This window comes from Gossypium arboreum, chromosome 11 (assembly GCF_025698485.1).
Source record: "Gossypium arboreum isolate Shixiya-1 chromosome 11, ASM2569848v2, whole genome shotgun sequence".
In the NCBI taxonomy this organism is placed as follows: domain Eukaryota; kingdom Viridiplantae; phylum Streptophyta; class Magnoliopsida; order Malvales; family Malvaceae; genus Gossypium; species Gossypium arboreum.
The window spans coordinates 124,405,248-124,477,336 of record NC_069080.1 but is presented as its reverse complement, the minus strand read 5'-3'; the positions used below and the strand labels follow the sequence as shown (position 1 = coordinate 124,477,336).

Genomic DNA, 72,089 nt, shown 5'->3' with positions numbered 1-72,089 from the left:
AAAGAAAATCAAAAGCCTCCAGAACTTTGAATTAGAAAATCACCTTTTAATCTCGGTAGCCTTTTTTTTTGTATTTCAGTATGCGTGAAAAAAATAACCTTACAATCAAAAAAATAAAAAGGGCTTTATAGCCAAATGATGAAAACCAAAAAAAATACAATCTTTTGTCCCTTTTTTCTTTTTACAGGTACGTGGTGTGCATGGCGCGTATATGGAAGTTGTGCACTGGTGCACAAAGGCGCAATGAAGGCCGTACATGGGGAGGCCAGCTGCGGCGCGAGGGAAACCCTAGGTTTCTGGCTGCAAATGTTTTAGTTTTGGGCCATTGTATTGGGCTAGGGTAAATATTGTTTTTGGGTTGGAATTGGGCCTGTAAATTGGACTGTTTTGATTTATTTTGGTTCTTTTTTTGTTTTACTATTCTATTTACTTTGCTTTGTCTCGGGCCGGGCTAAATTGGCCTATTACAACTGCCCCTCTTTGCTCATTGTCGTATAATGAGAATAGAGCAAAGACTTCAAAGATGACCAATTTTGCCCGGTTTCACCGAATCATGACTTCTTTGGTGCTCTTCTTCTTCGAGGTAGTCTTGTTCCAATCCTCTGCAACTTTAGGTGTATAGGAATTGTCACTCCAATCTACTCCACTGTAACTCTAGAGAGACTAGCCTTATAGCTTTTAATCTTCTCTACTGCAACTGCTCCACTGCAACTTCAGGGAGATAAGGTTTGCATATTTTTATCCTGCTCTACTACAACTTCAGAGAGATAAGGATTGTGGCTTCGATCTGCTCCACTGTAACTTCAGGGAGATAAGATCTGCTAACTTTAGTCTGCTCCACTGCGACTTCAGGGAAATAAGACTTGTTACTTCAATCTACTCTACTGCATCTTCAGAGAGATAAGGTTTTACTGTGATGACCTAATCCGACCTACTGCAATTTCAGAGGTATAAGGCTTGACTTATAGCTTTAACCTATCTCATTGCAAATTCAACGAAACAAGATTTGTTATCTTCAGTCTGCCTCACTGCAACTTCAGGGAAATAAGACTTGTTACTTCAACCTGCTCTACTGCATCTTCAGAGAGATAAGGTTTTGATGTGATGACCTAATCTGACCTACTGCAATTTCAGAGGTATAAGGCTTGACTTATTGCTTTAACATGTTTCCTTGCAAATTCAAGGAAACAAGATTTGCTATCTTCAGTTTGGCTCATTGTAACTTTAGGAAGATAAGGATTATGACTTTAATCTACTCCACTACAACTTTAGGGAGATAAGATATACCATTTTCAGTCTGCTCCACTGTAATTTTAGGGAGATAAGACTTGCTATCTTCAATCTGCTCCATTGTAACTTCAGGGAGATAAGATCTATTTATTTATAGCTTCAATTTGTTCCACTGCCACTTCAGGGAAAATATTAGCTATATTCGGTCTGCTCTACTGCAACTTCAGGGAGATAAGACTCTAACTTCAATCTGTTCCACTACAACTTCAGGGCGATGTGGTTCATGGCTTTAATCTGCTCCACTGTAACATTAGGGAGACAAGACTTACTACTTCAACCTACTCCACTGCAACTTCAGGGAGATAAGGTCTTCAATCTTCAGTCTGCTTCCTTGCTACCTTAGGAAGATAAGACTACAATTTTCAACCTGCTCTCTTGTTACCTCAAAGAGATAAGGCTGGTGGCTAAAGTCTGCTCCCCTACTACCTCGGAAAGATAAGATTCGCTGTCTTCGATCTACTCTATTACTACCTCATAGAGATGATTTCTGCGAATTCACCGAAGTTGTTACACCGTCCTCTAGGGACATGATCTGTAGAATCGATTTCATGTGCCTATGCTTATGCTAAATGATTAGGATACTATGATCGAAATGAATCAAATGCTCCTAACTAGATGTGTTATGAATAATGAATGCATAAATGAGAATTATCCTTTTTTTTCTTTTAAATGTTTAAAGTGACATTGCTCATTGTTCATCAGGGCATTATCACTGATGTATCATGCTGCCATCTTGTTCAGCTAGTATTCTTGATAGAAAACACAAAAAAGACAATCATATTCTGCTCAGCAAGCTTGCCCCACTGTAATTTTAGAGTCCCTTCCACTGTAGCATCTGGGACATAAAGTTTGTACTTCTCGCTGCAACTTCAGTGGAATAACATTTAATTTTTTTCCATCCATCCTGCTGCAACTCAGAGGTATAGGATTTGTATCCTCTTTAATCAATTTGATCTGTTACACCATTCCCTGGGTGTAATGACCATATGTATATGTCTGATATTTGCATGAATGCAGAGTATCATTTTTCTTTTCCCGAGAATAATCCCTTTTTACACTTGGGTTGACATTGCTCGTTATTTGCCGAGATTGTATCATCGACGGAATTTCTTTTCAACCAATATCTTTGACTGAAAATCCAAAGAGATAGTCTCTATTTGGGCTTAAATATTTCCAACCCTTGTGCTTGGTGTGTTTTAAACAATAGTCCCATTTCAGGATCTTGTATTATTTAGAAACTTCCAAAGTAATATGCGAAACTCCTTTTATGAAAGTATTATTAGTCCACTAATCGTTTTTTCAATATGAAATGCTTGAAAAAGATCATAATCATGGACAAAAAAGGAATTAATTAAGCATAGCTCGAAGCAAGTAAATTAATCAAGGATAGCCAATGCAATTAAGAAAGAAATTTTATTGGGATGTATCTTGAAATGAATAAGATAATCAGAGATAGCAAATTTAAAAGTGGGTAAAATGGAAAACTAAGTGCCTTAGATATCGCAACTTGAGCTTCTCTGTCCAAACTTCTTGAGGACCATTTTGAGCTCAACATGTGTTTAGGGGGTCCAGAGTACTTTATCGATGCCCCAAGACGTAGCATACTTCTTCATTGTTAATTCAGGCATAGCAAGACTACTGTGTGCCCCACTTTGATCCAAATTTGAGCCGCCCTTTGCGGGTTTTCAACTCAAATCCCCTTTGGTCTCAAGGCGCCATTTGTGGGTTTTCACCTTGGCCTCTCCTTTTTCTTTCTTCTCTTTTTGATTTTTTTGAATATTTTTATTATTTTTTCTCTTTTTTATTATTTTATTTTTTAAGGTCTAAAGACGCCTTTTGCGAGTTTTCATATTGGCCTCTCCCCTTTTAGATAAAATACTTTCTTGACTGAATTTTGAATTCCCTAGATTGGGCGAACCCTTTCGGTCAATAAGAACAGGCCTTCTTTACCACATAAGGTCCTTCCCAGTTTTGAAATCCTTTTGTATAGGAATGATCTTCTTCAATATCAAGTTCCCCTCGGGATAAACCTCTCTAGCATAAGCCCGCATCATCTGACTGTGACGGACATCCTTCAAATTCGACTAATCATATCGAGATTGGATTCATTCTGCCTAATCCAACTTCGATTTTGGAATCTCGCTTTCAAAAACCGTTTCTATCCCATAAACTAATTTTTTGCCCCGATGGAGGTCCCGGCCAACATCCGATAAGCATAGAGTGTAAATAGTAACTTCTTTATGCCATTCTCAGTCGTCTTACACTATGATCTTTGTTTTATTTTTTATTCTTCTTTGTACATTTTTTTTATATATATTTTTTTGGCTGCCTTTGTCGTATTGTGATATGATGTCTGATCTTTGAACAGACTGCAAGCTTTTGACATTATGCAGTTGTACGTTCCTTTTTGCCATTCTCTGTTAGAACTTGATTTTTTTTGTTTGATCACTGTCGACTTTGTAACATTGGCATATGAAGCGACTTCACCCTTTTCGTGAAGTAATTGACGACTGCCAAGATGAATCGATGTATGAGAATGGCCTTATAACACCCATGCCCCACATAGAGAAAGTTTGTGAAGAAATAAATGAGGCACATGAATCTTGTCTCCCTAAATACGGCCTAACTAATACAATCCCTTCCATGGTAGATCAACAATACCCGAACCTCATGATTAGCGTGGCTACCGTGAAACCATCAACATGTGTCCTTTTGACACTGTATAGACATTTTTCAGTGTCCACAAGTCTTAACGTCCCAGGTACATCTTGACAGGATTATGCAAAAACATCTTTGAATTTTGGAATAACTCAATGACGATTCGCTTTGTCTTTATGGTGACCTAGGTTCTGATCTTTACTTCTTGCTCACAATGTCCACTAACTCTTCGTAGAGTAGGCTCTTATTCTACCATCCTTAACAAATCAGGAGATAAGTTATGATCTTTGTCTTCTTCAAAGTTCTAAGATCCGCTTAAACATATATCTCACCCCAAAAGAGAGTTAGTTACAGTGTTGCTCATGTCATTGATATCGAGGGGCCTATTGTAAGTACGAAGGCAAGCTCCAAATAATTTTAAGGATGATTATTTGTATGGTATGATCATGAATAAAAAATGAAAGAATATTCCAAAGAAAATTCAAAGAATAATAGAATCTATAAATAGAAAGAATAAAAGAATATTTGCTCAAAAAGATGCATTTTATTGAAATAAAGATTCTGGACACAAGCACATTTCACAAAAGGATTCCTATTGCTTCTAGGCTTAAAGCAACAAGCATGTTTTGAATATTACTCTAGATTAGTTCTAAAAATACAGGAATTTCTTCCACAGTCCTAGTATTCAAAATATTCCAAGTATGCAAGGGTTTGGAAACTTTTACTCCCCAGTTCCTTTTTCGGATATGTCATTTAGATTCCCCGATATTCCTTCCAGGTTTTGACTTATTCAAGGCATCGCAACTCTCTTGCCCCTACTTTCAAATATTGCATTTACTTCATTGTCAGAGCAATTAGGTTTTGAAGAATTTTCAAACTTCACAATTCCCATTTCAATGAACCTTTCGACCAACTTTTTAAATGTAGTGCAGTTTTTAATTGAGTGCCCTGTTATTCCCACGGGTACTCGCATTGAGCATTCTCATTATACCATTTTGAGAATAGAGGTTGCACAGGTTCTGAATAGAACGGAGACACTACATGCACATTAAAAAGATTCTGATACAATTCCTTATATGACATTGGAATGGGTGTAAACCAGAGCTTTTCTATATGTGACCTCGCGTTGGATTCTTGCCTTGAAGAGTCTGGATAACAAATAGTTACAGCCCTCGGCTGGTCTACATTGACAAATTTGGAAGGCATGCTCACGATGTTCACTTCATTTTCCTTGATCCTCGGGGTTGACCTTTTACCAGTTTCTCTCGCACCTATCTGCCTACTTCTTATCGTATTTTTGACCATCTCACCAGATATTACTATATCTGAAAAGCTCAGAGTAGCGCTTCCTAACATATAATTGATGAACGGTGCTTTCAGAGTATTGATGAAAAGCATCGTGGTCTCCTTTTCCAGAAGAGGCGGTTGGACTTATATTGCTACCTTTCTCCATCTTTGGGCATATTGCCTGAAGCTCTCATTTTGCTTCTTTTTCATATTCTGCAAGGTAATTCTATCGGGTGCCATGTCTGTTACATGGCTATACTGCTTTATAAAAGCTTGTGCTAAGTACTTCCATGAATTGTTTTTAGCACGACTCAATTGATTGTACCATTTAGCTGCTAACCCGATCAGGCTATCTTGGAAGCAATGGATTAATAGTTGATTGTCATTAACATATCCTATCATCCTTCGATAGAACATTGTGATGTGAGCTTCAGGACAACTAGTTCCATTGTACTTTTCAAACTCTGGAATCTTAAATTTTGGTGGGAGTACCAGATCGGGGACCAAACTCAAATCCTTGGCGTCAATCCCACATTAGAAGTTAACATTCTCCATCTCGAGTTGTTTTGGCAGTTCTATCTTTGCTTTTTCCATTTTATCCAGGTCAGGAACTATAAGAGTGGTTGGATTGCCCCCTGGATTGAAGCTTGAGCCTATCGGGTAATTCACTGGTGCAGAGGTACCGACTTGATATTGCTGAGATCTGATATCAATGGGTACACCCTGTGGACATGTCTGAACATTTGTCGGGGTGAAACCCGGAGGATAGAGAGGATCCGCATTGTCTTCTCCAGCATTGACCCAGGGTTTTTTCCTTTATCCATTCTTCCATCCAACAGTTGAGTCAACTGAGTCATCATGCCTCTTTGAGACTCCAACATTTCGTTCATCATGTCTTGTTGAACCTTAGCTAGTTGCTCTTGCATTTGCATTTGTAGCTTGTCTTGCGTCTCTCTCTGAAGTTGTTCGAATCTTTCCAATCTTTGGTCTATATCTTTTGTCTTTTTCCGTGTACCGTAAAGATGCTTAGTCATTTGAACTTTGTCGGTTCTAAGATTAACTGAAATAATTTTACCTAATTAAGGTCCCTTTTGTGGAAGTTTGATGAAAATAATGTAATGCAATGCAGATTGATGGAATGAATGCAAAAGAAAGAAAGACATTGATTCTGAATTCAATTCTGTTAGAAAAACTTTTCTAGAAATCAAATTCCTTTACATAAAACGAATTATATATATGGTATTGCGTTCATGTTCCAGGTGAAGACACCGGTCCTTTTTCTTCGCAAAAGTCAAATCTTACAAGCTTCCAATAAATGCCTCTACTAGCTCCTTTTTGCTTGATCCAGGCCATGACTTATTATCCTTGCGATGTTGATTAGCTCCTTTAAGAAAGTCGGGACGCGGTGACTCTCGAATAATCTTTATCGGCTTGAATCCTCAAGTAAAGTCTTGTTTTCCTCCGCGAACTATTAGCCTTCTTTCGTTGTGTTTACTTGAACCATATTCAGAGAACCGTATTATAATCCACTTTATCAAGAAATTCATTTTCTTATGACAAATTTTTCTATTTAGCAATCAAATATGACTCAACACCTCATTTCTATGATGATGTAATGCAATGCAGTCATAAACAAACAAAAACAAAACACGTTAGTACAGAAATAAATAACAAATAAAGTACCTATTCGAGTGACCACTAAATTTGGGCAAGGTTTTACCTAAGGTGGACTCTCAAGGTTCACTATATGTGGCTCAGTTCTAGAGAAAGGGTACCTAAACTAGCAGATTCCTCAATCCTCACCCATTATAAGCTTATATGGATCGAGTTTAGTTCAGTTCAGGGGAATACATTTCCCTATGACCATGCGGAGATGAAAATCTCACGAAATCATAGGTACGGATGTATCCCAGAAGCAATCCACTAGCCCATGCAGAGATGAAAACCTCATGAAGGCGTAGTTTCTCACTCCCACTTAGAAGGTGTGACCATAACGGTCATGCAATGCAATGCAAAAGTACACTACAAGACTCGAACAATAATCATACAAACGAATGCAACAAAGAATCATGATTTTCAAATCAAATTTTCAATTTTAGACAAAAGGATAGAAAATAATCGATTTTATGGCTTGACTCTCTTGTTCACTCCCCAGTAGAGTCGCCAAGCTGTCAAAACCATTTTTTTTTTTGAAAACAACGGTAATAGACTTTTTGAAACCAAATGTGGAGTCGCCACTAATCTTTTTTTTTTGGTGTGATTGAATCACCTTAATAAAATATTTTATTCCATTTAAATCAATTTTGGCCTACGAAATTCGAGAAAATAGGTTCGGGAGTCGGTTACGTACGAGGAAGGATTAGCACCCTCGCTACGCCCAAAATTGGTACCGAATTGATTAAATAATGTCCTTATGTCTAAAAAATATTTTGAAATATGATTTCTTTTAAAACACTTGAATGACTCAAATCGGACGTCAAGATTCGCTTGTTCTAAAGGAATACAGTATCACATCCATCACGTTAGGACACGATCCTTTAAACCCTCAAAACTACGATCAATTACGATTTCTAAAAGCCCATACACTTGAAAATTACATAAGGATGTTTACTCATTTGGTCCAACAAAAAAAACCGAAACCCAGCACGGTAGGGCACGGTTTCCTGAATTTCCAAACATTGAACATTGCCTTGTTTTAGAATTTAGAAAAGTACGGATGAAATTTCAAAGGAATATTTGATTATTTTGGACGAACAGAAAATTGAAACCCAACACGGTAGGGCACGATTCCTCGAGTTCCCAAACATCAATCATTACCTTTGTTTTAGTAAATTTTCAAATAAACAATTGTAGAACTCGCTCAAAGCGCATTAATTTGACTTGAAATAAAATGGAATAATTAGTTTGGGATTAATAAGTTGAAAATTTCAGTCGTAATATGATCGTGAATGAGAGGTGAAATTATAAGCATGTGACAACATACATGAATAATGTACTATACTTCACGAAGGATAATAGCATAAACATAAAAACGAATTAATAAATATACCAAAAACATATCAAAGAAACATATCAAAACAAACTAGAGTAAGCTTTCGAACATAAAATAATAAAATTGAGAAAGTAACACCAGAAACTAATTAACAACATGAAATAATAACAAATAAAACAATATGAAATCTATAGAACACACATGATATACAAAACAAGATAGACACTAGGAACTAATACGATGCGAAATGATATAAAAACTATATATAAAAAATTATAAGTGAATAACACATGCAAAATTTGAAATAATTTATATATATATAAAAAACTAAGTATATACATAACTTATTATTAAAATAGATATTATAAAAGAGAAAATTTGAGTCAAATAATGTACAAAATATATTTTTTAAATGAAATATCTATTTAAAGATGACCATATACATATAATAAAAAGAAAAATAATTTAAATAACATGTACAATATGAAAGGTTTTTAATGACAAAATGTATAATAAAATATATTATATATACATAAGGTTTAAAATATATATAAGTATATTTAAAAGAGATTATGTATATAAAGTAACATAGAATTAATGATATATATGTAGAATAAAAACTAAGTTTATCATGAACTACATATGCATAATAATATATAAGAATATTTAAATAAAGTGTTATAAAATTTTTTAAAATAATACGATAAAAAACTTTAAAATAAAGATTTTATATAAAAAAGGGTAAAATCATCATGAAAACTCAAAAAGTATGCATTCACATATAAAAAATAAGTATTAAGTGAATTAAAATAGAAATGAATTATACAAATCAAAAGGACTCAATTAAAGTAAAATTAAAATGAAAAGGATGATTTATAAATAAAATAAACTATTGAAATTAAACGGGGACCAACGCACAATGCGCGCGAATGCACAGGGACCTAAACTGGAAATATACCAGCTCCCAAAGCCCTGCGTTGAAGTGTGGACCAAAATGAAAATATGCGCAAATTACAGAACTAAATTTAAAAAATGAAAAAAAAACAAATTGCATGTAATCGAATGACCGTGCGAAAGGGGAGGACCTAGCGTGCAATTAACCCTCTAAAGCTAAACGCGCGGATCTCATCTGAACACGGGCCGGGTCATCGGGTTGTGGATACCACGGCGTCGTTTTTAAACCATTGAAGTTGGTCAAAACGGCGTCGTTTCTGATCCTCTTTAATGGCTAAATCAGCCGAATCAAACTAATTCCTTCCTTTTCCCTTATCAAACCCTAAATCTCCCCTTTTAACCGTCGGTTCATCTCTGCATAATGGTGCTCTCAAGCTTGGAGGAACCTTTCAGCCTTGGAATCTCTTCGGATTCTATTTCAACGAAGCAAAGAGAAGAAATCCATGGCATATTCACATGGTAAGGTTTTTCTTTTCTTTTGTTTTCCTTTTTTTTTATTTTTTAAATGCGAAAAATGAAAAGACCAAAAAGAAGAAATCAAAAAGAAAATCAAAAGCCTCCAGAACTTTGAATTAGAAAATCACCTTTTAATCTCGGTAGCCCTTTTTTTGTATTTCAGTATGCGTGAAGAAAAAAAAACCTTACAATCAAAAAAATAAAAAGGGCATTTATAGCTGAATGATGAAAACAAAAAAAAAATACAATCTTTTGTCCCTTTTTTCTTCGTTTTGTTGTGGTGTTTGTCCCTTTTTGCAGATACGTAGTGTGCGTGGCGTGTGGACGGAGGCTGTGTGCTGGCGTACGGAGGCACAATGAAAGCCGTACATGGGGAGGCCGGCTGCGGCGTGAGGGAAACCCTAGGTTTCTGGCTGCAAATGTTTTAGTTTTGGGCCATTGTATTGGGCTAGGGTTAATATTGTTTTTGGGTTGGAATTAGGCCTGTAAACTGGACTGTTTTGATTTATTTTGGCTATTTTTTGGTTTTGCTATTCTGTTTACTTTTCTTTGTCTCGGGCCGGGCTAAATTGGCCTATTACGATTTTTATTTGAAATGGTGATTTAAAGTGCCATGTTAGTTTACCGTTATACCATTAATTACAATTAACGACCCAGTAACTAAAATCATACAACATGTTAACGTAAGTGACTAAAACAAATCTAAAATGTAACCTGAGAGAAACAAAAGTGTCGATTTTGATAATTTAACCTAAATTATATTAATTAATAAATATATGTTAATTTAAATTTATTTTTAAAAATCAAATATATTATTTTACTTCATTTTAGTTAAAAATAATTAATTGTGTAATCATTCCTAAAATAAATTTTTATACTTTTATTTTATTTTTAATAATTTAAAAATATTAATATATATTAATATAGATAATATTTTTAAAATGTAAATTATTTATTTTTGGTGGTATATAAATTGTTTATTTTAAGAGATACAATTGACATTTATTCCTTAAATTTTGTAATTTTTTTCATTCCTAGTCCCTAGATTTTTGGGTCCACATTTGTTTTAGAACGTGACAATTTTTTTTTAAATTGATCCTTGTACTTGGTTTTGTTAAAGTGTGACGATTTGTATTATGTCATCACTTGAAATTTTTTAATTTCTCTATAATTTTATATTTTCTTGATTTTACATAATATTTTAAAATTTTCAATTGATGCCATGGTACAATTTAGAGTGTCACATCATCCCAACTTAATGGAATCCAAGTTTATGGATCAATTTTGAAAAAAGTTACCAACTTCAAAACTAATGTAGATAAAAATATTTAGGAATTAATTTGAAAAAGTTAACAAGTTTATAGGTTAAATATTACTTTATTTCCTTATCACACACACATACATATAAGCACAAATTTAGAAAAACTTTTTGAACTGACAAGAATACTCTTTATTTTTCATCATATTATTAAATTCACATTTAAAATAAAATAAAATAAACTTAAAGTGAGATAGAAGTTATGATAATTATACATTTAAAAATAATTATAGTTTAATTTACAATTATTAGTTAAAATTATTTTACTATTTTAAAATAAAATTATTTATGAAATATAGGAAAATTGTTAATTTTAATTTAGTTATAATTATTAGTTAAGAATTTTGGAAGTAAAAGAAGAGCTAATTTTATTTTTAAAAAGTTTTGATAAATTTATTGATGTATTACTTCAATAGAATTATAACCATATTAATTATTACTAAATTAATATTATAATCAATTATGTTAGTTAATTATTATTTTGAATAACGTTGCTTTGCATTAACTTTTGTAACTTTTGTAAAGTAAAAATGTTTTAATTATGATTTGAAAATTTTTATCATAGTATTTGATTTGATAAGTTAAATATATATTAATTTATATTTAATAATTTTAATAAAAATATTATTTTACGTTAATTATTGTAACTAAAATATAATATTTAAAATATTCATTAAATATTAAACACTTAAAATCATGTATAATGCATGCGATATTATAAGTTAGTAATATAAAAGAATAAATGGAAATTTATTTGGACACATTGAGTTCTAAGTTAGTTTTTTAATTTCAAAATACTTCATTTTTTTAGTTATATTTAAAGTGGGTCTCATTTTTAGAATTAAGTGTAAATAATAAATTATAGGGTAAACTATTAAAATAGTCACTTTTGTTTCTCCGATGTTACATTTTAGTCACTTATGTTTAAAATGTTACATTTTAGTCATTTACATTATCGTGTTGTAACATTTTTGTTATTGAATGTTAATTGCAATTAACGGTGTAACAGTAAGCTGATGTGGTACGTTAAATCATCATTTTAAAATAAAAATTTAGGTTAAATTATACAATTGGTCTCTATATTTTTTTGCTTTAAGCAATTTAATTTTTTTTCTTTGACATTAAAAGAGAAGGAGAAGGAAGAAAAATACAGGGAGAAACAGAAGAGAATGGAAAAAAAAAAAGAAAATAAAAGGAAATTTAAAAGAGCATAAAAGAAAAAATAAATTGCTTAGTGTTGTAGGCCAATTTTAGCCCATTTACATCAAAACCCAATTTAGTCTTACCTAACCCACCAAAATTAAACCCAAAACCCAAAATATTAACTACCCAAAGCCCAATTTACATCAAAACCCCAATGGCCCAAACCCTAAGCCCAAATCAAAATAAAAAAAAACCTTAGCCCACAACTTAAGCTTTTCTCAACTAAATCTTAGCCTTTTCCACCACCAACTCCACTAGCCACACCTTTTCCACCACCAACTCCACTAGCCACACCTTTTCCACCACCAACTCCACTAGCCACACTTGCTCCATTACCTACTCCACTAACCACACTTGCTCCACCACCACTTGTACCTACAAATGAAGACATAAACAATAAAAAAAAAATATTTTGTAAATGGCTATATAAGCCTTCTCATATTTTGTATATGGAGGATTATTTTGGAGAGTTTTGGGAGAGAAAGTTATTGTAAAGGATTTTTGGAGAGGTTTCTTTTTAAAGTAATCAAGGAGAAGAGTTATTGTAAAGGCTAGTTTTTGGAGAAGCTAGTTTTTTTTTTTTTGAGATTAATCAAAGATCAAAGCAAAAGAGGTTTCTTTGTCTATTCTCATTTTAAGTTCTTTGTTTACTTATTGTTTTCCTTTCAATCTTATTTTGTTTCTTTTATACGAAAGTAAAAAAATAAAAGGAGGAAGCTTACCCATTTTTACCGAAAAAGTTTTTTGAGGTCCCATTGCAGTGTGTGGTGGCGGAGGCGGTCTCATGACAGGACGATGGTCGGCCTTGTGGTAAAAATCACCCACCCTCTCCTCTCTCTCTTTTTTGTTATTATTATATTTCTTAATATTATATTACATATATTCTTTTAATATATTAGGTATATTTTAAACTCTATATTACGATATATATATATATATATACTATTTTATGTATATATCTTTAATATTATATTATTTATATATATATATATATTTTTTTCTGCATGTTATCTTATGTATATATCTTAAATATATTATGTATGTATTTTAACACTATATTATGTACATATTTTTAATATTATCACGTATTTATTTTTATATATGTACATATTGATGTAGTATTATTAATAGTATTGTTTTTTTTAAACATCATTATTATTTCTAATATATATATATATTATGTACATTTTTATTTCTATTTTATTTTTATTTGTCAATATTAATTATTATTATTCTAATATTTTGATATTTTAATATTTTATATTTTGTATATTTTATTATTCACATTATTATTCGCATTTTTTGACAATAATATTCTTGGATTTTTTACTATCATTTTAAAAACTTTTTACATTTTAATTTTAAGAATAAGGCAATGTACCGATTTTAACATTAAGTCATCGATTTCATCGCTATGTTGGGTGAAATTAATCGGCTTGTGTTAAAAACGGACGTCCTTCTAAAAACAAAAAACTTGCAACTTCTCATTTCCTTCAATCGGATCACACTTAAATGTCAAATTGAATTCGTATTTTGAAAATCAAGACAACATGTGTTTAATAAGATACCAATTTTGGGCGTCATGAGGGTGCTAATACCTTCCTCAGCAGTAATCGACTCTCGAACCCTAAATTTTCTCTGGATTTTAACGTAGACCTAAACTCACCTTTTATTTATTTTAATAAGAGATCTAATAGGTGTCCGATCACACCTAGAAAAAGGATCGGTGGCGACTCTGCTTATTTCAAAAATCAAACGTCAAATTTCAAACTTTTTTTCAATAAATCGCCACAATTAGCGTCCAAGCTAATCTAAAATTTTTACGTCACTACAGCTGGCGACTCCGCTGGGGACCCTTTTTGAGAGTCGTGTCTGGAATTAAACTCGCGTTGTTAAAATTTTCAAAGTTCCTTGTTCAAATTAACATTTAGTCATGATCCTCAAATTTTTTGTTTTCAAAAAATCATGCATTTGCATCATGTTGTATATATTCTAACTTGTTTTATTCGGTTGTTTTTCAGCTTTAAATTTTTGTGATTTTAGTTTTGGTTTAGTTTTTAAATAAAACGTAAAGGTTTGTGAGTTTCTCTCCATACACTGTGCACATACATCTTTGCATAACATGAGCTCTATACCCAGGCTCCGTCCGTTTAAGTGAAAGTAAACGCTACGCCTTCGTGAGTTAACTCGTCCCTCCGTACAGGCTAGTGAATACTTTCGGGTTACACATGACTTATGCTTTCGTGAGTTAACTTGTCCCTCCACATAGGCATAAGTAAATGTAATCCCTCAAATTGATCTCGTAAGCCTATGATGGGCCATGACCGAGGCTCTGTACTAATCTTAGTAGATGACAGTACAAACGATTCGAGTACCCATCTAGAACCAAAATCGCATATAGTGAACCATACGAGCCATCCAACTAGAGCCATGCTAAACCTCCGTCCGTTTAGTAGTCACCAAAATAAGTGCACGGGAGGAACGCCTCTTACCTTTTGCACTTTCGCTTTCTATGCAAGGGAATCGAGTCCATTGGACCAAGTAGCTTAATTTGTTAGATTTTCCATAATTTTTCTCTGATCATATGTGTTGTGCGAACCAAGGTTGTTTGTCTGTATTTCTATTTTTCATCATGCATCATAGATATCTTGTTAGGAAGGTGTTGATTAGAGATCGGTTGCCAAAAAGGGGTTTCTGATGGAGGAGTCAATTACACGAGTGACCGAAACGTTGTGTAATAGACTCTTTTGATTAAGGAAATGCCTAAATAGGGGCTATCTTGAAATTAACACCAATTTCTTGCATTTCTTTCATGACTAACAGTCATTTGACATTCATGCATTCATTTATGCATTCATTCATTCATTGCATATTCCATACTCGTTCGCTGAGGTTAAAACATACAATTCGCTAGTTGTGCATACCATACGGGAAACCAGGGACATTCCACGGAAAATTGCCTAGCCTTTAAGAGAAGAGTTCAAGGACTCATTGATGCAGGTATCCTAAGATTCGATAGTGCCAGTAATACAACTAGGAACCCATTCCCTAACCATACCGAAAGGGATGTGAGCATAGTAGGGAAAGTGGACGAATGGAAAGTCAGAAGATGTGTTTCTGAAAAAAGAACACCTCTGCAGAAAATCTGGGAGGTGTTAGTTGAAAAGGGTTTGCTTTGTCATCTTAACAGAGTATTCGAGGGAAGGAATACAAAAGATCAAAGTTTTTGCGAATTCCATGGTATTGAGGGGCACGGCATTCAATCCTGCGAAGAGTTCAGGAGATTACTGCAAAATATGATGGACAATAAGGAGATTGGGATTTTTTATAAAGGCGAAGAGGCCAATAGAGGAGAAATATGTGCCTCTGACCATCAATCGTTAGGTTTCCTGTATAGCGCCGACCGACCGTTAATAATTTATTATTACGCGAAGAAGGAACTAGTGAAACCAAAAGTGATAATCGAGGTACCATCTCCTTTCCCCTACAAGGACAATAAAGCAGTACCATGGAAATATGACGTTAATATCATCACACCTAAAGATGAAAAAACCAAAGCCATGACTGGAAGCGTTGGGGAAGTAGGTCATTTCACTCGTAGTGGAAGATGTTATTCGAAAGAGGTCAAATCAACAAAGAAGAACAGTGACTTGAAACAGAAAGGAAAAGCACCGATGCATGTGATCAAAGATGAGTATGAAACTATGCCTGAACAAGAAGCTAAAAAGCCTGTGGACGAGGAAGAAGCACAGGAATTCTTAAAATTTATTAAGCACAGTGAGTACAAAGTGGTAGAACAATTGAGTAAGCAGCCAGCACGAATCTCGGTATTATCTCTGCTGTTGAATTCAGAACCACACCGGAACGCTTTGCTGAAAGTGTTAAATCAAGCTTATGTGGTAAACAATGTATCCGTTGAAAAACTGGATAGGTGGGTGAACAACTTGAATGCGGATAATTTCATTTCTTTTAATGATGATGAAATACCGCCCAATGGTAGAGGCTCAGTGAAAGCATTGCATATCACAACCTGTTGTAAGGGCTATATAATACCGAACGTGCTCATCGACAATGGATCGGAACTCAATGTCATGCCTTTGGCCACACTTTCTAGGATTCCGATGGATTTGTCCTATCTAAGGCCCTGCCATTCTACAGTAAGGGCATTCGATGGAACAAGACGAGAAGTTATGGGAAAAATTGAGATCCCTTTAGATGTGGGTCCCTACATATACGATGTTGAGTTTTAAGTCATGGACATTACACCATCATACAATTGTCTCTTGGGAAGACCTTGGATTCATTCTGCTGGAGCGGTCCCATCATCCCTTCATCAAAAGGTGAAATTCATCATGGATGGCTGTTTGGTCACTGTCGAGGGAGAAGAAGACATTGTAGCATCTATTTCTACCGATGCACCATATATTGAAGTGAGTAAAGATGCTATGGAATGTTCCTTCCGATCTCTTGAATTTGTCAATGCCACATTCGTCGCTGAGGGAAACAGAATTCTTGAGCCAAAACTGTCGAGAAATACCAAGATGGGTGTCAAGTTGACTGTAGGAAAGGGAGCCCGAGCAAGGAAAGGTTTGGGAAGGTACCTGCAAGGAATAATTAGGGCCCTAAAGCCAGTGCACCACAAGGCCTGATACGGTTTGGGGTTCCAGTCGGACATGCGTCAAAGAAGAAAACAGTGGAAGAAGGATCAAGAGAGAAGGATTGAGAGAACTTTGGGCCGAGAAATAGAATGGGAGTCCATAACGTACCCTCCTTTGTCAAAAACATTTACATCTACAGGAATGATATACCCCAAACAGGATAATATACAAAGCACGCTGTTATTAATTGAAATGGGTCTTCAGAATGTCAGTATAAATGTCATTGACAAAGAAGCTAACGCAAGTAAAGACGTCTCAAGGATACGCCCTTGTCCCCTGGGTTTCAGGTTGAACAATTGGACTGCCGAGGATCTTCTTGTAGTTTATAAGTCTTTAGAGTAATGCTCAAACTTTAACATTCTGTTATGTCCTTAGATATAATAGAATTCTTTTGTAAGAGCCTGCATTCGCTCTTTATCATTCAAATGAATATCAATGAAGATGCATTTCGTCATAATCTTTCACATTATCACTAATTTCATAATCATTTTCTCATTTCATAGCCAATCCTTACATTTGCCCCATTCCATGTCATAACATTTCGTTTGTTGGTTTCAATACTTGGATGCCCCTCTATAGTTCCTTTTCCATTCAACTTTCGGTGCTCGGATGTCAACAAAGATGAACAAACCCAAGACGAGTCCCGAAATCGATTTTAAGAAGGTCGTTTGTTTAGGAGAATTGAAGCCAAGAAAATGTCAAGACTATGTCTCGCCTCCGATTTGCTAAGAATGGTGGAACAAGAGGATAAACATTTTTCCTCTTCAAGAATCATTGAAACAATAAATCTGGGAACCAAGAAAGGAAGCAAGAAGTGAAGATTGGGACTTCTATTTTAGGGGCACCAGCATAATTTGATTGCTTTGCTTCACGAATACAAAGATGTATTCGTATGGTCATATCAGGACATGCCAGGATTAGATGAAGATGTAGCTGTCCATAAGCTCCCATTAAAGCCAGAATGCAAGCCTATTCAACAAAAGCTAAGACGGATGAGGCCTGAGATATTGTTCAAGATAAAAGAGGAAGTCAAGAAGCAATTTGATGCTGGCTTCCTACAAGCCTCCAAATATCCAGAATGGGTGGCTAACATAGTCCCGGTACCAAACAAAGACGGCAAAGTATGAATGTGCATGGATTATCGTAACCTGAATCGAGCAAGTCCTAAAGATAATTTTCCCTTACCACACATTGGTACGTTGGTGGATAACACGGCAAAACATTCATTGTTTTCCTTTATGGATGGATTCTCGGGGTACAATCAGATCAAAATGGCCCCGGAAGATATGGAGAAAACTACCTTCATAACGATGTGGGGAACATTCTACTACAAGGTGATGCCTTTTGGGTTAAAGAATGCAGGGGCAACATATCAGAGGGCTATGGTGATGTTATTCCATGATATGATGCATAAAGAAATAGAGGTCTATGTCGACGATATGATTGCTAAATCCTGAGGGGAAGAAGAGCATGTAGTGAACCTGAAGAAGTTGTTCGACAGACTGAGAAAGTTCCAGCTAAAGCTCAATCCGACCAAATGTACGTTTGGGGCTACCTCAGGAAAATTGCTTGGTTTCATTGTCCGCGAGAGAGGTATTGAAGTTGATCCAGATAAAATAAAAGCCATTCAAGAGTTACCACCTCCACGCATGTAAAAGGAAGTCAGAGGAGTTTTAGGGAGATTAAACTACATCGCCCAATTTATCGCTCAACTTACCGACCAATGCGACCCAATCTTTCGACTCCTTCGAAAACATAATCCCGGAGAATGGAACGAGGAGTGTCAAGTGGCTTTTAACAAGATAAAACAGTATTTGTCTAGTCCTCTAGTACTAGTATCGCCAACTCCGGGAAGACCATTAATTTTGTATCTGACAGTGTTCAAAAATTCAATGGGTTGCGTACTGGGGCAACATGACGAGTCAGAAAAGAAAGAAAAGGCGATCTACTACCTCAGTAAAAAGTTCACTGAATATGAGGCAAAGTATTCATCCATTGAAAAATATTGTTGCGCTCTGGTTTGGGTAGCTCGGAGACTCAGGCAATATATGTTGTATTATATGACATGGTTAATTTCAAAGCTAGATCCAATAAAGTACGTGATGGAGTCACCTGCACTCTCAGGAAGAATGGCACGGTGGCAGATCTTACTAGCAGAGTACGACATCGTCTATGTGAGTCAAAAGTCAATAAAAGGAAGCGCAATAGCTGACTTTTTGGCGACCCGAACAATGGATGAATATGAGCCATTGAGATTTGAATTCCCGGATGAAGATTTGATGTGCATTACAGAAAAAGAATGCGAGTCACCAAAAGAGAAGTCATGGAAGATGAGCTTTGATGGTGCATCAAACGCATTGGGGCACGGGGTTGGAGCAGTCTTAGTATCGCCAGAAGGGAACCATTACCCACTCACTGCCAGGTTGAACTTCTTCTGTACTAATAACATAGCGAAATATGAGGCATGTATCATGGGACTTCGTGCAGCTATTGAACGAAACGTCAAAACTTTAGAGGTATACGGAGACTCAGCCTTGGTGATTTACCAAATCCGTGGAGATTGGGAAGTGAGAGACTCGAAACTGGTTATATACAGTGACCTAGTGGCAGAATTGATTAAAGAATTCGAGGAAATAACTTTTAATTACTTCTCACGAGAAGAAAACCAGTTAGCTGATGCCCTGGCCACGTTGGCTTCAATGTTCAAAGCGAGCAGAGAAACTGAAATAATGCCTCTTCAAATGAGCATATATGAAGTCCTTGCCCATTGTTTCAGCATTGAAAAGGAGCCAGACGGACGGCCATAGTTCCATGATATCTTAGAATATATCAAGAATCAAAAGTATCCTGAACAAGCGAATGAGAACGACAAAAGAACAATTAGAAGAATGGCAGCGGGATTTGTTCTTGATGGGGATATCCTGTACAAAAGAGGAAAAGATCAGATGCTCTTGAGATGTGTGAATGATGTTGAAGCTAGAAAAATACTTAAAGAGGTCCATGAAGGAATCTGCGGAACACATGCCAATGGTTTCAATATGGCCAGAAAGATCATGAGACTCGGTTTTTATTGGCTGACAATGGAAAGTGACTGCATCAATTTTGCCAGAAAATGCCACAAATGTCAAATCTACGACGATAAAATTCATGTAGCCCCTTCGCCCCTTCATGTCATGACTTCTCCGTGGCATTTTTCTATGTGGGGCATGGATGTTATAGGGCCAATTTCTCCAAAAGCATCAAATGGACATCGATTCATTTTTGTGGTCATCGATTACTTCACAAAATGGATAGAAGCCGCCTCGTTTGCCAATGTGACGAGGACTACAGTTGGCAGGTTTTTGAAAAAAGAAATCATTTGCCGGTATGGTTTGCCTGAAAGAATCGTTTCAGATAATGCCACGAATTTGAACAATAAGATGATGAAAGAAGTGTGCGAGTAGTTCCAAATAAAGCATCATAACTCCTCGCCCTATCGCCCAAAGATGAACGGGGCTGTTGAAGCAGCCAATAAAAATATTAAGAGGATCATTGGGAAAATGACTGAGACATATAAAGATTGGCACGAGAAGCTTCCATTTGCTCTGTTTGCATATCGCACATCTATGCGAACATCTACGGGAGCAACTCCTTTCTCTCTAGTCTATGGAATGGAAGCTGTGCTACCTATTGAGGTTGAGATCCCTTCTCTGCGAGTCTTAACGGAATCAAAGTTAGAAGAAGCAGAATGGGTACAAGCTCGATATGATCAGCTGAACCTCATCGAAGAAAAGCGTCTCAGGGCAATTTGTCATGGACAAATGTACCAGAAAAGAATGATCACAGCCCATGACAAGAAGGTACGGCCAAGAGAATTCCATGAAGGAGAACTCGTGCTGAGGAAAATTCTCCCAATACAAAAAGACCTGCGAGGAAAATGGGCACCAAATTAGGAAGGACCATATGTCGTAAAGAAGGCATTCTCAGGAGGAGCTTTGATCCTTACCGAGATGGATGGGAAAGAGTTGTAGAATCCAGTGAACTCAGATGCTGTGAAGAAATATTATGCTTAAGATGAAAACCCGAAAAGGGTGTCTTAAAAAAAAAAAGAGGGATCAAGTCGAAAACCCGAAAAGGGCGTCTTGATTAGTACAAAAAGATTAGGATGAAAACCCGAGAGGGCGTCCTAATGAAACAAACCTGGCGGTCGAACGATAGGTTAAGCAGTGAGGCTACAGTATTTGAAGCATTTTTGAAAGCTCGAAATCATCTACGCAAGAAGCCGCGCTCAAAAAGATTTTTGATTAAGGGATGAGGAAGAGTTCATGTGTTGAATATCTAGAGCATTTGTATCCGTTGAATACGATCCTTTCTTTCTTTTTGACATTTTTTACTCTCATTGGTTAACTTGCTTTGTTTGCCACATTTGAAATAGATGAATATGAAATATCATTTTTGTCCCTATCTGACCTTTTTCATGCATCTCGTTATGTGTTTATTTACATGATAAATGGTGAAATGACATACTCTAAACAAAAGAAATGTTAAGCATTACCTGGATGAAAATTTGATAAGCACAAGAGTCTCAAAGTAAGAACAAAGTTCAATCGAGGGCAGAAGAGTGATATCTGAGAAACGTCGATTACTCGTGAAGCTTGAAGACAGGTATAAGGCCTGAAAAGAAAGTCGAGAATCAAAGTAATGAACACAGATCCTCAACAATCGTGGCTAAATGGGCATACGACAAACATGCTTAAGGAGCACTGCATAATCATGTAGGCATAAAAGCATTTAAGACAAACATGTGCACATCATGATAACATCATACATGGCATATACAGGTACTCCAGCCGAGCAAGAAATCTTGAATGAGAATCGCACTGAATCAAAGGAAAAGACACCCGAGTTCTACCAAAGGACAGGTTTTGGTATTTTGATGTTTTTACTTCATGCTTTTCAAGGAAAAACAACTCATATTGCGAGAGATGAGTTAAGCCTCAAGACACGTTGAGGTATTTTTAATTTTTATTTTCAAAATCAACTCATATTGCGAGAAGTGAGTTGAGCCTCGGGGCACGCTGAGGTATTTTTAGTTTATGTTTTAAATTGACTCATTTGCGAGAGGTGAGTTAAGCCTTTTAATTTTTGTTTTTCAAAATCAACTCATATTGCTAGAGGTGAGTTGAGCCTCGGGGCACGCTGAGGTATTTTCAATTTTTGTGTTTTAATTTCAACTCATATTGCGAGAGGTGAGTTGAGCCTCGGGGCACGCTGAGGTATTTTCAATTTTTGTGTTTTAATTTCAACTCATATTGCGAGAGATGAGTTGAGCCTCGGGGCACGCTGAGGTATTTTTAGTTTATGTTTTAAATTGACTCATTTGTGAGAGGTGAGTTAAGCCTTTTAATTTTTGTTTTTCAAAATCAACTCATATTGCTAGAAATGAGTTGAGCCTGGGGCACGCTGAGGTATTTTCAATTTTTGTGTTTTAATTTCAACTCATATTGCGAGAGGTGAGTTGAGCCTCGGGGCACGCTGAGGTATTTTCAATTTTTGTGTTTTAATTTCAACTCATATTGCGAGAGATGAGTTGAGCCTCGGGGCACGCTGAGGTATTTTTAGTTTATGTTTTAAATTGACTCATTTGCGAGAGGTGAGTTAAGCCTTTTAATTTTTGTTGTTCAAAATCAACTCATATTACTAGAAATGAGTTGAGCCTCGGGGCACGCTGAGGTATTTTCAATTTTTGTGTTTTAATTTCAACTCATATTGCGAGAGGTGAGTTGAGCCTTGGGGAACGATGAGGTATCTTTAATTTCTGCTTTTCAATTCATGCTTCTCAAGAGAATCAACTCATATTGCGAGAAATGAGTTGAGCCTCAAGACACGTTGAGGTAATTTCAATTTATGTTTCAGAATCAACTCATATTGCGAGAGGTGAGTGGAGCCTCGACTCGCATGCTGAGGTATTCTCAATTTTCGTTTTAATTTATGTTTTTCAAAAAATCAACTCATATTGCGAGAGGTGAGTTGAGCCTCAGGACACGATGAGGTAATTTCAATTTCTGTTTGTCAAAAATCAACTCATATTGCGAGAGATGAGTTGAGCCTCGTGACATGCCGAGGTATTTTCAATTTCGCTTTCGCTTATGTTTTTCGAATATCAACTCATATTGCGAGAGTTTATGAGTCAATCCATATTGCGAGAAATGAGTTGAGCTCAAGACCACATGCTGAGTAAGGAATAAAGATTGAAGACACCAGATTTGGCCTCCCTGAAGTTGCAATAGAGCAAGTCAAAGTTGCAAGTCTTGACTCCCTGAAGGTGCAGTAGAGCTGATCGAGGATAGCAGATTTTGCCTTTCTAAAGTGGCAGAAGAGAAGACCAAAACCTTATCTCACTGAAGCGATAGAGGAGCGGATTGAAGTTGTAGATTTTATCTTTCTAAAGTTATAGTGAAGCGGGTCGAAGCCACAAATCTCATATCCTTGAAGTTATATTGAAGCTACAAGGCATATCTCTGAATTTACAGTGGATTGAACCAAAGCTACAAGATGCGATGGACTGGAAAGAGACTACCGGGATGAGAAGAGCACCAAAGAAGTCCATACTTAGCAAGACCGGGCAAAATTGGCCTTTCTTTGTATCTTTGCTCTATTCTCGTTACACGATAATAAGCAAAGAGGGGCAGCTGTTGTAGGCCAATTTTAGCCCATTTACATCAAAACCCAATTTAGTCTTACCTAACCCACCAAAATTAAACCCAAAACCCAAAATATTAACTACCCAAAGCCCAATTTACATCAAAACCCCAATGGCTCAAACCCTAAGCCCAAATCAAAATAAAAAAAACCCTAGCCCACAACTTAAGCTTTTTTCAACTAAATCTTAGCCTTTTCCACCACCAACTCCACTAGCCACACCTTTTCCACCACCAACTCCACTAGCCACACCTTTTCCACCACCAAATCCACTAGCCACACTTGCTCCATTACCTACTCCACTAACCACACTTGCTCCACCACCACTTGTACCTACAAATGAAGACATAAACAATAAAAAAAAATATTTTGTAAATGGCTATATAAGCCTTCTCATATTTTGTATATGGAGGGATTATTTTTGGAGAGTTTTTGGGAGAGAAAGTTATTGTAAAGGATTTTTGGAGAGGTTTCTTTTTAAAGTAATCAAGGAGAAGAGTTATTGTAAAGGCTAGTTTTTGGAGAAGCTAGTTTTTTATTTTTTTGGAGATTAATCAAAGATCAAAGCAAAAGAGGTTTCTTTGTCTATTCTCATTTTAAGTTCTTTGTTTACTTATTGTTTTCCTTTCAATCTTATTTTGTTTCTTTCATACGAAAGTAAAAAAAATAAAAGGAGGAAGCTTACCCATTTTTACCGAAAAAGTTTTTTGAGGTCCCATTGTAAGTAAGGTGGCACCATGGCGATCCTCATGACCGGACGATGATGTGCCTTGTGGTAAAAATCACCCACCCTCTCCTCTCTCTCTTTTTTGTTATTATTATATTTCTTAATATTATATTATATATATTCTTTTAATATATTAGGTATATTTTAAACTCTATATTATGTATATATATATATATATTTTATACTATTTTATGTATATATCTTTAATATTATATTATTTATATATATATATATTTTTTTTCTGCATGTTATCTTATGTATATATCTTAACTATATTATGTATGTATTTTTAACACTATATTATGTACATATTTTTAATATTATCACGTATTTATTTTTTATATATGTACATATTGATGTAGTATTATTAATAGTATTGTTTTTTAAAACATCATTATTATTTCTAATATATATATATTATGTACATTTTTTATTTCTATTTTATTTTTATTTGTCAATATTAATTATTATTATTCTAATATTTTGATATTTTAATATTTTATATTTTATATATTTTATTATTCACATCATTATTCGCATTTTTTGACAATAATATTCTTGGATTTTTTACTATCATTTTAAAAACTTTTTACATTTTAATTTTAAGAATAAGGCAATGTACCGATTTTAAAATTAAGTCATCGATTTCATCGCTATGTTGGGTGAAATTAATCGGCTTGTGTTAAAAACGGACGTCCTTCTAAAAACAAAAAACTTGCAACTTCTCATTTCCTTCAATCGGATCACACTTAAATGTCAAATTGAATTCGTATTTTGAAAGTCAAGACAACATGTGTTTAATAAGATACCAATTTTGGGCGTCATGAGGGTGCTAATACCTTCCTCGCGCAGAATCGAATTCGAACCCTAAATTTTCTCTGGATTTTAACGTTGACCTAAACTCAGCCTTTTATTTGTTTTAATAAGAGATCTAATAGGTGTCCGATCACACCTAGAAAAAAGGATCGGTGGCGACTCCCTGTTTATTTCAAAAATCAAACGTCAAATTTCAAACTTTTTTTCAATAAATCGCCACAATTAGCGACCAAGCTAAGCTAAAATTTTTACGTCGCTACACTTAGAATGAAAAAAATATGGGGATCAATTATATAATTTAACCTAAAATTTTTATTTGAAATGGTGATTTAAAGTGCCACGTTAGTTTACCGTTATACCATTAATTACAATTAATGACCCAGTAACTAAAATCTTACAACATGTTAACGTAAGTGACTAAAACAAAATTAAAATGTAATCTGAGGGAAACAAAAGTGTCGATTTTGATAATTTAACCTAAATTATATTAATTAATAAATATATGTTAATTTAAATTTATTTTTAAAAATCAAATATATTATTTTACTTCATTTTAGCTAAAATAATTAATTGTGTAATCATTGCTAAAATAAATTTTTGTACTTTTATTTTATTTTTAATAATTTAAAATATTAATATATATTAATATATTTTAAATAAATTTAAAAAATATTTTCAAATTATTTAATTGAAATCGAAGTCAGATAAAGAATAAAAATAATAATTAATACGTTTTTAGTACACATTCATATTTAATTAAATTGAAGCAATCAATCAAAAGAATAAACGAATGAATGCATCACACTGTTTATTTAACTTAAAACTTTTCATCTATCTCGTGTCACAATATTATTTTTATCTTTTTATAAATATATGAATTTATATCTAATTTTTAAATTATTTTAATATTATATACCCAAACTAATGAATAAAAAGTTGATGTTAGTAAATACTTTTAAGCGAAAAAAATATATTAATTAATGCATGCTATGAATCCTTAAAAGGGTAAAATATATATTAATGAAGGCTTAAGGCCTACATGACATTTGTCATGTTTTTAAGTCGTTATAAGCAAAATGAAGAGATTTCAGTTTCTATCTTTTTATTTCCTCACATTTAAGATTTAATTTTATATTTTAATTTAATATAATATAATTTTTAAATTTTATATTAATATTAATTAATTCAAATAATTAACATCAAATTATTCCAAAAATAAAGTATAGCTACTAAATTTAAATATAGTAAAGAAATCATAACTAAAATTTAATATAAAGCAATCTATTGTGATTTGATTTAATAAAAAAGTTGATAATTTTTTAAAAAATATATAAATTGTTTTTATTTGTTATGAATATCTTATTAAGTGGATGTCCATCATGATCAAGATAAAGTTTTATGCATTTTAAATTCTAATAGTTATTAGAATTAGATCTCCACTTCTTTTGTACTTCTTATGCCTATAAATAGAGACTCTTATAAAGCATTGTAATCACCCGTTTTGATCAATAGAGTACATTCCCTATTGCTTTCATATTTTCTTTATTCTTTATTCTCTCCCGTCTCTCTTTATTTTATAACACGTTATCAGTACGATGATTCTCTATTTTTTTCCAAATCTTTCAAAGTCATGCCACAAATCAATCCTCAGGATGTTGAAAGATTCAATCTCAGAATAGATGCTAGTGATAATAGTCAAGGTGATGACAATGATGCTAAAGTTCTTCATGTATATTTTACTATGTTTTATTTATTGTATCATATTCATTATAATTGGAGAATAATCATGTCAACGTAAATGAATAGATTCTGATTTAAAATCCATGTATGTTTATGATGTTGATTCTGAAATAAAAAATCAATAGATATGTTTAGAAGTCTACCCTACCAAATTTGTTACATTCCCCGAAGTGAATGTAAACATAAAAAAATAAAAGATATACTCATGGACCACAAAAAGTGGGAACATAATAATAAATAAGAGAACAATAAGAGTTCTTAAGATAACTCTTCAAAGGGTAAAGATAACTTGTGTTATCAATGTGATATGAAATATTATTAGCCACATATGATATTTTGTTTTATTAATATTCTTTGAGGAAGGATATGAGAATGCAATGATAAATTCTATCATTATAGATAGATAGTTCTTTATCTTTTTGATACTAAAACAAACAAATATTGTTCCAATATTTGATAGTACAAAATTAGTCAAAAGCTCTAGAAGAGCTAATATATTAATATCTTGTGATGGTTAATCCATTGGTTTTAAAATATATTCATAATGGATCTCATATTGACATTGTGAATGAAGAAAATATCATATTTCATATGAATCAAAAGAGGATTGAGTTATTTATATTTTGAATCAAACTCAAGACCTCTCATACTCTAAGCGAGAATCATACCACTAGACCAAATGCCTTATATTTGAAGATTTTGACATATTCCCTAAAACGAATATTACATATAATTGTTTGAAAATTATATTTATTAACTTAGTGGCATTATAGACTTCACATTGATATAGACATTTCTAGTAGTAAATGTCACAATAGTACTTATATATGGATCCAAATTAAAAAGAATGACAATAAAATTATCAATTTGTTACAATTTAGTACAATTGAAACACATGTTAAAGTAAACCAGAAGTTTACTAATACAAATGCATTTACTACTTGGCGTGACCAGTTAAACCATCCTGGATCATATATGATGCGAAAAATAATTGAGAATTTATATGGACATTCATTAAAGAACTAGAAGATTCTTTAATTAAAATTCTCATTTGTTGCTTGTTCTCAATGAAAATTGATTCTTAGAAACTCACTAGGTAAAGTTGAGATTTAATGTCTTGCATTTCTGAAATAAATATGGGCTCATTCATCCACCATGTGGATGATTTTGATATTATATGATTTTGGTAGATGCATCTACAAAATAATCATATGCGTTATCAACTCGCAACCTGTCGTTTGTGAGATTACTTGTTTAAATTATTAGTTTTAGATTATGCAATTAAAATAATTCATCTTACTAATGTTGGTGAGTTTACATTTCAAGTTTTCAATCATTATTACATGTCAATTGGGATAAAAGTTGAACATCTCGTAACTCATATTCACATAAAAAATGAGTTAGCTAAATTGTTTATCAAATACCTCTAACTAATAGATAAATCATTACTTATGAGAACAAAACTTTCTATTTCAGCATGAGATTGTTTTGATTTACATGTTGTCGCGTCAAGCTAACAAATTATAAATACTCCCCACTACAATTGATTTTTGGTCAAGAACCAAATATGTAACACCCCAATTTTCGGGAATTCTGTGAATGTTGGCATAGGTTTAATTATGTTAGTGGGCCTCTAAAAAGCCCAAACTTAAGATAGAACCCGACAATTTTAGTTAATTTTTGTTCCATAAGAAAAAGGGGGTGAAATTATGAATTAGGACCTATGTGAAAATGTTTGAAAATGCTGTAGGCTAAATTGAAGTGGCCAAATAAATAGGAGTGCAAAATAGGAGGATTTGCATGACAAACCTCCCATTTTACATGAAGTGGCCAGCCATCATGTTGTTGTAGACAAAATGTACACTTGATATCTGTTGCGCGGAAGCATGTGAAAGAGTAAAAATATTGTACTGAAAAATCACACTAAGTTCAATTCCCAGTAAAGAGAGGTGGATCACGAGAATCACTTAAGTACCAAGTCTTTCCTAGCCAGAATATCCCTCTATCGTAATTTAATAGCACAATAAATCACTACAATCACATTCACAAAATATGAACAATAAATAGTAAAGAACACTAGAATTTTAACGAGGTTCGCAAATCTTGCCTACGCCCCTGCACTACCAAATATATTTCACTCCAAAATACAAGTGAAACTTTTACAAATAAGGAGAGAGAACAATGCCTTAAGTAGAGAATGGCAAATGTGGGATGAAGAAAGTAAGAAATGGTTAGGCCTATTTATAGTTGAGATTCAAGGATCAACTTGCAATGTCCCTATACAATTAGGGACCAAAATTGCAATTATCCCATGCCAACTTTTAACCCAACTTGCCAACCAATCTTACTTTCTACTTTCGGTGCCTACCCTTTTTTGAATTTTCAAACAAAATGGGTGGGTTCCAATAATCTCCACCTTGAAGATTTGATTAGGATAATCTTATCTTCACACAATTCTTTCTGCCTTTGACAACAATACTTGATAGTACCTGCTTCAACTGTTAAACTTGCAGGATATTAATCAAGTTCAAACAATGTTCGAACTTGGTTGCTGTTACCACCTTGGTCATCATATCTGCGGGATTATCTGCAGTCTTGATCTTCTGAAGACAAATTTTCCCCTCTTCAATAATTTCCCGCACAAAATGGAATCATACGTCGATATGCTTTGTAAGTGCATGATAGACTTGATTCTTTGCTAAATGAATAGCACTTTGACTATCACAATACACGTTAATATGCTCTGAACCAATCCCAAGGTTTTAGCCATACCTTGTAACCAAATAGCCTCCTTTACGACCTCTCATTACAGCCATGTACTTTCTTCGTGGTTGACAACGCAATCGTAGACCGTAATGTAGACTTCCAACTTATTGGTCCTCCAAAAGTGTAAACACATAACCGGTGGTTGATCTTCGCTTGTCCAAATCACCGCATAGTCGTAATCAACGTACCCAATAACACATTTACCAAGTGTATTATCCTGCTTGAACAAGAATCCAACATCTACGGTCTTCGAATATACCGTAAAATCCATTTCACACTTGCCAATGTCCTTTTCGTGATTATGCATATACCGCTCACTATACTAACTCGCCTGTGAAATGTCGGGTCTTGTACACACCATTGCATACATCAAGCTACCCATCGCATTAGAATACGGAACTTGCAACATGTATTCTCATTCCGTATTCGTCAAGGAGATAGTTGTGCGTAAAGCTTGAAATGAGAAGCCAACGGGTACTTACGTGTTTTGTCTCGCTCGCTCATGCCAAACTAACGTAGTACCTTTTTCAAATCGCTTCGAGACAAGCTAACTCTATCATGAGTTCTATCTCTCCATATTTCCATGCCGAGAATCTTTTTAGCTTCTCCTAGATCTTTCATCTCAAACTCGAGATTGAGTTGAGTCTTTAATCTTTCAATCTCAACTCTGCTCTTAGATGCTATTAGCATATCATCAACATATAAGAGCAAGTATATGAAAGTTCCATCTTGTAGCTTCTAAAAATACACACAATGATCAAATTTGCTTCTTGTGTACCTTTTCCCTTTCATGAACTGATCAAATCGCTTGTACCACTGCCTCGGCGATTGCTTTAATCCATAAAGCGACTTTGTCAGTTTGCAAACCCAATTTTCTTTTCCAGCAACCTTGAATCCATATGGCTGAGTCATATAGATTTCCTCTTCCAAATCACCGTGTAAAAACGCGGTCTTCACATCAAGCTGAATTAGTTCAAGATCATGTTGCGCAACCAAGGCTAGCAAAATCCGAATAGACGAATTCTTCACAACTAGAGAAAACACTTCATTGTAGTCTATTCCTTTTTTCTGAGCGTAACCCTTTGCTACCAATCTAGCCTTGTATCGAATTTTATTTTTATCAGGAAATCCTTCCTTCTTTGCATATACCCATTTGCATCCAATTGCCCTCTTTCCCTTGGGTAGTGTCACCAACTCCTAGGTCTTATTTTTATGAAGAGACTGCATTTCTTCATTCATTGCTTGCTTCCACTTTACACCATCAGGGTTACTTATTGCTTCTGTGTAAGTAGAAGGAACATCATCATCTGCAATTGGAAGTGCATAGGCCACTATATCATCAAAGCGAGCAGGCTTACGAATCTCTCTTCTTGGCCTTCTATATGCAATTGAATCTTGTTGCTGTAGAGGTTCTTGGGTAGGAACCTCTTCATCATTTGTCCCTCCAATATTAGCTGGATCATCGTTATCCTTTTCAAGCTCCACCTACTGCAAAGTACTACTGGTTTTGTCATCCTTTTGTGAATCCTTATACTTTAACATGGTTGATTCATCAAAAGTCACATCTCTACTGAAAACAATCTTCCTTGTATCAGGACACCAGAGACGGTATCCTTTTACTCCATCAGTTATACCCAAGAATAATGCTTTCTTTGCTTTTGGGTCTAACTTAGATTCTTTTACATGATAATATACAGTGGAACCAAATACACGTAAAGAATCATAATCAGTAGCAGATTTACCAGTCCATATCTCTATAGGAGTTTTTCCATTTATTGCAGCTGATGGCAAACGGTTAATTAGATGGCACGCATATATAACTGCCTAAGCCCAAAATTCCTTGCCCAATCCAGCATTGGACAACATATATCGAACTTTCTCTAGTATAGTTCGATTCATGCGTTCTGCCACCCCATTCTGCTGTGGTGTATCACGAACAGTAAAGTGTCGCACAATGCCCTCATCTTGGCATACTTGTAGAAATGGATCGCTTTTGTACTCAAGACCATTATCCGATCAAGTCGTTTGACCTTTCGACCGCTTTGAGTCTCCACCATCTTCTTCCATTTCAGAAATGCATCCAAAACTTCACTTTTTCTTTTCATTAGATACACCCATACTTTTCTTGAATAATCATCAACAAAAGTAACAAAATAGTGCATACCTCCCAAAGAAGCCACTTTGGTAGGTCCCCATACATCATCGTGAATGTAGTCCGAATTCCTTTCAGATTGTGAATTGTGGACCAAATTTTACCCTCTTCGCTTGCCTGCACACAATGTTCACAAATTCCATTTTGCAAGAATTTGCACCTTTCAACAAGCCTTGCTTCGCCAATGTCTCAAAGCTTTTTCACCAAGATGTCCCAATCGCATATGCCATAATCTGTAGCCTCTGAATCTAAATCTTTGTAGAAACTGTTGATGTTGATCCAATAACTGCACTTCCATTTAAAAAGTACAAGTTATTTCTTCTTGTGCCTTTCATCACCGTAATTGCCCAGCTACTACTTTTAGTAATCCATCTCTCAAAGTGATTGTGAGCCCTTTAGATTCTAGGGCCCTAATGAGATGAGATTTTCTTCGTGCTAGGTACGTAGCTAACATCTGTCAAGACTTGGATTGAGTCTGTCGTGATTCTTCAATTGGACTGCACCCACTCCCATTGTCTTACAAGCACTATCATTGCCCATAAGAACAATTCCACCTTCTAGCTCTTTAAGACTAGAAAACCAGTCCTTATTAGGACACATATGGTAAGTACATCCCTAATCCAAAATCCACTCATCCGCTTGACATGCCATTGCCATGCCAACCAAGCTAAAGTCTGACTCCTCATCATGCTTCACTACACATGCATTAGAAATAGCCTTGCCCTTTTGTAGCTTAGGACAATTCTTTTTCCAATGCCCTTTTTCACGGCAAAAAAGGCACATTCATCTTTGGCGGGTCTCCTTTGGACTTTCCCTTCTACCAGATTTGTCATTGTGTGAACGACCTCTTCATCGTTAAGACTTCGCTGTTGTATCTCTGTGATCTCTTTTATCTTTCTTTCGAGTCTCAGATCTATACAACGCACTACAGACTGCATTAAATGTGATCGTGTCCTTCCCATGAAGCAATGTGGTGGTAAGATGATCATATTCATCAAGAAGGGAATTCAACAACAATAATGCCTTGTCTTCATCTTCAAATTTCTCATCCAAATTTAGCAAGTCTGCTAAAATTTTATTGAATGAGTTCACATGGTCATTCATCGACATACCGGGTGCATACGTGAATCGATAAAGTTTCTTTTTCATATAAAGCCTATTTTCAAGACTTTTCGTTAGAAACTTTTCTTCCAGTGTATCCCATAGCTTCTTCGCTGATGTCTCCCTCATGACAGAGTACTTCTACTCTTTGGCCAAACATAGGCGGATTGTACCACACGCCTGTCTATTGATCTTGGCCCACTCCTTGTCATCCATCTTGTCAGGTTTTTCTTCAAGGGCTATATCTAGCTCTTGCTGACATAAGACATTCAGGATCTCACATTGCCACATACCAAAATTATTGGTACCATCAAATTACTCTACTTCAAATTTTACATTTGTCACAGTAGTCCTTGCTGATGACGATGCTGCTGCCATTTTTCTCCTCAATCCCAACTACTGTATACGTGAACAGTACCGTATACGTGATTAGTGCCGTATACATAAATAGTACTGTATACGTGAATAGTACCGTAAACGGTCTTATTCCCCAAGTACGAATCTGGCTCTGGTACCAATTGTTGCGCGGAAGCGTGTGAAAGAGTAAAAATATTGTACTGAAAAATCACACTAAGTTCAATTCCCAGGAAAGAGAGGTGGATCACGAGGATCACTTAAGTAACAAGTCTTTCCTAGCCAGAATATCCCTCTATCGTAATTTAATAGCACAATAAATCACTACAATCACATTCACAAAATATGAACAATAAATAGTAAAGAACACCAGAATTTTAACGAGGTTCGGAAAATCTTGCCTACGTCCTCGGGCACTACCAAATATATTTCACTCCAAAATACAAGTGAAACTTTTACAAATAAGGAGAGAGAAAAATGCCTTAAGTAGAGAATGGCAAATGTGGGATGAAGAAAGTAAGAAATGGTTAGGCCTATTTATAGTTGAGATTCAAGGATCAACTTGCAATGTCCCTATACAATTAGGGACCAAAGTTGCAATTATCCCATGCCAACTTTTAACCCAACTTGCCAACCAATCTTACTTTCTACTTTCGGTGCCCACCCTTTTTTGACTTTTCAAACAAAATGGGTGGGTTCCAATAATATCCATAATTTATGGTACAAATTGATACAAATTGATAATAGGTTAGGTAAATGTTCCATGATAATGAGTTAGGTAAATGTTTCATGATAATGGGTTAGGTAAATGTTTCATGATAAGAATTTCATGTCTTTTGTATTAAAGAATTAAATGGATGAAATATGAAGTTTTATTAAAAGAAAAAGGGGTGAAAAGAACAAAGTTTTGTCCATCTTTGTTCATCATAGCTGAAAGTTAGAGAAGAGAAAAGAGAGGAGAAAGCTCTTGAGTATTCGGTCATTAGGAGGAGGAAAATTGAAGGTAAGTTCTTGGTACCTTGCTTCTATTTTGAGGTTCATGAGTTCTTCTTGATTCTACCTTAACTCTTGAAGTATATTTTGATTTTAGTTGTGTTGTGAGCATTTAGTCATGAATTAAAATGAAGGAAACGGTTGTTGTTTCATGTTCTTTTGATGAAAAATGGAAGATAGGTGAAGTTGAGCCAAACAAATGAGCATGCATGTGCCTTAGATGTTAAAGGAAAAATCAGCTAACATGTTGTGCTTTAAAATGATGAAATGGAGATTATACTTAAGTAAAATCATAGATATGTGATGACTGATTGGTGATATATATGTTTAAATAACATGCATGCAAGGTATGTGTGAAAGAGTGATTTGGTAATAAATCACTGGACAAAGAAGAAGAACGTGACTTTGGAAAATCACCATAAATTGTGGGAGAAGAATTAGAAGCTGAATAAATTATGTAATTAAATCTTATTGAGTCTAGTTTCTAATGAAATAAACAGAATTCTGTACAATGAGAAATTTGATTCATAATGAAGGGTGGTCAGATTAGTCAAACAGTGAAACATGGGAAACTTTGAGAAAAATCTGGTATTGATTGGCCATACCAAAAATTCTGAAAATTTTATGGATAGAAGATATATGAGTCTATTTTCAGGGAAAATTAACGGCACTTGATTTGGAGCTTCGTAGCTCCAGTTATAAATAATTTAGTGACTGTTGCTCAGGAAGACAACTTGCAGTGAAATTATGATTATGTGGTAAACATTGACAAAAATTTGTTAATGAGTTGGTTATTGATTTCTTATAAGCTTACTATGATCTGTAGGTGTGGTTGGCCGAATATTGTAAGGGGTTAATACGTAGCTTGTATTTGAATAGTTAGATTAACATGTTAGTAATCCAATTGTAGGCAGTTCGTGTATGGATCTCGTCAGCATATCGTTGCAAATAGGTGTGTAACTAAAACCCTCTTTCTTAGTCTGGATCGGCAAAAGTCGAAAAGCCGAAATGCCAAAAACTGGTATTTTGTAGATTTGCGAGTGTGCGAATGCTCGTGAGGTAAATCGATTAATGTTTTTGGTAAACTGCAAAATTTGAACTGCAAAGTGCATGATTTTCGTGCCCTCGATATTTTTGGGCTTAATGGGCCAAAATTGGAATATGGGCCAATGGGCCCAATTCGGTAAGAACCCTCTGTACGTGATTCTGTTAGTACGTGAAAAGTAGGAATATGCATGAAAAACCCTAAAATAGATAAATTACTGAAATACCTTTACAAGTGGAAAAATTACAGTTTTACCCCTAGGAGATAAATTACCGAAATACCCCTAGGGTTAAATTGACCTAAATGCATGTTTGACTGTTGTTATTTACTGTATGCCATGTTGTTATTATCTGATGCATGGGATTGGGATATTGACTAAGGAAGTACTGAAAGTGGCTTGCCCACGTACTGGAGGCTTTGCCTCAATTTACTGTTAATCGAGCAAAGAAGGTCAAATCGTGGAGTGTTGGGCTAGGTGGGTTGAGCTATCCCCACATGGAGTGTATGGCTGGTACGGGTGGAGTGTTGTGACAGCCCAAAATTGACCCTAGTCGGGATGTGGTTTCGGGACCACAAAACCGAGGCATAAAAATAATTTATAATTTATTTTGATGCCTATAATATGTGTTAATTCATGTGTGACATTTTTGATGTTTCAATTTAAAGTTATAAATGTGAATTTCACTAGAAAGGACCTAGTAGTTAACTTTGAAAGTATGATGGGGAAATGTGTGACGACTAGTTGATAATGCATGCAAAAATAAGGGATTTGCATGTCAAATCCCCCCTAACATGAAGTGGCCGGCCATGACAAGGGAGTATGGGCTAAACATGTCATGAAACATGTTTTGTTGGTGCATTAGGGTGAAATAATAAACAAAGGTGTATGGGTGATAAAAGAATGAAAAAAAAATGTGTGTGAGTGTGGTAATCCCCCCCTTGCCGTGAGTTGAGAAAGAAGGAAGAAAAAAAATTGTTGTGTTCATCCTTTCTCATCTTTTGGCCAAAAATCATAAGGAGGAAGAAAGGATTTTGCTCCATTTTTGGTTTAGAAGAGAACTAGAAGGAGATTTGGCCATACTTGTACCAAGATTAAGGTATGTATGAGGTTGTGTCATGAGATTCATGCATGTTTTAGTTGCTAACTTGATGTTCATGTTAGCCCATGGTTCAAATCCTTGTTGTGCCATGGAAATGGTATTTGGCCAAGGTTGATATTGTGTTAAAGCCATTGCATGCTAAATGTGAAGCTTGTTGATGATGCATGCAATGATGGATTGACTACTCTTGAAATTTCTTTTAGCATTCTTGAGTAAGACATTGAATTCTTTGTTTAACCATGACCGAAGTTGAAAGGGTATGGTTGTGATGTATTCGGCCATGGTGCATTCATGAGCATGATTTATGCTTGTTACTTGATTGGTAAAAAAATTTGTGTTTGGATGGGTATGAACCCCTTGAGATTCGGCCATGCACCTATATGTGTATATATGTTTGCACATGATGTATTGGTATGATATATATATTATCTCAAAGTATGTATTTTCTTGTGATGTTGTTTCGGTTATGAAGTAAATGATAGATGTGTATTGAGCTACAATATGTAAAGCATTAGCTAGTAAAATGTGTGCCATTCATGAGTGGTATTAACCATGTAGTTGGCCTCAACATCAACATGCATAATCGGCCCATGAATGAGTACCTAAGATGTTGTATATATTCGGCCATTAAAGTGAGTATGTAGGTGATGTTGAATCAAGTTTTTGGTGCACATTCGGTTATGTGTATAATCGAGCAAATGGGTGATTAGTAAGAATAGTTGCCGAATATACAAACATACATATGCATGTGTAATTGAATTGTAAATGTTTAGCAAGATGATTAAACTAGTTGATTTATTAATCAAGCTCAAGGAGTTAAAGGAGGAGAATCAAGCAAGGGAAAGGCGAAGGTCATCGAGTAGCCGACTTGGAACTATTTTACCCAACACAAGGTAAGTCATTAAGCATATATTTGGTATTGATTTAAATGATCATAATATATATGCAATTGTGTTTAATGAATTGATGTGTAAATGGAAATGTATGTGTATGGAATGATGCCATCGTTGAATGTATAAAGGTAGTAAATTGCATAAAGTATTGGTCTCGCACTAAGTGTGCGGGTATAAATGGACACGGTGACAAGATTGGCACTAAGTGTGCGGGTATAAATGGACACGGTGACAAGATTGGCACTAAGTGTGCGGGTTTAAAATTTGTACAGCACTAAGTGTGCCAATTTGATTATATAGCACTATGTGTGCGAGCTGATTATATAGCACTAAGTGTGCGGACTCACTATATACTTTTGCATCACTATTGGCACTGAGTGTGCGATATTATCGAGTTGATCACGGACAGCGGATTGGGTAAGTACCTTGAGCTCATGGCGAATAGGCACTATGTTCATGTTCGGGGATAAGCTTGGTAAGCTTTAAATCTATGTGATGATTGCAATTGTATGATTGTGGTGAAAATGAGTTGGTGTGTAAAAATGCCTCAAATATCTTATTGAATAGAATATGAAATGTGGATGTATGGGCTATTTTGTTTTGTTGAATTTTGGGTTGTAAACTTTAAGCCATGTGAAAATGGCCTATGTGGTCGTTTGAGTGGGATGCTAGAACCTATAGCCACGGGTCTTAGAAACCTTAATTTTGATAAGGTGGCCATAGTTGTGCCATGTATGATGAATGATTAGTAAGGCCAAGGAAAGATTCATGAAATTGGCATAGTTCATCGCAGTAACTGTTGCGGACAGCAGCAGTGATATGAAATCGAAAAATCACCAAAAATAGTAGAAGTGGAATTAATTGCTAAGAAAATTATGTACTCGAAGCTTGATGGGTATATTTTCATATGGACGAAACGAAACGACCATATGAGCTGTATTGTGAGAGATATTCAAGATTTCGTGAGACAGGGCCAGAACAGTTTCTGGATCCTCTGTTTCGACTTTGAAAATTTACCATAAATTATCCAGAAACAATTAGAAGTCATGCCTTATATGCATAGATTCCCCTTTGAGTCTAGCTTCATTAGAAACAAACGACATGAGCATCAGAGCTCTGTACGAGATGATATCCAGGTCGTAATGCGCAAAGGTCAGTGTGGTCGAACCCTGAAACAGGGGTGACTTTAACTAATAAACTGTACCGATTGGCCCTACCAAAAATTCTAGAAATAAATCCATGGATGGATATATGAGTCTAAATTCAGGGAAAATTTACGGATTTGGTTTTTGAGTTCTGGAACTCGAGATATGATTTTTAAGGTGGCAGTGACGCAGTTAACTAGCCTGCCTGAATGAAAAAGGAAAATAAAAAATTTTCCAAGAGAGGAATAAGTAAAGTAAGCCGGTAACACCTCGTGGTCAAATCCGGTGACGGTCACGGGTTTGGGGTGTTACATTTAATTGGTATCGAGCTATGGTTTAGTCGGTTCTAGGACTACCATAGCGTGTGTGAGTCTAGCTATACATGCCAAATTGTTAGTGCTTAATAATGTGATGACTTCGACGGTTGAAATTTTTGTTTTGATTAGCAATGGAACCCGGGGTAGAGAGACCCTTGGCGGATGATGTTGAAAGTGTAGCGGCTGCTCCCGCGCAAGGGACACCGCCTGTTGAGCCTCAGTCATCCGCGAATAATCAAAATGAAGGGGCGAAACAAGCCTTCTTCACCATGATGAATGAGTGGGTCGCGCAATATGCCCGAACCAACCCGGCTGTTCAACCATTCCCGAATTCAAATACTCCGCCGCAAGAGACCGCAATGCCTCCAGTTACTGATCCTGTGAGGCTGAGTAAACCACCTGTGGACTTGATTAGGAAGCGCGGGGCCGAGGAGTTCAAGGCCCTAGTTACTGATGATGCCGAAAGGGCCGAGTTCTGGCTTAATAACACCATTCGAGTGTTTGATGAACTATCATGCACACCCGATGAATGTCTTAAGTGTGCTATATCCTTGTTGCGAGACTCAGCTTACTATTGGTGGAGGACTTTAATTTCCATAGTCCCAAACGAACGCGTTACTTGGGATTTCTTTCAATCAGAATTTCGAAAGAAATACATTAGTAAACGGTTCATCGATCAGAAGCGTAAGGAATTCTTGGAACTCAAGCAAGGCCGTATGACAGTATCTGAATACGAACATGAGTTCGTAAGACTCGATCGGTATGCCCGGAGTGTGTGGTGATGAGGTTGCTATGTGCAAAAGATTTGAAGAAGGATTGAATGAAGAGTTAAAGCTACTAGTGGGTATTTTGGAGATAAAGGAGTTTGTAACACTAGTCAAACGAGCCTGCAAGGCAGAAGAACTTGGAAAGGAGAAGAAGAAGGCTGAATTTGAAGCAAGAGATTATCGTAAAAGATCGACGAGTAAAGCTCCGTTCTCGGCGGTAAAGAAGTTCAGGGAGGACACTAATAAGTCGAGGGCGACTGCGGGAATTTCCATCAAAGCCCGACCATTGACGGACTCCCGAGCTAGTGTGGGCAATAATCGTCAAGAGAAACCTGAATGCCCCCAGTGTGGAAGACGACACCTAGGTGAATGTTGGGGTAAGTCTGTTAATAGGGCCTGTTATGGATGCGGTTCGAAGGACCACTTCATTAGAGATTGCACAGAGCTAGATGAGAAGAATAAGATGCAAGGTGCAAGACCTAGTGGAACGACGGCTAGAGGTAGGCCCCCGAGAATTTCTGGAGGTAGGGGTGGTAATCAGAGAGGAGCCTCTGATACGGCTGTTCGATCCGAGACCCGTGCTCCTACTAGAGCATATGCCATCCGCGTACGAGAGGAGGCGTCCTCCTCTGACGTTATCACTGGTACTTTTACTCTCTTTGATACTAGTGTGATTGCATTGATTGACCCCGGCTCTACTCATTCATATGTATGTGAAACCATAGCATCCAGTAAGACTCTACCTGTCGAGTCTACTGAGTTCGTAATTCGAGTGTCGAACCCTTTGGGTCAATACGTACTCGTTGATAAAGTGTGCAAGAGATGCCCCCGATAATTCGAGAATCTGCTTTTCCGCCGATCGATGCTTCTACCCTTTGATGAATTCGATGTTATTCTTGGTATGGATTGGTGACCGTACATGATGCAAGGTGGACGCAAAAGGAAAACCATTGATTTGAGGAGTGCAAATAACGAGGTAGTCCGAGTCGAGTCTCTTCGATTTAAAAGGAGTGCCAATGATAATATCTTCTATGACCGCTCGGAGATATGTGAAAAGGGGTGTGAAACATACCTTGCGTATGTGTTTGAAAGTAAAGAGACGGAAAGGAAACTCGAATCGATGCAGTGGTTTGTGAGTATTCAGATGTTTTTCCGAAGAGTTATCGGGATTGCCACCGGTTCGAGAAGTGGAATTCGCATCGGTTGTACCGGTACTACACCGATCTCAATAGCCCCGTATCGTATGGCATTAACGAATTAAAGGAATTGAAGGTTCAATTGCAAGAATTGACGGATAGAGGTTTCGCTCGACCGAGTTTTTCTCCATGGGGCGCACCAAGATTGTTTGTGAAGAAGAAGGATAGAACTATGAGATTGTGCATCGACTATCGTCACCGAATAAAGTGACGATAAAGAATAAATATCCGTTGCCACGAATTGACGATTTTTTGATCAATTAAAGGGAGCCTCGGTGTTTTCAAAGATAGATTTGAGGTCGGGTACTATCGGTTGAGGGTCCGAGAATCGGACATACCCAAAACTGCTTTTAGAACGAGGTACGGTCACTACGAATTCTTAGTGATGCCGTTTGGGCTCACTAATGCCCCTGCGGTATTTATGGATTTAATGAATAGAATTTTCAGGCCATACTTGGATCGGTTCGTAGTTGTATTTATCGATGACATTTTGGTCTATTCGAGAGATGATACTGAGCATGCTGAACACCTGAGGCTAGTGTTGCAAATTTTACGAGATAAGCAGTTATACGCAAAGTTCAGTAAATGTGAATTTTGGTTAAGAGAGGTTAGCTTTTTGGGGCACGTGGTGTCCGCATCGGGTGTCAGGGTGGACCCGAACAAAATTTTGGCTATAGTCGATTGGAAACCTCCGAGGAATGTTACCGAAGTTAGGAGCTTTTTGGGGCTTGCCGGATACTATCGACGATTTGTGAAAGGTTTTTCGATGATAGCTGCACCGATGATGAAACTACTCCAAAAAGATGTTAAGTTCGAGTGGTCGGAACGCTGTCAAGAAAGTTTCGATCGACTAAAAACCTGTTTAACCGAGGCCCCAAGATTAGTACATACAGTGAGTCCCAGAAAGAGTTTGTCATGTCTGATGACACATCCTTGCTTGGGTTAGGTTGTGTGTTGATGCAAGAAGGTCGAGTTGTGGCCTATGCGTCAAGACAATTGAAGCCACATGAGAGAAATTATCCGACCCATGATCTCGAACTAGCTGCCATCGTATTCGCTTTGAAAATATGGCGACACTACCTATTTGGGGAGAAGTGCCATGTATTTTCGGATCACAAAAGTCTCAAATATTTGATGACTCAAAGAGACTTAAATCTGCGACAAAGACGTTGGGTCGAAATGTTAAAGGATTATGAGTGGTCATTGACTATCACCCGAAAGGCTAATGTGGTTGCGGATGCCTTAAGTCGTAAATCACTATTCGCTTCTGCGATGAATGTACACTTGTCATTCTACCCGACAATGTGTTAGTAGCTGAATTGAAAGCCAAACCATTATTGATACGTCAAATTCGTGAAGCTCAGAAAGTCGACGATGAGTTGGCTGCAAAACGGGCTGAGTGTGTTCCGAACAAGGAGTCGGAGTTTCAAATCGATGATGACGATTGTTTGAGGTTCAGAAGTCGTCTGTGTGTTCCAAAGAATTTGGAACTTATTTCGATAATTCTGAACGAAGCCCATAGTAGCCGAATGGCAATTCACCCGGGGAGTACGAAAATGTACAACGATTTGAAACATCGATTTTGGTGGCATGGTATGAAACGAGACATCTCTAACTTTGTTTCGAGATGTTTAATATGTCAACAAGTGAAAGCGGAACATCAAGTGCCTTCAGGATTACTTCAGCCGATCACGATACCCGAGTGGAAATGGGATCGAGTCACAATGGACTTTGTATCCGGACTGCCATTGTCAGCGAGTAAGAAGGATGCGATTTGGGTCGTTGTAGATAGATTGACTAAGTCGGCTCACTTTGTCCCCGTATGTACGGATTTTTCAATGGACAAACTAGCCGAATTGTACGTTTCTCAGATTGTGAGATTACACGGGGTGCCTATTTCCATCGTGTCGGATAGAGATCCGAGATTTACCTCGCGATTTTGGAAGAAGTTGAAAGAAGCTTTGGGTACCAAGTTGCATTTCAGCACCGCCTTTCACCCCCAAACCGATGGTCAATCCGAGCGGATAATTCAAATACTTGAGGATATGTTGAGATGTTGCGTCCTCGAGTTCAGTGGTTCATGGGAACGGTATTTGCCTTTGATTGAATTCGCTTACAACAATAGTTTTCAATCAAGTATTAAGATGGCACCTTACGAGGCCTTGTACGGGCGTAAATGCCGTACACCATTGTGTTGGACGGAGCTCGGTGAAAGCAAAATTTTTGGGGTGGACTTGATTAAAGATGCTGAACAGCAAGTGAAAGTAATCCGTGAAAGTCTGAAGATAGCCTCCGATCGTCAGAAGTCGTACGCGGATCTGAAACGTAAAGACATCGAGTATCAGGTGGGAGATAAAGTGTTTCTTAAAGTTGCGCCTTGGAAAAAGATACTCAGATTTGGCCGTAAGGGCAAGTTGAGCCCGAGATTCATTGGGCCGTACGAAATCTCCGAACGAGTTGGCCCAGTTGCGTATCGTTTGATTTTGCCCCCTGAACTCGAAAAGATTCACGACGTCTTTCATGTTTCGATGCTTCGACGCTATAGATCTAATCCATCGCACGTGATTAGTCCATCAGAGGTTGAAATTCAAGCCAATATGAGTTATGAGGAAGAACCGATTCGTATCCTAGCACGTGAAGTGAAAGAGATGCGAAACAAGCGGGTTCTGCTAGTGAAAGTGTTATGGCTCAAACACGGGATAGAATAAGCTACTTGGGAACCCGAGAACTCTATGAAAGAGCGATACCCAAACCTATTTACCGGTAAGATTTTCGGGGACGAAAATTTCTTAAGTGGGGGAGAGCTGTGACAGCCCAAAATTGACCCTAGTCGGGATGTGGTTTCGGGACCACAAAACCGAGGCATAAAAATAATTTATAATTTATTTTGATGCCTATAATATGTGTTAATTCATGTGTGACATTTTTGATGTTTCGATTTAGAGTTATAAATGTGAATTTCACTAGAAAGGACCTAGTAGTAAACTTTGAAAGTATGATGGGGAAATGTGTGACGACTAGTTGATAATGCATGCAAAAATAAGGGATTTGCATGTCAAATCCCCCCCCTAACATGAAGTGGCCGGCCATGACAAGGGAGTATGGGCTAAACATGTCATGAAACATGTTTTGTTGGTGCATTAGGGTGAAATAATAAACAAAGGTGTATGGGTGATAAAAGAATGAAAAAAAAATGTGTGTGAGTGTGGTAATCCCCCCCTTGCCGTGAGTTGAGAAAGAAGGAAGAAAAAAAAATTGTTGTGTTCATCCTTTCTCATCTTTTTGGCCAAAAATCATAAGGAGGAAGAAAGGGATTTTTGCTCCATTTTTGGTTTAGAAGAGAACTAGAAGGAGATTTGGCCATACTTGTACCAAGATTAAGGTATGTATGAGGTTGTGTCATGAGATTCATGCATGTTTTAGTTGCTAACTTGATGTTCATGTTAGCCCATGGTTCAAATCCTTGTTGTGCCATGGAAATGGTATTTGGCCAAGGTTGATATTGTGTTAAAGCCATTGCATGCTAAATGTGAAGCTTGTTGATGATGCATGCAATGATGGATTGACTACTCTTGAAATTTCTTTTAGCATTCTTGAGTAAGACATTGAATTCTTTGTTTAACCATGACCGAAGTTGAAAGGGTATGGTTGTGATGTATTCGCCATGGTGCATTCATGAGCATGATTTATGCTTGTTACTTGATTGGTAAAAAATTTGTGTTTGGATGGGTATGAACCCTTGAGATTCGCCATGCACCTATATGTGTATATATGTTTGCACATGATGTATTGGTATGATATATATATTATCTCAAAGTATGTATTTTCTTGTGATGTTGTTTCGGTTATGAAGTAAATGATAGATGTGTATTGAGCTACAATATGTAAAGCATTAGCTAGTAAAATGTGTGCCATTCATGAGTGGTATTAACCATGTAGTTGGCCTCAACATCAACATGCATAATCGGCCCATGAATGAGTACCTAAGATGTTGTACATATTCGGCCATTAAAGTGAGTATGTAGGTGATGTTGAATCAAGTTTTTGGTGCACATTCGGTTATGTGTATAATCGACCAAATGGGTGATTAGTAAGAATAGTTGCCGAATATACAAACATACATATGCATGTGTAATTGAATTGTAAATGTTTAGCAAGATGATTAAACTAGTTGATTTATTAATCAAGCTCAAGGAGTTAAAGGAGGAGAATCAAGCAAGGGAAAGGCGAAGGTCATCGAGTAGCCGACTTGGAACTATTTTACCCAACACAAGGTAAGTCATTAAGCATATATTTGGTATTGATTTAAATGATCATAATATATATGCAATTGTGTTTAATGAATTGATGTGTAAATGGAAATGTATGTGTATGGAATGATGCCATCGTTGAATGTATAAAGGTAGTAAATTGCATAAAGTATTGGTCTCGGCACTAAGTGTGCGGGTATAAATGGACACGGTGACAAGATTGGCACTAAGTGTGCGGGTATAAATGGACACGGTGACAAGATTGGCACTAAGTGTGCGGGTTTAAAATTTGTACAGCACTAAGTGTGCCAATTTGATTATATAGCACTATGTGTGCGGGCTGATTATATAGCACTAAGTGTGCGGACTCACTATATACTTTTGCATCACTATTGACACTGAGTGTGCGATATTATCGAGTTGATCACGGACAGCTGATTGGGTAAGTACCTTGAGCTCATGGCGAATAGGCACTATGTTCATGTTCGGGGATGAGCTTGGTAAGCTTTAAATCTATGTGATGATTGCAATTGTATGATTGTGGTGAAAATGAGTTGGTGTGTAAAAATGCCTCAAATATCTTATTGAATAGAATATGAAATGTGGATGTATGGGCTATTTTGTTTTGTTGAATTTTGGGTTGTAAACTTTAAGCCATGTGAAAATGGCCTATGTGGTCGTTTGAGTGGGATGCTAGAACCTATAGCCACGGGTCTTAGAAACCTTAATTTTGATAAGGTGGCCATAGTTGTGCCATGTATGATGAATGATTAGTAAGGCCAAGGAAAGATTCATGAAATTGGCATAGTCTACTGCAGTAACTGTTGCGGACAGCAGCAGTGATATGAAATCGAAAAATCACCAAAAATAGTAGAAGTGGAATTAATTGCTAAGAAAATTATGTACTCGAATCTTGATGGGTCTATTTTCATATGGACGAAACGAAACGACCATATGAGCTGTATTTTGAGAGATATCCAAGATTTCGTGAGACAGGGCCAGAACAGTTTCTGGATCCTCTGTTTCGACTTTGAAAATTTACCATAAATTATCCAGAAACAATTAGAAGTCATGCCTTATATTCATAGATTCCCCTTTGAGTCTAGTTTCATTATAAACAAACGGTATGAGCTTTAGAGCTCTGTACGGGATGATATCCAGGTAGTAATGTGCAAAGGTCAGTGTGGTTGAACCCTGAAACAGGGGTGACTTTAACTAATAAACTGTACCGATTGGCCCAACCAAAAATTCTAGAAATAAATCCATGGATGGATATATGAGTCTAAATTCGGGGAAAATTTACGGATTTGGTTTTCGAGTTCTGGAACTCGAGATATGATTTTTAAGGTGGCAGTGATGCAGTTAACTAGCCTGCCTGGAACAGAAAAAGGAAAACAAAAAAATTTTCCAAGAGAGGAATAAGTAAAGTAAGCCCGGTAACACCTAGTGGTCAAATCCGGTGACAGTCACGGGTTTGGGGTGTTACAAGTGTAGTGGTTGGTGGGTTGAGTAGTCTCCCCAAATGGGCTTGCATATGTTTATTGATGTTGCATGTATTTTGAAATGGGCCTATGGGCCATACTGTTATCTGAATAAGGGGCTAAGGCCCAGTTTATTGTAATCTGAAAAGGGCTCTGGCCCAGTATCATTGTTACCTGAATGGGCTTAGGCCCAATAGGCTTGAGCTGACTTAGGCTTTGAATGGGTTTTCCTTACACATTGAGTTTCCCCAAACTCACCCTTTTATTTTCATCCACGCAGGAAATCCCCAACCATAGTGGGTTTGGAGCTGTGAGGGAATTCGGAGTGACCACCCGTTCTGAAAGTTTGATTTTCTTCTGGTGAACTGGACATCCTTTTAATTACGTTTGAGGTTTTGGGCTTTTAAATGTAATAAGGCCGCTTATTTATTTTTGATGGTTTTAATATGTATTACTAAGAGGTAATACTTATTTTAACTGTTGAAATTGGATAGCTTTAGGCGCGTTTTCAAAAACAACAGTTGATTTCAAAATAACACGACAACAAGCAAAGCTTCCGCAATGAAAGTATTTTTCAAAATTAATCACTTTTCCTAAAATGACTTAATCGAACCGGTTTCCTAGAAATATCCATGACGTTAAGGTGTGGCAATGGCGGTATGCATGTCTAGGATTGGATCCGAAGGAGCTTGGTATTAGCGATCCGATGGACTCACCACCTCTTTTCCGGTTTCCTACCGGTGCATGACTTCCATTCACTTTAACCCTTAATGAATTAATCTTTTGAACATCAAGTACGATTTTCTGGACTTAGAATGGAAATTTTTTTTAACGTTTTTGATGTGGCATGCCGGATCCGGCCATAACTTCTGGGCTGGGTTTGGGGTGTTACAAAATATTTCCCATATTACAATTTTTGGATGTGCGATATATGTTCTAACTGCTTCACCACAACGCACAAAGATGAGTCATAATAAGAGATTGAGAATATATGTTTATATGAGTCTCATTATAATATTTTTGAGCTATTAATTCGATATTTAGTTATGACATGAGTTGTCAATTTTCCCGACATTAGGGGGAGAGAAATAATAACTTGTAATGAGTTAGACGGAGAGTAATTTGAACCAGAAGTTAAATAAGGATAATTCATTACAAGTTAATTGTTAGATGTATTTACAAATTTAATAAGAATAACCAAGTGTTATATGCCATCTAATATTTTAATTTGAATCAAAGTTCTAGTAGGACAATCAGTTAGATAAATAATAGATTGATTGGTTCCAAAGATAAATTTTTTTCTAGATGGTCATATAATGGAGGTGGGTGCTCTAGAAGAGACCCAAGATATAACTAATAAGTAAAATTTCAGAAGATATTCAAGTAACTGAAACTAAATTTTAAAATAATAAAAATAAGAAATCTCAATAAGTTATGTCAATTTAAGAAAATGTGAAACAAATTCAATCTGTACAAACCCAATCAATATGATGTTTTTCGTGTGTCAGTTCAGTTTTTAATTCTTTCTCATATTCGGCTAAGCGTCGTTTTCTAAAGTTTGATGAGAAAACGGGAGCCCATGATATCCCTTTCCTTGAAAAGAACTGATCGCTACTGTCACTGCTGCCTTTCGTGTCTTTCTCCTGCATTTCAAACGTGTTTAAAAGCCACCGTTCTAAATTACACTTTCAGCCACAATAGGAACATATGCCGAGGTTCACTATTTTTTTTTTCTTTTAATTTATTAAACTGTCCAATATTTTGATTAGATAAAAATAACAATGTAGCTTATGATTTTTTTCTTTTAAATAAAGAAAGCTACCTCATTAAAAAATCGTTTGTTTGTATCATCCCAGTACATGTCTAAATATTATAGATTCAAATGCAGAAGCAAGAGAGAATACTGTTCTATTAATTAAGTGCCAAAATTCAATACTAGTGCATGTAAAATACTCAGCTACTAGTAACCAATTAATCACCCTCAATAATTGCAACAAAGCCAATTGTATTGCTTGCCCCACCAAAGCTAACGTCGACATTTATTTCAGCTATATATATATATTTTTCTATTTAAAGTAGCTTTGATGTTTAATTCTTGTGAGATTTAATTATTTTTTAATTTTTAGTATTTATATTTTTTGGTTTAATTATAATAATGTAGTCGTAAACTAATTAAAAATCTAACTAAGGCAAGCACAACTATCAATTAAATGTATAATTACGATGAGTAAATATATCAGTCCCACGGAAACTAAAAGTACTATTAATTACTGTCTTTCTATTATTTAACAACAAAGTTCGAGTGATTGATTGATAATTAAAATTAACTAAATTAATTAACTACGAATACGACAAAGAACAAATCAAGAAAATAATTGAGTAAATAACCAAGAAGCGAAGCAATACCCATGAAAGAATTCACCTAGATTTCATCTGTCATTATCAATCTAAATTACGCAATTTCTTCACTTAGTATATTGATCCGTAGAAATCCCTAAATTATGTTAATATCTCTCTTCAAGATTAAGAGCAATTGATTCTAGGTTCATTAATTGAAATTTCTTTCTAATTAAAACCCCTATTATTGCATTAACTCAATCTATGGATTCCCCTATCAAATTTGACTTTAATCTAGTAGATTTATGTCATCCTATTTCTAGAATTGCATGCAACTCTACTCAATTAAGCTAGATCTACTCTTAAATAGGGTTTATTCCTCCTCTGATTTAAGCACATCAAGCATGGATCAATAGTCTAGAAATATTAAACCAAACACACATAATTGAGAATAAGATCTAAGTATTTATTGTGTAAAATAAAAATCAAACAATAGAATTCATTGTAGGGTTCATCTCCTCTAGGTATTTGGAAAATTAGTTCATGCTAGCAAACAAAAACATCCAAAATACAATATAATTGAAAAAAAAATAAAGATACTCATGATAATCTCCTAAGAAATCAACTGAGAGTCTTCAGTCTTGACGAAAATCTATTTTAGAATAAACTTCAATGGTGTTTTTCGAGTTGTTTTCTTGAATATTCTATGACGGCTCCCTTTTATATATATTTGTCATATATAGGTCTTAGAATGCCTGAAAAACCTTAAAAAAAAAAGTTTTCCTGCATGTTTGGAGTGTGATTCACAAAATCGACATGGTCGGGCACATGGTCGTATGGCTCACATAGTAGTTTGTTGAGCCTATGTGCTCCTGAAACTTGTTCCGATTTTTTCGTTTTCACTCGTTTTTTACTCCTTTTGCTCCCAAAGGCTCTCCTAAGTATAGAAACATGAATTTAAAGGATTAGGAGCATAAAATTCACCATCAAAATAGAATAATCATCAAAAAACACATTAAGAATGAGACTAAAATATGTTACTTTTGACATTTATCATACAAATATTCAAGCTTGTTGAAAATTGGTACCGTATTCAAGTGCTTAAAATGTTTGTTTTGTCAATTAAAATGGTTAAATATGCAGTTTTTTAATTTATTCTAATATGAAATATAACATTGGTGGGTATGACGGAGATATGTATTCCATGTTATGTGGGCATGCATTGGAACTTAAACTCATCATCGAGTGAGGTTTGCCCATCATTGCCCTGGGACATGCAGAAACCTTAGTAGATAAGTGTGGCTCATCCACCCTTTCTAGAATGTGTCATGCCAATGGTCTTTGCTCAAAATTCTCGTACCAAAATTCATGTTTACTGTCCCGACAAACTTAGTCGAATACCACCGCAGTGTCAAAACTCTCTGTAGCTGGCCCAATTTGCCCGGACTACTATAAACTAAAAATAATAAATATAAAAACCAAAATAAAAAAAAACAATAAAAGGCCCAAAATTAATCAAAGTCCTAAGTCCATTTACAATTCATTTAACCCCCCAAAAAAAAAATAATGCCCAAACAGTAAACCTAATACGCAAAACCCCTAATTTAATTCCTAACCCAATTTACATATGACCCAAATAAGCCCAATAATGTGAAAAGTACCAGAAACCCTAGAAGTTTCTGGAATGCACAGTACTGTAGCTAGCCAGGGAATCGAGCCTCCCACGAATGGCCTCCCCACAAGTAGCTTTCTTTTCCTTACGCCTCCATGTCAACATAGAACCTGCGAGAACAGAAATGCTAACAAAATACACAGTAAATGATTGCAGGAAAATAGAATTTTCATTTTTTCTTTATTCTGTAAATTTGGCTATAAAAAGCCATGGTTTGTACTTTGAAAGATTACGCATATTGAAATACACAAAAGGCCACCAAAATTTAAAGGTGATTTTCGATTCAAATATCTGGATACTTTATTTTTTTTTTTTGGTTTTGTTCTTTTGGGTCTGTCGTTTTTATATTCGAAAGCAAATAAAAAAAAGAGAAAAAGAAGGAGGGTCTTACCTTGCAAATACGCCATAGATTTCCTTTTGCTTTGTTGAAATCGAAGCCAAGAGGAGATCTCAAGGCTGAAAAGTCATCCCCCAGGCTTGAATGTGTAGGTTGCTATTTAGGGGATGAGAATCGGCAGTTTGGGTGAAAATTTAGGGTTCATTAGAAGAGAAGAGATGAGGCTAGGGTTGGTTCGGCTGAATGGCTTGGTTTTAGCCTTTATAAAGGACTAAAAACGGTGCCATTTTGAGCCTAATTCAGTGGCTCCAAAATGGTGCCGTATTGACTATACCTGACCTGATCCGATCCTTTGCCCCTAGGATTCGCGCGTTTCTGCGAAGAGGGAATAATTACATGCAAGGTCCTCCCCTTTCGCACGAGCATTCAATTGCACCTTATGTGTTTTAATTTGTTTTTAAAATTGGCTCTGTAATTTGTGTAAATTTGCAATTTGGTCCGCACCTCAACACAGTGTTTTGGGATCTAGAATATTTCCAGCATTAGTCCCTGTGCATTTGCACACATTGCGCGTTGGTCCCTATTTTAATTTCAAAAGTTTATTTTATTTTATAAATTACCCCTTTCATTTTAATTTTGTTTTAATTGAGTTTTTTCCACTATTATTTGTAAAGATCCACTTAATATTCATTTTTTTTAATTCTTGTTTATTTATTTTTACATTTTGAGCTACTTTGATGATGTTATTTTGTTTTTCAAATCACTATTATAAGTTTTATATCTTATTGTTTTATATTTTGTATAATATTCATATAAACATTCTTAGGCATTATTATGTGTATATATATATATATAGTTCATGAAAATTAATTTTAATCTATATACATAATTAAATTCATGATATTTTATACATATAATTTCTTTTAAATTTATTTATATACACAATTATGTTTTTAAAATCTATTACATATATAATTCATGGTAAAATTAATTTAATCTTATATGCATTATTAATTCCATGTTATTTTTACAAATAATTACTTCTAAATCTATTTATGTATATGTATATTTGTTTTGTAAAGCTATTATGTGTATAGTTTATTTCCTAAGATTATATTTTATTATGTGTTTTTACTATCCTTTCAAATTTTATGTATTATTTAAATTTTCCTTTATTATGTGTATATTTTCAATTTTAAATAAAATTTTTAAACATTTTATATTATTTGATTCAAATGTCTTCACTCTATAACATCTATTTTAATAATTATATATATCCCTAATTTTTTATGCTAATTATTTCAAATTCATCAATTCATATATTATGTATATTATGTGTTTATCAATTCATCATTATTTTAAAATTGTTTTATATCACATTGGCTTTTAATTTCTATTTTGTTTTATACATTTTGCATTGATTGTTTTATGTTATGCCATATATATATTTGTTGCATTTGTTTTTTGTATTGTTATATCAATTGTTCTCCATCCATGATTGAAAATTTGGTTACATCTTTCTTAAATTAGTTATATTTAATTGTTTTGTTTTGTTAGTTAGTTAAATAAGGTTATATTATCTTCATTCACCAAGTATTGTACTTTATGTGTGCATATTATCCCATGTTTATTATTCCTCTTTTTGTACAAATATTGCTTTGTAATATCAAACTTTTTAAAATTAATTATTCCATTTTATTTCAAGTCAAATAAATGTGTTTTGAGCTAGTTTACAATTGTTTATTTAAAAATTCTAAAATAAGACAATGTTCAATGTTTGGAAATTCGGGGAATCGTGCCCTACCGTGCTGGGTTTCGATTTTTCGTTGGACTAAATAATTGGGCATCCTTTCGTAATTTTCAACGTATGAGCGTTTGGGAAGTCAAAAATTAATCGTGTTTTCAAAGGTATAAAGGATCGTGTCCTATCGTGCTGGATGTGATGCCGTTTTCCTTTGAAACGAGAGAATTTTGACGACCAACTTGAGCCACTCAAATGTTTTAAAAGGAACCATATTTCAAAATCTTTTTTAAATCTTAGAGATAAGGACAGTATTTAATCAATTTGGTACCAATTTTGGGCGTAGTGAGGGTGCTAATCCTTCCTCATACATAACCGGCTTCTGAACCCGTTTTTTTAAATTTACGTAGGCCAAAATTGATTTAAATGGAATAAAATGTTCTATTAGGTGATCCAATCACACCTAAACAAAAAGATTGGTGGCGACTCCACACTTTGTTTTCAAAGTCGATCCCCGTTTTTTTCTAAAAATAAAAAATGGTTTTGACAGCTTAGCGACTCCACTGGGGATTAAACAAGAGAGTCAAGCCATAAAATTGATTTTTTTCTGTCCTTTGGTCTAAATTGGAAATTTAATTTGAAAATCATGATTCTTTATTGCATTTATCTACATGATTGTTGTGGTTCAAGTCTTGTAGAATAATATTGCATTGCATTGCATAACTGTTGCGGTACCACCTTTAAGTTATGCCTTCGTGAGGTTTTCACCTCCGCATGGGCTAGTGGATTACTTTCGAGATACATCCATACCTATGATTTCAAGAGATTTTCATCTCCGCATTCTCATAGGGAAATGTATTCCCTTGAACCGATCTCGATCCATATGAGCCTATAATGTGTGAGGATTAAGGGATCTGCTGGTTCAGGTACCTTTTCTTTAGAACTGAACCACATATAGTAAACCTTAAGAGCCATCCTTAGGTAGAGCTATGTTAAGCCTTAGTAGTTGCAGTATATGGGTTTTGATTATCTTTGTTTTTCTTGTATTTTATCACTTATATTTGATACTAACCTGTTGTGTTTTGTTTTGATTGTGTTTTGCATAACATTGCATATTAAAGGAGGTGTCAATTCGTGTTCGATTACTAAGTTAGAAGATTTAACATGGAGAATGAATTTCTTGATAAAGTCAAGGATAATGCGACCGTCCATGCATGGTTAAAGAAGTTACAATTAGAGAAAGGGGATAACCTAGCAGAAGGATATATATCGGGGTTGCAGAACTTCACCCGCATCAATGTGACACAAAATGAGTTGCAAGAATTGAGAGATATATGGGCTCATTGGGATGAGAGAACTAAGCAATTATTCTATCAAAATTATGGTGATATATCCTACTTGCTCGATATTAAGGTTGACAAGTATTTGTTCCGAGGTATGGCTCAGTTTTGGAATTCTGCCTATGGTTGTTTCACTTTTAGAAAAGTAGACTTGGTGCCCACCGTGGAGGAATTTACTACCTTGCTGCGATGTACCAAAATTCAAGTCAACAAAGCTTATTCTAAGGTTTTTAATTGCCCAACTTTTGCGAAGAAGTTAATAAATATTACCGGGATAAGTGAGCCTTGGGTTATTGCTCGAATTCAACAGAAGGGGGATGGAAAATGTATTCATTGGGAGAATTTGAGAGATTTGATTTTAGCACATCCGGATGAAAGGAAAAGGGTTGACATCTTCGCCTTGAGCATTTATGGTTTAGTGATTTTTCCTAGAGCTTTAAGCATGTAGATGAAGTTGTCACTAATTTATTCGATAGTCTTGATAAAGGAATCACACCTATACCTGCAATATTAGCTGAGACATTCAGGTCCTTGAGCATGTGTCAGAGGGAAAGTGAAGGAAGATTTATTGGATGTACGCAGCTGTTGTTGCTATGGTTTCATGGTCACTTTTGGAAGGTGAACAAGGTCTCTTATCGGGTATTTTCTAAAAGTTACTCCCCATTAAAGGAAGAGGTAGCTATGTAGATGAGAGATGATATTTCAGAAGAAAAGTTGATGGAAATTCTTCAAAATCTCAAGGAAGAGGATATAGAATGGAGAGCCTTTTGGATGGTTCCTGATGAGATCCAGTATCGATGTAGGAAATTTGATTGGGTACCATTGCTAGAAATTTGGGGAGCCATTGGATATACTCCTTTACTTGCATTAAGGCAGTATAAATCGAGGCAGTTTATACCTATGACTTACAGGCTTGCTCAGTGTGAATTCTCATATAAAGGTGACTACTATAAGAAGAAAGTTTGGGAACTATCTGATGCTTGAAAGCAAACTCGCTGGATGAAGAGGTTGGCTGTTGGTTCCATGATAACACCTGAATATAATGGATGGTTTAGAAAAAGGGTCAATGATAATATTCCTAGGCCAAGTTTAGAAGATACTCGACCAGTAGAGGAACAATTACAAATTGCCCCGTCAGAGTTGGAAATTATAAAACAGGATTTTGAGAAGAAGACTTCTGAGCTCAGGAAGAGGATTGAGCAATTGCAGGAAGAAAAAATGCACTTGAGATTAGACGTGGAGGTTCAGAAGTCAGAAGTAGAGAAGTTAAAGAAAAGGAAGAATGAGGTTGAGGAGGATTTGGAAAGTTTAAAGACAAATTATAAGAAGCTACGTCTATTGATGAGGACTACTGAGTTAGGGAAAACTTCAGAGCAGTGGTGTCAGGAAATTCAAGAAGAAAAGATTAAGGCTGATCAATGGGAAAAGAAATTCCAATAGGTTCAAGCTTGAAATGAGCCTTGGAGAAAAGTCTGACAGAAAGCAAAAATGAACAAGTTGAATTAAGGGCTAGAGTAATGGAACTTGAGAGATCTCTTTGTCTGTACCGAAATCACAATTATGTGATGGAGTTGAGAGCAAGCTTAAGCAAGATAGGAGAAATGAAAGGGAAAATAGAAGAATTGGAGGCAGCATTGCAGAGTTGTGAAATGAGGATTGAGTTATTAGAGGCAAGTGAAGAACAATGGCAGGGATAACTTCATCATTCTCAAAATCAAGTTAGAAGCAGGGATTACATTATGGGAGACGCTGTAATGCAAATTCAGGAGGTAGCTGATTACTTGCAAACTTTAGCGGTACAAGCAGACATATCAAGTGTGAAGTATGAGTTGGAGTCAGATAGGGGGCAGGAGCTAGTTTCGTTGCTCAGGAAAATTAAAGCTCTGAGCATTAGAGCGAAGTCTTATTTGTAACTTAGTTTTATGTAAAGAATTTTGTTTTCTAGTAAAGTTTTCTAAATAGAATTGAATCAAAATTGATGCCTCCTTTACATTCATGCATTTTCATTACATTACATCATATGCATTAAAGGCCATAAAAAGATTCTAATTAATTAAAAATTATTTCAGTAATCTGGAAACCAACAAAAACACACCAAATACGCATCCCTACGGTATAAGGAAAAAGACTAAGTCAATGGACAAAAAACTTGAAAAATTAGAGCAAATGCAAAGGGATATGCAAGAACAAATGCAGTCACATATGCAAGAGCAGTTAGTTAAGATTCAACAAGAAATGAATGATCAAATGACGGAGTCCCAAAGAGATATGATAAATCAATTGTCCCAATTGCTGGTAGGAAGGATAGATAAGGGGAAAGGTCCTATGGACAATGTTGGGGAAAATAATGAAGACCCTCAGTATCCTCCTGGTTTCACTCCAACACATGTACAGACACAACCTGATATAAACCTAATATAAATCTGCAAAAACCATCTGTTACGATTAGGCCTCAACAGTTTTAAGCCAGAGTGTCAATACCAATGAATTTCCAAGCTTGTTCAGGTTTTAATCTTGGTAATAACTCAAATAATCCAATGGTGCCTGATTTGGATGAAGTTGCGAAAGAGGAAAGGGCAAGGGCAGAATCACAAAAACAATTAAAGGAACGGTGTAAATGGCTGGAGGAAAAGTTCAGGGCAATGGAAGGCATTGATAGACATCCTGGAATTGATGCAAAAAATCTGAGTTTGGTCCCAGACTTAGTATTGCCATACAAATTCAAGATGCCAGAATTCGAGAAGTACAATGGAACGAGCTGTCCTGAAGCTCATATTACCATGTTTTACAGAAAAATGACTGGGTATGTTAATAATAATCAATTGTTGATTCATTGCTTCCAAGACAGTTTGGTGGAAGTAGCAGCTAAATGGTACAATCAGTTGAGTCAAAACAAAATTAGTTCATGGAGAGATCTGGCACAAGCATTCATGAAGCAGTACAGCCATGTAACAGATATGACTTCTGACAGAATTACTCTGCAGAATATGGAGAAGAAACCAAACGAAAGTTTCAAGAAATAAGCGTAGAGATGGAGGGAACTGGCCATCCAGGTTCAGCTGCCGCTCTTGGAGAAGGAAACTACAATGCTCTTTATTAATACTTTAAATGCTCCGTTCATAACTCGCATGTTAGGAAGTGCCAGAAGGAGTTTTGTAGATGTGGTAATGACTGGAGAAATGATTAAGAATGCAATAAGAAATGGAAGGATAGATGCAGGAGATAATGCCAAAAAATTTGTCCCGTGGAAAAAAGAAAATGAGGTGAACAATGCAAACATGGGGTGTCGAAACCATTTTTAAATCAAGTTTTGGAAAATGGGAATCGACTTTAAGAAACGAAAACGGGAGTCGCTACCAATCTTTTTAGGTGTGATTGGATCACCTTTAAAACATTTTTATTTTAAAATCATTAGTTTTGGTCTACGAAATAAAAAGAACGGGTTTGGGAGTCGATTACGTACGAGGAAGGATTAGCACCCTCGAAACGCCCAAAAATTGGTACCTAATTAATTATCAAATATCTTTAAGATTGGAAATTTAAAAATTTTAAGATGCAATCCTCTTTAAAATATTTTGGTTTTTGAAAATTGGGGTTCACTTGTATCAAAATATTGATACTAAGTTAGCCTTTTTGGAAATCTCTATCTCGAAATGACAAAACGCCACATCCAGTAAGTTAGGACACAACACTTTGAAATTCTAAGACAGTTGCTCGTATTTTGAAAATCTTAAAAACTTAGAAGGGTACTTGACTATTCGAACTCAACGAGAAAAGTTGCAACCCAATAAGTTAGGGCACTACTTTTCTCGGAGTTTTCAAACATCAAGCATTGCCTTTTTTATTTTTGAAAACTTTGAAGTCTCGTTTTAAAAAAAACCGATGCATGAAGGAGCATGGATGACACACAATATGGCATATTATCATAATAGGTAAGTAAAAGCATGTACTTAAACAATATAGTAGCAATAATATAAAGATCATGCATTAAATACATACATATAAAAAATAATAAATATAGCAAATCTTAACATATGTACAAAGATATACATAACATATAAATAAGCAAAACATACAAAATAATAATTTAAAAATGACATTTAATGCCCAAATGATATATGCAATATAAAAATATCAAAAGTTAGTATAAAGTGAGTGATTGTTTAATAAAATATGATATTTAATAATAAAAATAGTATTTAATATACAACATATAATATATAATAACAAAATTTATGAAAGAATAATGATTATATAAAAATAAAAATATATTGGCTTAGACAAATAATGTATAAAATTCCAAATATGTAAAAGGATTTTATAATTAAATAATTATAATATAAATATAAGTTTAGTATAATATAAAATAAGTAATTAATGATGAAATATACGTATTATACAATTATAATATTATAATATCTTCAAAATATATAATAATAGAATATAAGTAAAGTAATTATTAACATATGAATAAAAACAAATATAATATAATACTAGTTAAAACTTTTAATGATAATAACATATAGATGGAAAATTTATAATGATAAAAAATGGCATAACATAAATTAACTATAATTTATAATATGAAAGTGTATATATGTAAAAATAATATATAATATGTATAAACAATTAATAAATATACAGTACAAGTAAAGGAAAAAAATAATGTAAATTAAAAGAATGGTATAAAGATATATAAACATTTTGTGATAAAATATACTATAATAAATAATAAAATAATGATATATGTTAAAATATATATTAATATAACAATAGAAAAACATGGACTAACATAATATAATATCATATAAGCAGATAATTATAAAATATAGATATATGTATACTCATACATGTACTTAAAAAAAAGTTATAAATAAATCAAAATGGATAAAAGGGACTAAAATTAAACATGAACAAAAATTAGTGGCTAATTCAATAATAAAAAAAGCTGAGATCGGGCCAGATTGAAACTGCCATTAAAATCCCAGGGACTAATCGGGAAATTTCCCTTGTCCCTAAACGGCGTCGTTCTAATCCAGGACTTAAAACATTTACTACATGGACTAAATTAAAACTGAAGCAAAATATCCGGGCTAAATCCTAAATAAAATAAAACAAAATTATAAATCCAAAAAAAGTGGAAGGATCGATTGGGCAATTAACCCAATTTCTAAAAACACGCGGATTCTCCCCGGGTAATTGGGTCAACGCGCGGATCCCTCTCCTTAATACGACGTTGTTTTAAGCTTATTGAATTAAGCTAAAACGGCGTCGTTCTGTTGAGGCTATATAAGCCAAAATATAACCTAAAATCATTTAGAAACCTGTTTTAAAAAAAAAAAAACCTACAGAAATCCTCTGAAAGCTCCCCAAGCCTCTGAGCTCCGGCCCTAGGCCGGTCTGTTCCGTTCATCGGGCCTCCATGCCCAGTCTCATGCGCCGTCGCCGACTCCGCCATACATGGCAGTCGGGGTCTGAAAAAACTTCGTTTTTCAGAGCCAATCTAAAGGTAGATTTCTCTCCTCTATTTTGATGTACTATATGCATGTTGTTCACAAGAAAGAAAATAAAAAGGTAGAGTAAGAACAATCGATCCCCTTTGTTTCTCTGCCAAATAGTTCTCGTATATTATTGCAAGAAAAAGGTTTTTTATACAATCTTTTCTCCTTTTTTTTTTTACAGATTTGAAGAATGATTTTATAGCCTTAGGCTGTTATGCTTTAGGAAAGAAATCAAAGATTTCTTTCCATATTTTGCCTTGATTTTCTATCTTTGTTTCTTCTTTTGCTCACAGGTAATCCGCGAGAATCTCGCTCAATCACTAATATCTGCACGCTGATGGAGCCAACGCCAGATTCTGGCGTGTCTTGTGCGTCGATGGTGGCGCAATGTATGATGGCGGAGTCGAGAAGTCACGGCGTGCTTGGTGGCGACGATTGAAATGAAAGGCCACGCCGTTTGAAATGCCCGAAGCTTCTAGAAATTCCTTGCGGCGCGAGGAGAGGGCTAGGGTTTCTAACCCTAGCCGAATGCTTCTAAATTTTGGCCTCTGAGAGTTTGGGTTTGTTTTAGGTTTGGGCCTCGGGTGTATTTGGGTTAAGGTTGTAAGTGGGTCCGCTGGGTAGCTTTAGGCCTGCTGGGTAGTATCCGGGTAAATAGGTCTGAGATGTTTGATTTTGGGCCCACTATTTGGGCTTTGTAACATGGACTTGGACTGTTTAATAAATGTATATTTATTTATTTATCCCCTTTTATTCTGTTTTTAGCTTGTTTAAATTTGGGCTATTACAGCTGCCCCTCTTTGCTCGTTGCTGTGTAACAGGAATCGAGCAAAGACTCAGAAAGACCAAATTTGACCGGTTTTATCAAATCATGGTTTTCAATCTGCTTCTCGTAAACTTATGACTGTCATGTTGGTATCTTCGATCTGCTCTCCACCGAACACAGAGACGCCAAATCTGCTTCTTCGATTTGTTCCTTGTAAGCACAAGGTACCAAACCATCTTGGATTTGCTTTAGCATAACATCCGAAGGCGAGATCTTCTATGTATCTGCTCTCCATCAAAGTGAAGAAGCCAGACTTCGATTCATTCTCCGGCAATACAAAAATGCCAAATCATCTTAGATTTGCTTCAGCGTAAACACGTGAAAGCCAAATCAGCTATGTCTTCGATTTGTTCCTTGTAAGCACAAGGGTACCAAACCATCTTGGATCTGCTTCAGCATAACATCTGAAGGCGAGATCTGCTATGTATCTGCTCTCCATCAAAGTGAAGAAGCCAGACTTCGATTCGTTCTCTAGCAATACAGAGATGCCAAATCATCTTAGATTTGCTTCAGCGTAAACACGTGAAAGCCAAATTAGCTATGTCTTCGATTTGTTCCTTGTAAACACAAGGATGCCAAATCATCCTGGATCTTGCTTCAGTCTAATCATCTGAAGGTCAGATCTGCTATGATGCAGCCTATTACCCTACTGTTTAGGGGATTACACTGCGCCATCTTTGATAACCTGTTAATGATTGTGCCTAGTAATTAGGATGCCATGCTCAAAGTGAGTCGAATGTTCCTAATTAAACATGTTATGATGCAAAATGTTGTGCACATGACTCCTATTCTATATGTCATCACTCATTCCTTCTTTTGTAAAGTATCATTCTTGCTCAACTTGTAGGCCTGTTCCCTTCCTCCAATGCTACTATCCACTGAGGATGTCTGTAAGATAATCTTTCCTTAAAATTGAATCATTGGTTTTGTCTATTTTCCTTTTAGACTAGAGGAAATTCCTCGAGTTCCTTCATCCTTTACTTACGTGAATTTCTCGAACAATTGTCCTATTTTAGTTTCTTATATTATCTAGAAATTCCAGAGTAATGGGCAAAACCTCGTTTATGAACATATTCAATTCATCTATTATTATTTCAATGCAACATACTTAAAGAATAATGGAAGATGAATAAACTTTAGTGGTTTAAAATGAATTATCGAAAAGATATAAAGGAAAATAATTTGAAAACCTATCTTCTAGAAGAAATAGAATCTAAGAAATAGAATCTAAATATAGCAAACAAGATAGAAGTTAGATGCCCTAGATATTGCTGCTTGAGTGTCTATACACCAACTCCATGAAATCCTTCTTGAGTTCAACATGTGTTTAAAAGATTCAAAGTACTCTGTTGATGCCCCAATATGCAACGTGCTTACTCTTTATAGCAAGATCACTGTGTACTCTTCAAAATTTGAGCTGCCCTTTTGGGTTTTCAACTCAAAACCCCTTTGGTCACAAGGTGCCTTTTGTGGGTTTTCACCTTGGCCTCTCCGTTTTTTTTTTTTTGAAATCTCAAAGCACCCTTTGCAGGTTTTCACCTTAGATTCTCTTCTCCTTTAGACAAAGTATTTTTTAACTAAGTCTGAGTTCACTGGATTGGGTAAACTTTGCCCATCCATTTCCTCTAAGATCAATGCACCACCGAAGAAAGCTTTCTTCACGACATACGGCACTTCCCAATTCGGCATCCATTTCCCCTAAAGTCCTTTTGAATAGGAAGGATCTTTTTCAACACCAGGTCTCCCTCGTGAAACACTCTTGGTCGAACCTTCTTATCATAAGCTCGCATCATTCATTTCTGATACATCTGACCATGACGGATGGCTCTTAGCCTCTTTTCCTCAATTAAGTTTAGCTGGTCATATCAGGATTGAACCCACTCAGCTTCATCTAACCTTACCTCCGTTAAAATTCGAAGAGAAGGTATTTCTACTTCAATTGGTAATACTGCTTCCATCCCATAAACTAGCGAGAATGGAGTTGCCCCAGTAGAGGTTCTGACAGATGTCAGATAGGCGAGGAGTGCAAATGGTAATTTCTCATGCCAATCTCTATAAGTCTCGGTCATCTTCCCCACTATTTTCTTAATGTTCTTGTTAGCGGCCTCCATTGCCCCATTCATTTTTGGACGATAGGGAGAAGAATTGTGATGTTTGATCTTGAACTGGTCGCACACCTCTGCTATTGTTTTGTTGTTTAAGTTTAATGCATTGTCAAATATGATCTTCTCAGGCATTCCATACCGACAAATGATCTTTTTCTTCAAGAATCGACTCACAGCCGACCTAGTAACATTCGCATAAGAGGCAGCCTCTACCCACTTTGTGAAGTAATCAATTACCACGAAGATAAACCGATGTCCGTTTCAAGCTTTTGGTGATATTGGTCCAATAACATCCATACCCCACATGGAAAAGGGCCATGGAGAAGTCATAACATGCAAAGGTGAAGGTGGAACATGAATTTTGTCCCCATAAATCTAACACTTATGGCATTTCTTGGTATAGTTGATACAGTCCCCTTCCATAGTGGCCCAATAATAGCCAAACCTCATGATTTGCCTTGCCATCATGAACCCATTTGCATGCGTCCCACATACACCTTCATGAACTTCTTCTAAAATTAGCTTAGCTTCCACAGCATCAACACATCTCAAAAGTACTTGGTCTTTCTGTCTCTTGTATAGGATATCTCCGTCTAAGACATAGTCACAAGCTAACCTCCATAAAAGTTCGTTTGTCATTTTCACTGGCCTGTTCAGGGTATTTACGATCTCTCATATATCGTAATATATCTTGATACCAGGGGTTACTATCATTTCCTTCCTTCTCAATGTTACAACAATAAGTTAGAGCCTCGTAGACACTCATTTGAATTATCTTTATCTCTTCTTTATTTTCCTTGATCATTGAGGCCAAGGTTGCTAAAGCATCTGCCATCTGATTTTCATATCGTGGGAGATAATTGAAGGTGATGTCATCAAACTCCTCAAGTAACCCCAAAACTACCTTTCGATAACTAATCAATTTAGGGTCCCTTGTCTCCCATTCACCTCTAAGCTGATAAATTACCAATGCAGAATCTCTATATACTTTTAAGGTTTTTATACCTCACTCTATGGCTGCTTGAAGTCCCATGATGCATGCTTCATACTTAGCCATATTGTTCGTGCAATCAAAGTCCAACTTGCACGTGAAAGGGTAATGATCGCCATTCAGGGATACCAAGACTGCCCCAATTCCATTTCCAACTGCATTAGAAGCTCCATCAAAATTTAGCTTCCAAGGAGAATCCTCAGACATTGCTATGCACATTAGCTCCTCATTTGAAAAATCAAAGTTCAATGGCTCATAATCCTCTAGAGCCCTACTGGCCAAGAAGTCTGCTATCGCACTTTCTTTTATAGCCTTCTAGCTTATGTAGACTATATCAAACTCTGAAAGCAAAATTTTCCATCTCGCCATTCTCCCATTTAGAGCCGTTGACTCCATCATGTATTTCAATAGATCAAGCTTTGAGATGAGCTAAGTGGAATGGTATAACATGTACTGTCTTAATCTCCGAGTTGTCTAAATCAGCGCACAACACAACTTTTCAATCGGTGGATATCTCATCTCACAGTCAGTGAATTTTTGACTGAGATAATAAATTGCCTTCTCCTTTTTCCCTGACTCGTTATGCTGGGCAAGCACACATCCCATGGAATTACTGAACACTGACAAGTACAGTATCAACGGTTTATCTGGGCTTGGTGGAGATAATACCGGAGCATTCAAAAAATACTGCTTGACCTTTTTAAAAGCATTCCGGCACTCCTCATCCCAAGTACCTTGATTGTGCTTTCTGAAGAGACGAAAGATAGGATCGCATTTCTCGGTCAGTTGTGAAATGAACCGAGCGATGTAATTTAATCTTCCTAGGAATCCTCGGACTTCCTTCTGAGTGCGTGGTGGAGGTAACTCTCGTATGGCTCTGACCTTGTCTAAGTCGACTTCAATTCCCTTTTCACTGACCACGAAGCCTAATAACTTTCCCGATCTGGCTCCAAAGGTACACTTTGCTGGATTGAGCTTCAACTGAAATTTTCTCAACCTCATGAACAATCTTCTCAAGACCACAATATGCTCTTTTTCTGTACGCGACTTGGCAATCATATCATCAATATACACCTCAATATCTTTATGCATCATGTCGTGGAATTAGTTTACCATGGCCCGTTGGTATATTGCCCCTGCGTTCTTCAGTCCAAATGGCATTACTTTGTAGCAAAAGGTGCCCCACAAGGTTATGAAGGTAGTTTTATTCATATCCTCTGGATGCATCTTTATCTGATTATATCCTGAGAAACCATCCATGAAATAAAACAACGCATATCCCGCTGTGTGGTCCACCAAAGTGTCTATGTATGGCAGAGGGAAATTATCTTTAAAACTAGCTTTATTTAAATCTCTATAATCAACACATATTCATACCTTCCAATCTTTCTTAGGAACTGGTACAATGTTAGCTACCCATTCAGAGTACTTCACTTCTTGCAAGAATCCCGCATCGAACTGTTTCTTAACCTCATCCTTTATCTTCAGAACTATATCCAGCCTCATTCTTCGTAACTTTTGTTGGACTGGCTTACAATCATGTCTTATCGAAAGACGATGTACTACAATGTCAATATTCAATCCAGGCATATCCTGATATGACCAGGCGAAGATATCCTTGAACTCTCGAAGTAACTCAACCAGATCATGCCTTGTGTCCTCGGTAATCAGGGTTCCAATTTTCAACTCCTTCCCTTCCTCTAGGGCTACAATCTCTATTGCCTCTTTCTCATGTGGCATGATTTGTTTCTCCTCCTGGTTTACAATTCTTAACAGATCGTGAGATACATCACAATCTTGAACATCTTCAAAATTCTGAGGTTCCTCTAAACACATGTCTTGCTCGTAAAAGAAATCAGGAGTTGCAATATCAATGCTCATATCATTGATATCTAAAGACCTGTGGAGGTATGAGAGAATACACAAAGAATGAATGAATCTAAGAATGATTGTTTATATGTTATAAATAAAAGAATAAGAATTTCCAGAATTCAAAGGAATATTGGTCGATAAAAATGAAACAATACTCGTTTAAATTGATAAAAGTTATGTTTTATTGAAATAATTATAGATGAACATAGGCCTATTTTCACAAACGTAATCCTACTACTCCTAGGCCCTAGAGTAACAGACATGTTTCGAGAATTACTCTGAAAAATTTCTAAAGACTACAGGAAGGTCCTCCATAGTCCAATTATTCAGAGAGCTCTCCGGTTCGTAAGGGCGAATGCCCTCAAGGCTTTCTTGCTCCGATCCCTCATTGTGTACAGTATTAACTTGATGACTTTCTTCTATCAGCAATCCTCCTGACTTAAAGGATTTGGATATAGGTGGGAATGTCATCGGTTCCCACTCCACTTCTCCTCCATTCAAACGCGCCTTTCTTCTCGCTTGGCACTTTTCAATTTCCTGCCTCTTGTGCTTATGGTCTGGCTTGAAGCCCAAGCCAAAACGATCCTTCTTTTCAACCAGTTTTGGGATCTGAATCCCACCTTGCAACTGTTTTCCTAGTCCTTTTCTTAGTAATGCTCCTTTCCCCATCATCATCTGTAGGGCTATCCTAGTGGCTCTAGACATTTTGGGTACCGGCATCTTATTCCCTTCCAAAATGAAGGTGGTATTAATGATTTCTAAAGAGTAGAAAGAAAAGTCGATAGCCTATTCACTTGTCTCGACATAAGGGACCTTACTGGTGACTGCCGCTATGATGTCCTCTTCCGTATTAATGGTTATTAAGTGTCCCTCTGTCACTAACTTCAATTTTTGGTGCAATGAGGAAGGCACCGCTCTTGCCGAGTGTATCCATTGTGACAGCCCAAAATTGACCCTAGACGAGATGTGGTTTCGGGACCACAAAACCGAGGCATAAAAATAATTTAAAATTTATTTTGATGCCTATGATATGTGTTAATTTGTGTGTGACATTTTTGGTGATTCGATTTAGTGTTATAAGTGTGAATTTCACTAGAAAGGACCTAGTAGCAAACCTTGAAAGTATGATGGGGAAATGTTTGATGACTAGTTGGTAATGCATGCAAAATTAAGGGATTTACATGTCAAATTTCCCCAAAGATGATATAGTGGCCGGCCATGACAAGGGAATATGGGCAAGGAAAACATGTTATGGCATGTTTTGTTAATGCATGATGTAATAAATGATAAAAAATTAAGCATGTAGGAAGAGAAACAAAAAAATCAAAAATTTGCTCATCCTTTCCCCCCCCTTTGTGCCGTGAGTGAAAGAAAAGCAAAGAAAAAAATTTGTTCATCATTGTTCTTTCCTTTTTGGCCGAAAATACTAAGGAAGAAGATAGGATTTTTGCTCCATTTTTGGTTTAGAAGAGATCTAGAAGGAGATTTGGCTATACATGCATCAAGATTAAGGTATGTATGAGGTTGTGTCATGAGATTCATGTATGTTATAGTTGCTAACTTGATGTTCATGTTAGCCATGGTTCAAATCCTTGTTATGCCATAGAAATGGTATTTGGCCAAGGTTGATATTGTGTTGAAGCCATTGCATGCTAAGTGTGAAGCTTGCTAATGATGCATGCAATGATGGATTGACTACTCTTGAAAATTTCTTTTAGTATTCTTGAGTAGGGCATTGAGTCCTTTGTTTAACCATGACCAAAATTATAAGGAGTATGGTGTGTGATGTATTCGGCCATGGCATGCTCATGAGCATGGTTTATGCTTCTTGCATGATAGTTAAAATTTGTGTTTTGGATGGTTATGGACACCTTGAAATTCGGCCTTGCACCTATATGTGTATATGTGTTTGTACATGATGTTACAAATGGATGTGAAAATATATGCTAGATTGGGAAAATTTTGATTAAATGTTCATGAGATGAAATTAGGTGATTAAAAGATGTTAGTTGACATTGTATATATATATATATATATTCGGCCATTAAAGTAAGCATGTAGGTGAAGTTGAATCAAGTTTTTGGTGCATATTCGGTTAGGTGTATAATCGACCAAATGGGTGATTAGAAGAATGATTGCCGAATATGCAAGCATACATATGCATGTGTAGTTGAATTATGAATGTTTAGCAAGATGGTTAAACTAGTTGGTTTATTGATTAAGCTCAAGGAGTTAAAGAAGGAGAATCAAGCAAGGGAAAGACGAAGGTCATCGAGTAGCCGACTTGGAACTGTTTTACCCAACACAAGGTAAGTCATTAAGCACATATGTTTGATATTGCTTAAATGATTGTAAAATCTATGCAATTGTGTTTAATGGGATGCTATATATATATAAATGAAATTGTATGTGTATGGAGTGATGACAATTGTTGAATGTAAAAGAAATAGTGAAATGTGTAGAAAGTTTGCTTTCGGCACTAAGTGTCTTGAACAATCACGTGTGTACGGTGACAAGATTGGCACTAAGTGTGCGTGCTGGAAATATATGGCACTAAGTGTGCATGCTGGAAATATATGGCACTAAGTGTGCATGCTGGAAATATCTGACCTTTGGGTGTGCGAGCTCGAAGGGTATGGCACTATGTGTGCGAGCTTAAATCGCATGGCACTAAGTGTGCGAAATCGAGTATTAAGCACGTGTGTGCGTACTCTATATATATGGAGGTGTGTCTCCATCGAGTTGAGTATGGACAGCGGATCGGGTAAGTACCTTGAGCTCATGATGAATAGGAAATACGTTCATGCTCGGGGTTGAGCTTGGTAAGCTTTAGATCTATGTGATGATTGCAATTGTATAATTGTGGTGTGAATGAGTTGGTGTGTAAAGTGCCTCAAATATCTTATTGTATAGAATATGAAATGTGGATGTATGACTTACTGAGTTATAAACTCACTCGGTGTTTTCTTGTCACCCATTTTAGGTCTCTTGGACTCGTATTGTTGCGTGCTCGGAACCGTCGTTGAAGTCATCACACCGGCTGAAAATCTTTTGGTATTGTCTTCGTAGTTGAGCTAGGAGAACATTTGGCATGTATAGGCTATTTTGTTTTGTCGAATTATGGGTTGTAAACTTTAAGCCATGCGAAAATGGCCTATGTGGTCGGTTGAGTGTGATTCTAAAACCTATAGTTACGAGCCTTATAAATCTAAATTTTGATAAGGTGGCCATAGTTTGTATTATGTATGATGTAATAGTTGGCCATAGAAGATTTATGAAATAGTCATTGTTTGCTTTGGTAATAGATGCTGCCAGCAGCAGTGAGGTAAGATGGAAAAATCACTAAAAATAGTAGAAGTAGAATTAAATAGTGAATAAATTATGAAATTGAACCTTGATGAATCTATTTTCATATGGATGAAACGAAACGACCATATGAGCAGTATACTGAGAGATATTAAAGTTCTCGTGAGACAGGGCCAGAACGGTTTCTGGATCCCCTGTCTCGACTTTGAAAATTTACCATAAATTATCCAGAAGGAATTAGAAGTCATGCATTATATGTGCAGATTTCCTTTTGAGTCTAGTTTCATTAGAATCAAACGACATGAGCATTGAAGCTCCGTATGAGAAGATATCCAGGTCGTAATGCGCAAAGGTCAGTGTAATTGACCCCTGTAGCATGGGTGACTTTAACTAATAAACTGTACTAATTGGCTTGACCAAAAATTCTAGAAAAAAAATGTGTAAATGGTATTATGAGTCTAGTTTCAGGGAAAATTTACGGAACTGATTTTTGAATTCTGTAACTCGAGATATGATTTTTAAGGTGATAGTGACGCAGCTAGCTAGCCTGCCTGGAACAGAAATCAAATATTTCAAAGAGAGAAATAAGGGAAGTAAGCCCGGTAACACCACGTGTTCAAATCCGGTGACGGTCACGGGTTTGGGGTGTTACATCCATGGTCTCCCCAACAAAAAATTATAGGAGGGCTTGATATCCATCACCAAGAAATCGACTTCATATGTATTTGGCCCAATCTCCAGAGGGATGTCAATTCGTCCCATCACTTTCCTTTTAGTTCCATCAAAGGCTCTCACCACATTGTGACATGTCTTCATATTTGAACTATCGATAGGTAATCTATTTAATGTGGATAATGGAAGGACATTCAAAGCAGACCCATTATCAACGAGTACACTTGGGAGAGTGTATCCTTTGCACCGAGTAGTGATGTGTAGGGCTTTAGCTGACCCTACGCCCCCGGGTGGAATTTCATCATCATTGAAGAAGATGAAATTGTCAGCACTAATGTTGTTTACCAACCGGTCCAGCTTGTTGACGGATATGTCATGGGTGACATATGTTTCGTTAAGCACCTTTAACAATGCATCCTGATGCACCTCAGAACTCAAGAGTAGGGCTAACACTGATATACGCACCGGCTGCTTACGCAACTGCTCGACCACGCTATACTCGCTATGCTTAAGGAATTTTAGAAACTCCTTAGCCTTTTCCTACTTCACTAGCTCATTGATGGGTACTTCAATTTCTTTCTCTCTCTCAACCTCAACGCATTTTGTCTTTGTGGGCTCTACTTTGCCGCTCCCTGTATCATAACGTTTCCCACTCTGCGTATAGGAACCTTCATCTTGCACATCTCTAGATGTGTTGGCTATGCTCTTCCCCTCAGGTATTGTTACACTGTAATCATAACTCCATGGCACCCTCTTGTTATCCTTGTAAGGAAAAGGATTGGGTTTATGGATGACAACCCTGGGCCCAGTTTGCGCCCCTACTTCATTATTCCCCCGTAAGGAAATAATAATCCTTGGCCGGTGTGTTTCTTGCCGTTCATTTCCAAGTACACATATTTGTCTTTCGCCAGAACTACCCTAAAAAATCTGTAGCTCTTTGTTAACCATAAGGCCTTGCACCATGGCCTTGAACTTCTCATAATTTTGGATCACATGACCCCTCTCTCTATGGAATTCGCAATAATTCTCTATTTCTCTTCTACCTTTTTCGGAGGTCAGCATACCTCTCTTCACCATCTCCTCCCATATTACTTTCATGGGTGTCTTCACCTTCACAACATCTTCTTTGACTTTTCCTTCCCTTGTTTCGTCGATGGCATTCACTCCTTGATTGCCATGATCTGGTAATGGATTTTTAGTACCAGGAGTATTGTCGAATTTCACAACCCCCATCTTGATAAGCCTCTGCACAACCTTCTTGAATCTGGTACAATTTTCAATCGAATGCCCCGGTGTGCCCCCGTGATATTCGCATTTAGCATTGGCGTCATACCATTTGGGGAATGGTGGCTGCAGTGGTTTCAAGTGGAATGGAGTGATGGCATGTGCATCGTATAAGCTTTGATAAAGCTCACGATACGTCACAGGGATAGGCGTGAATTATATCTTCTCTGAATTCTGTCTTATACCCGATTCCTGTCTTTGAGTACTTTGTTGCTCTGCTTTGGGTTGACCAATTGTGACTGCTCTCGAGTTGAGGCTATTCACCTCGTTGTCCTTTCTGCTTGGGGCCGATCTTTTAGCTACTTCCCCCTCGATTTTACCGCCCCTCACGACATTCTCAATCATCTCACCTGCCATAACTATATCCGCGAAACTTTTCGTGGTACTTCCAATCATATGAGTGATGAATGGCTCCTTCAAAGTGTTGATAAATAACAACAATGGTGGTTGTACTTTCATTGCCACCTTCCTCCATCATTGTGCATATTGCCTAAAACTTTCATTAGGCTATTTCTCCATGTTTTGGAGATCCTATCTGGCGTCATATCAGTCACATGGTTGTACTGTTGCATGAAGGCCTGTGCAGATCTCCCCATGAACTGATTCTTGCACGGTTCAACTGATTGTATTATCTGGCCGCTGCTCCTACTAAGCTGTCTTGAAAACAATGGATCAATAATTGATCATTGTTCACATATCCAGGATCAATAATTGATTATTGTTCACATATCCAGTCATTCTCCTACAAAACATTGTTATGTGTGCCTCTGGACAAGTAGTTCCGTTGTACTTTTCAAACTCTGGCATCTTAAATTTATGAGGAAGCACCAAATCTGGGACCAAACTTAAGTCTTTGGCATCAATCCCATGATGATTGCCAGTGCCTTCCAAAACCCTAAACTTCTCCTCTAACCACCTGCAACGATCTTCCAATTGTTTCGCAGATTCAGTTGCCATTATTTCCTTCTCCATCAAATCTTGATCAAGAGTGATAGGGTTGATCGAGCTATCACCCAAATTATTTCCCAAACCAGATGGGAAATTTACGGGGATTCCAGCATCAACTGGCCCATGTTGAGGCCTCACGGTGACAGATGGCCTTCTAGGAGGTGCATCAGTTTGCAGTGGCACATGAGGCAGAGTAAAACCCAAAGGAGGACCGTCATTCTCCTCTTCAGTGATTGCCATGGGCGTTTTTCCTTTATCAGTAGCCCTCAGTAGCTGAGCCATTTCAGCCATCATGTTCCTCTGAGCCTCTAGCATTTGCTCCCTCATTTCATTCTGCATTTTGGCCAACTGTTCTTGCATTTGGTCTTACATATCTTTTTGTAATTGCTTGAACCTTTGATCCATACTCTTAGTTTTAGTATGAATGTCGTAAGGATGTGTGATTTCCAGATTTTACTTTCTACCTTTAGAAGTAAACTTTAACTAATTAGGGTCTTTCTATAACTTTGAATGCAAACGATGTGATGAAATGCTATGAGATGCAAATGCATGAATGCAAAAAGGATATCGATTCTGGTTCAACTTCATTTAGAAAATTTTATTTAGAAAAAGAATATCTTTACATATAAGAGGATTACAAATACACTTTCGCCCTATGCCCAAAGTTTTAACTCTATCTAATACAAGGGCTAACTCTCATCCTATATCCAACGACGATGAATACATCAGACTCAATACATCAGCTCGAATTGCCAAGTCTTGCACATATTCAGCAACCTCTCGAATCTGGGCTATAGCCTCACCAATGACATGATTC

At 36.1% G+C, this 72,089-nt stretch overlaps 1 long non-coding RNA gene across 1 annotated transcript; it reads left to right on the top strand.

The window, feature by feature from the left end:
• Positions 1-33,975: 33,975 nt before the first annotated feature.
• Positions 33,976-46,798, top strand: LOC128283562 (uncharacterized). Its single transcript, XR_008273934.1, has 2 exons — positions 33,976-34,156; positions 46,621-46,798. It is a non-coding gene; the product is annotated as an uncharacterized LOC128283562 (long non-coding RNA).
• Positions 46,799-72,089: the final 25,291 nt, after the last annotated feature.